Consider the following 71489-nt stretch of genomic DNA (forward strand, 5'->3'; position numbering starts at 1 on the left):
CCTCAAGACAAACATCTAATATGTCAACTGTACACAATAAATACTGTTCCTAGAAACACCTGGCTTTCTTAAACCCTATTATCCCCCTCCCTGATTTTGATGTGCATGAGAAACTTTATACAAATGAGGGGAAGAAAAATGACTTTACAAGACAAAGAGTGAAATTAAATACCTAAAGTGCTGTCAATGGCTTATTGTAAACCTGGGAAAAATAAAGCGATAAAAATCAATTTCTGCAAACAATATTTCACTTACAACATTTTAGACACTCCATAATAGTAGAGAGTAACGAAAAAGGTCACACTGCCTTAATTTTAAGACAATAGTATACACTTTAGGAGAACTTTGTACATACTTGAGCCTTCACTTTTCAAATTTGTGCCTCAGAAGTGACACAGACCTTTAGATTTCAGGCAGATCATAGGTAACCAGCAGTGGCCACGTGAGGCCACAGCCTACAGAAACACAACAGATTTGCCTGTAAGCTGAGTTTTCATTTAGTGTGTTACAGTAAAAGGCTTAATGCAGCAATCCTCTGGAAAACAATCCAGCTGATATGACTTTACTGGGAAATGAAGAGTAAACTACAAAAACGGCTTCATTTTAAGATTTTTGGACTAGTAAGAAGCGTGCCAGCATTGAGGCCCAGTAACTCTGTTTCCACACCCCTCTCCCTTTGCAGAAGCATTTACTTTTTGTAAATGTCTTGTAAGTGCACGTCAGCAGCATTACAAGTGCCCAGTGTAGTCTCCCCCACTGCAGTTTCCCATGAAAGAAAAACTAATTCACACTGTTTGTAGCTCCTTCTGCTGCCAGCAGTACCATTGAAACGCACCAGAGAAGGGCAGGAGAACAAAGACTGTGCAAGGAAGCGGAGAATAAGCACCATAAAGACAAAAAAGCGAGGAAAGAAAAGGAAAAGGCGTATTTTGCTCTTGGTTTTGTCTGGCAGCTCTGGATTTGTGTAACACATGGGAGTGCAGAATTTATCCCCTATAAAGACAAAGGCTGAGAAGACAAATACATAGGATCCTCACTTGGACCAGGTACTTAAACAATCTTAAAGAAATATCCAAATATCACTATTTGTATTTTCCCTACAAAGAAGGACAGATTTCTCTCCAACTGCAAGGAAGTCTTTTCATAACTGGCAAGCCATATTTAGCCATTTAAAAGAATTGAGCCAATTTAGTTCTATCCAGAATACAAGCTAAGTGCTGATGCGAAATGGGAGCACAGACACCATCCTGACCACCATCAGAAATCACAGGCATCAGCACAGCCAACCGCTGTATCACCAAAAGTGTTATTTTAAATCCAAACCATATGATTCCAAGTTTTTACTATAGCTTGTGAACAAAACTGGGGAATGGGGGATGGAGGGGGATGGAGGATTGCTACATTTGTCATAGAGCTATTTACTTAATTGGAGCCTTTGAGTGCTTACATCAGCTGAACTATGCCCAGAGTTTATGGTCAGAGCTGGGTATGAACCACCTTGCATCACACGTGGTTAGGTGCCTGCCTGAAGCAGTGAACATGTAAAAGGTACTTCCCACCCACAACAGGCTGTAGGAGCTGCGTCCCTTAATAAGAAACACCAGCATTAATTAAGAAAGTGGAGGTACAGCTTTTAATAATTAATAAGTGAAAGAGATCTTCTGAAAAGAAGGGTAGTGGATGATCGTGTTGAATAATTCAGCACTATAACCAAAGCAACAATGGCATAGTAACTTTAGATGTTAGCATTTGCAACAAAATCCAACAAAAACATTTGATACGCTGACGGCTGCTTGTGTTCAGGAAAGGGCATACATCCAAAATACACTTCTCTATCAAGCAGACAATTTCTGAAACCAGTCTTTACAATAAAATTGCAAGCTGCTAGTAAAATTACACTGAAACAAATGACTTTATACTGAGTTTATGCTCTGCTAGAGCTGGGCCCAAAGGATCAGAAGCATGGCCCAGTAAAGGCAGTATTTCCAGTCAGTAAATCTGCATTCCCAATAGACCAAATTAGCCACAACATTAAGTCAGTTTAATTATCAGAGAAAAAAAAATCTCAACAGATTTTTAACGCTTCCTCTCACTTCACAAAGCTCCACAGCAGGGATGTCAAATTTAGAAACAAACAAACATAAAGCTTCAGCAGCTGTTGAGCATTCAGATTTAATTTTTGGTCACAAATATTGCAGAATTTGAATTTGTAGTCCATCTAGCAGCTGCAAGGTAGATATACTTCAATAGAAGAGCAACAAGTCTTTGTTAGTTCATGAGGAAAGAAAAAGTGTATTGTATTTAATTGGAGAAGTCTAGCAAAATACCAAAAAGCATGGGAAAAAAAAAGATTTTTAAAACTAGAAAGAAAAGATCTGAGTGACAGACTAGGAAAGACAAAGTGTGCTGCTGTTCAACATCTCACTGCTGGCAAAGATTATTTGCCTGCTGGGGCTTCCTTAGCAGATGAAGGCCAGCTAAATTACAGGAAAAAAAACCACTTTTGGAATTTCCTCCCTGAACTGTTTTGATGACAAGTTCCTATTAAGAATTGTCATGAATTCATCAGAAAGTAGATACAGCTTCCTTTGCTTACTAGGAACTGACCATCACAAGTTCTCCAGCACCAAAATCTGATAAAGTAATACTGTGCCATGTACCCTTACAGACATCCCGAGGGATGAACAAGCAATTCCATGTCTCTTTGTGAAGCCCAGCAAAAAAGATAAGAAACTGTCTTGGACACTAATCCTGCAATACATGTTCACACTAGAATAGCTGGCAGATATTAGATCTGTTGTATTTATTATAAAGCATCATTCAGCAGGCTGCAGCTCACGGGGACTGTGAAGACAGGATTTTGGATAGTTGTGAACCAGGACATCATTCAAGACAAGTAGGAACATTTAATAAAAACTAGGTACTGAATAGCAGGAAATTATCAATACAGGTGGAAGATTTTGTAAAGTAGATTAATTGTAATTGAATATATTTAACCCTCAACCTAAGAAAATATACAGGTATGTAAGGAGACACAGTAGAAAGATGACTTAGTCAAAATAAATAAATACATTCAAAATAGGAAAGGACAGCAGCAGTGCTGGGCTGACGGTTGGACTTGGTGGTCTCTTCCAACCTCGATGATTCTATGAAGCGCCGATAAAACTACCAACACTGCGAATACTTTCACGGTCTGTACAGGTAAACCCCTGGATGTTCTTTTTGGGATTACGCAGGCCATGGATTATAGGGGCGCGCCGCCACCGGCGAGGCGCCGCCGCTCGTGCGGGGAGCAGAACGGCGCCGCACCGGGATCCGGCGGGCGGGGAGCGGGCTCGTACGGCCACTGCAGCGGGGAGCGGGGAATAGGGAGCGGGGAATAGGGAGCGGGGAAGGGGGAGCGGGGAATAGGGAGCGGGGAAGGGGGAATAGGGAGCGGGGAAGGGGGAATAGGGAGCGGGGAAGGGGGAAGGGGGAATAGGGAGCGGGGAGCGGGACTTCTGCGGTCACCGCAGAGCTGAGCGGGTCCCGCCCGCACAGCGCGAGCCGCCGGATAGCGGGGACGGCACTGACGTCACAACCTCATTTGCATACATGTACCTTTGCGCCCCGCGGCGACCAATCGGCGGGCGCCGCTCACCTGCTGCGGCCGCACCCGCGCGCGGCCGGGGGCGGGGCCGCGGCCTCCTGGCGGAGCGGCTGCCGCGCGGGGCGGCGGTGGCGGAGCCATGGCGTGCGGCGGATTCGCTTGCTCCAAGAACTGCCTGTGCGCCCTCAACCTGCTCTACACGGTGCGTGCCCGCCGCGCTCGGCCCGCCCGCGAGCGCTGCCTCGGCCCGCCGCTCCCGCCGCCGGCTGGGCTGGCCTGGGCTGGGCTGAGGAGGGGAGGGGAGGTGGCGGGGTTCGCTGCGCTTCTCCCGGCGGGATGTGGCCGCGGGGGTGGGGGGGTCTGCGCTGCGGCCGCTGGGGGGTCGCGGCTTCCGGCTGGGAAGGATGGGGTGGGAGGGGTGAGGAGGTGACAGCGGTTAGGCCGGGCTTTGTCACCGCGCGGACGTGGCTGCTCGGGATCAAAATCCAGGGCGGCCCGGGAGCGCTGACCGCCCGGGGCGGCGGCGGCCGGATCATCTCCTGGGAGGAGCGGCCCCGGGGCCCGGCCTGCCGGTGCCCTTTTTCTGCGTCTGGAAAGGGCGCTGCACTAATCCAGGCGTGAAACAGGGAAAGGGTTTGTTTTGTTATTCCTCAGCAAGGATCAGTGCCCAAATAAGTGCGGTGCGGTCAGTGACGAGGCCCCCGGCACCCCGGTGTTCCTTGGGATGGAGCAGGGAGTTGCCAAATCGGGCTGCCTGGGGTGGTGGGAACATAGGTGAGGAGGGGAAAAAAAGTAGGATGTTAAACTGAAATAAATGACTTTGCTGGGGAGCTCCAGACAGGTGCCTGATTTTATTCCAGCATTTTGGAGGGCTTGTTTCCTACAGATAAGAATAAAATTTCCAATTGTGGTGTAGCTACAGGAATGTTTTTCCTCGCCATCTATTTTTAAAGGGCTCAGAAATAGCAAGAAACGGGAGCAAGTGTAATGGCTTCCTCTCACAGCACATCTGGAGAGGTAGACTGTCCTCTAATATTTCAAGTTAACAACTGTGCTTGGGAGTGACTTTGAGCAGACTGAAATTGGGGTCAGCCAGCATTTTTGGGCAGTTGTATCTGTGCTTTTCCACAAGCACTGCCTGATCTTGGCTGAAGGCAAGACGGGAGAACGAGCAGGTCTAACACTGTTCATCAGAACAAACCGTAGCTGGCAGTAACTGGACCTGATGGTGCTCACCAGGATGGAGCACAAAGGGATGTGGAAGCACCTGTGCTGAAGCCAGGGTTGGTTGATGTTACATTTTTGGGTGTACAGGGTTACCCGACCCCCCTTTTCCTCTGAAAAGAGCAGACGAGAAACTTTTATATAAGAGAGGCTGCCCTATTACTTGGTCTCTGTCCTTGGAGGAGCTTGAGGAATGAAATACGTCCCTGAAAAAATCTGGAGCATGCTTAGGCAGCCCAGCCTACCCACTGTGAAAGTCAGCCTGGATCCCTGTGGTACCTCCTGGTGTTGTGCTACGTCCAGCCAGGACAAAGGGGAGCAGATAGGTGTTTGATATCTGTAGTTGAAGGTAAGTTTATTGTATGTAGAGTGTCATGATGGAGCTAAGTTAGAATCATAAAATAGCTCAGGTTGAAAGAGACCCCAGAAGGTCAACTTTTCATGGGATTTTCCTGTCCCATGGTGGGTTATGAGTGCATTATCCCCTTCCAATTTTGCTTTCCAGTTAATGCAAGACTTGTTTTGTTATCATTGCAATCATTCCTTGGGTAACAGAAAGGTGAAAAAAGTATGGATCATTCTCAGGTGGATGCACAAATCTTCCTGTGATGTCATATGGACAGCAGGTGTCTTTTTTCTAATGACTCCATCATTTATTTCTACAGTCATATAGCCGTGTATTAACCAGGTGTAATGAGTCTTGTAGGTCTTTTGGGCATATCTGGTGTCAGCAAGGCTGGGTTGAACTTTTGGACTGCTGTCTGTGGTACCTGTACAGTATATTTACAACCTTAATCTCTGCTCTGATGTCTCCTCGAGTAGACTTTACTTTGTGGGTGTCACTTGGTCTTCTGTCACTTGACCTACACAGAACATATGTTTTTGGTGAAGGGAAGGAATGACGTCTTTAAATGATAGTCACAAGAATATCTAATTGTTATTGCTAGTATTGTTTATTAATTATAGTCAATTTACAAGACATAATGCTTTTAAATCCATAGTTGGAAAAGTAACACTTAAGGTGCTTAGTTGGCCTGGTAGAGTTGTTCTAGTAAAATGTGTGGGCTTCTCTGGTTAGACAGAAACCTGAAATACAGGGGTTGGAGCAGCACAGTGAATGATGGATTTATTTTCTCCCAGCTGGAAAAAAAAAGTACAGAAGACAGAGCAATAACTTCATAACTGTCTCTTTAAAATAGTGTTGATTTGCTAGTAAGTGGTGAGAAGGGAGTAATGGTGGTAAGAAGGTATAGATGTGTCTCTATGACATGAATTAACCCTGAAAACTGGAGGTTTCGGTTTATATTCCAACTTTCATTAAAACACTCTGAGACTATAGAGGTTATATTGAAGCTTAATTTATTTTTTAATTTTTTAGTACTGCTTTTTTTGAGGTTTTGTAGTAGTACACCAAGAAAAATGTATGTCCTGGCAGTAATAAATCAGTTACTGGTTTAAGGCAAGAAGCCTAAAAGTAACCTAATTGCTCACTTAATGTCCTTTTCAGATGTTACTTTGATGATGACTTTTGGTTCTTTTCCTGACTAAGTTGGTATCCTTAGGCCCTGATTCTATTTTTCAGTCTATTTTATATGAGTAATTCTGTGCTGAGTCTTGCTGACTTCAGTATGGTTTCTTACGGGTAGAGGAAGAATAGAAAAAAAAAAATTGAGACTATTTATTGACTGGGTATGTGATGATGTATATTGTCAGAATAAAGCCTTATATGGAAGAACTGAGTACAAGAACCTTTAAAATACTAATTTTGGGTATCTGGCCTATTTAGTTTTTATTTAGTCAGTCATATTTACATTGCCCATCAAATAGCAAATCCATACAAACTGTTTAAAGTGCCTGTCCACAGAATTTATCCAAATTCAGAGATATGATTGTAGCTCAAACTTCCAATGAAGTCTTCGATGTTTGTGTTGAAGTACAGACAGTCAATATCTTTGTTCATATCTGATTTTCTGAGAGAGCAGTCCCTAACTAGTGGTGAAAGGTTGAAGTGATAGGTGAGGCACAAGATTAAATATTCAAATAAAAAAAAAAAAAATACTGACAGTTCATTTGAGTGGTGTGTGCTGATTTTGTCACCCAAGCAGCTACTTAATTATTGCTGCAGCAGAAAACATGAAATGTTTGTTGGTATTATGTAAACATCTCACATTTTGATGAGCAGGCTTTATGTTTTTCTTACACCTAGAGCACCCATTTGATTTCAATTAAACCATACAGCACCTTTTCCATTAGAAATGTGTATTTTTTTAGTAGCACAAAGTTATTTTATAAAAGCATTCACATTTACTTGTAACACTAGAAAGTACCGTATCAAAATAATTCATTTTTTATATTGCTTTGTTCTCTGAACCTGTTTTTTTGATTGCCTATTAAGTGTCTAATCCATTTTCAAAGCATTGTGTTTGAAAGAGTTTTTTGGACTTGTTTTGTTTTGTTTTTCCTATCACTGTTTCTTGTTCTCTGGGTGCTGTAATTATTGAAAATGCTTTTGGGCTTTCTGCCCTCTTTATCAAACTCGCTTTCCCTGTATTATGGAAATATGCAAAGATAAATACAGAAATTCTCAGATTTGGACTGTGTGTGCTTGGTATCATGGAATTATTTGGGTTGGAAAGGACCTTCAAAATTATGATAGTCCAACCCCTCTGCCATGGACAGGGACACCTACCTCTAGACCAGGTTGTTCATAGCCTCATCCATCCTGGCCTTGAAGATATTTTAAGAGGTTTTTTAATTACTAAAGTATTTTATAATAATGTTTATCATACTTTCAGAGTTCCTGATGCAGAGGAATGTTGCATCTTCCATACAAATCTATCTGCTTCATCTTTTTGCTGCTTAGGGGAAACCTGGTGTTAGAGGCAGGGTGATTATCTGGATTTTCCTTGAGAAAGGGAATGCGTCTTTGTGTTCTCAGGTATTTCCTGACTGGTGTAGTGGCTACACAGAGCTAGGTACAAGCATACAGGAGTTAGAGAAGCACAATTCTTGCCACAATTGGCAATTTCTTTCACATTGGTTAGTGAACCTGCAATCTCTGAGTGCAGTTCCATTTTGGTTTGTCCTAAGTTTGTTTTCAGCTGTAAGAAGTAAATAACCTGCTGCTTGCCCTGTCTGACAGGCTCCAGTCAGCATTTAGGTGTGCAGCATCAAGAGTTTGCCCCAGCCCCAGCCGGCTCTGTTGGTCTCCCTCATTGTCATGACTGGTGGAGCCATTTCTGTTGTTCTCAAGAACATTTTGAAGTTGGCAGTATAAGCTGGGCTGTCTAGTCTTGACATGGAAATAAAGCTGGTACAGAAGCTCCCAGGTGTTAGTCAAGGAAGGTGATATTGGTCATGCCGGTCTTGTGGCCTTTTTGTTTTCATTGGCATTTTGGGAAGGTTTCTGTACTCACTCTTGATAACACAGAAGAGTGCAGCAAAAGTACGGATAGATATTTAAAGATGTTTTTCCAGGGCTTGGAAAGGCCCTCAACTATAATGTGTGTCAGTTTATAGCCAAAGTGACAGCGGTTTCTGGTGCTGGGTCCATAGACCAGCTGGGAGTGGATTTTGGTTTTTCATTGTCTGGTGCAGAGTGTGCAGTGGCATTTGGAGCTAAGAAGGCAACCTGTCCTTAGGGAAAGAGCAGGAGAACGAGGGCACAGAGGAAGAGGGTATATGGAACACAGTATGTTTTGATACTGCTCATCTTTTCAGCCATCCTGTTGGTGCAGGTGTGCACTTTAAAACCAGCACAATTATTGAGAACCCTTTTGAATGCCCTGTAGAAGCCTTGTAGCTTACATCATTAGTTGTGGGGTTTTGTACCCTTGTTTCTGTGTTGAAGGAGATATGTGTGGAAGAAGGATCTGGGCGCTCACCAGGCTTTGTGAAAGCATTTCATAACCTCTTAAAAAACAATGAATAAATATGCAAGTAAAAATAAACATTTTGGAACATAATTGTTCCTGCTGCACAGCAGAAAGATTCCATTTCCAAAGACCAGAGAGTATTAAGCAGGGGTTAAATCTGACATTTTAATGTGTAAGTGGTTTGTTACATGGCCAATAACGTGAATAGCTCTTTACAAGGCCTAAAAGTGATAGACCAGGCTTTTGTGACAGGAGTCAGGAATGCTGTCTTTCACGTAAATTGTTTGTTCCACACTATGTGTCTCAAGGCTGTCCAGTAATCAGACTGCTGATCACTCTTCATTTAAGGAAGTCACGTAAAGTTGGAAGATTTTGCTTTCTGTTAGAAATCCTTTGGAGGTACCTGAGCTTTCCTTTGCTCTCAGTAAAGCAGAAGTAGTACTGTAAAGAAATAAAGTTGCTTACAGGTTAAGTAGTTCACAGCTGTGATAGAAACCAATTGAGCTTTGTTTTAACTTGCTAAAGGTTATGGTTACACCACTGTGTACCACCTGTTGTTTTCATGTGGTGTTTTTAAATGAAGTGCCAGGAATCAGAATTGTCTTCTAGATTATCTATGGCTGTGCAAAAATGGTTGCCCAAGTTGAAGGGGAGAGTGATAGAAACCTGTACCTTCAGTATATATGCCATTTGGCATTTAAATTTTAAAGGACCCTTAAAAGTAGTAGAATATGAACTTTTACGCAGAGGGAGAGGCTAGAGAGGGTGTATTTCATAATTTGTGTAATCTGTCTGGTTTTAGTTCCTGTTCCATATCCACCCTGACAGCTATTCTGTAAATATTTCCCTTGCTGATATGAGTATAAATGCTATATAATCTCTTTACCTGGGAATGGTGAGTCAGTAGTTCATGAAATTTAAATTCTGAAATGTAGTTTTTAGCAACTCCTGTTTGTAGAGGTGATAAGGAAGCTGTGGGAGCACCAGCTTCAGCATATGACTTCCTTCCTAGCCAGCAGTCTCAGCTAGTTGAAATACCAAAAAGTTGCCAGTTAGTCGAGACAGCAGATTTGCTGGCAGCTTGCTGTTGTAGAAAGGAGGAAGTGGTTTTAGCATTTGAATTGTTTCTCATGGCATTGTATAGAGAAATAGATTGTCGGTATCTTTGTTTCTTTTTTGTAATGTAGACTGTAAACTTGTGCATAAGTACAGAAGGGATACTTGTGGAGAGAAATATGTTTTTTCCAGTACAGGAAAGAGGGAAATGAACAGCTGTGTGCACAAGAGAACTTGGATTTAAAGAAGAGAGCAAATTAGGAGATTTGTTAGAGAAACTATTATTTTTTGGAACATACCTGAAGTTCATATATGTGTATATGTGTGTATAAAAAAGGGGGACATCACTTAAACTGGAGTCTGATCTCTTCCATCGATCTTGAACTTAAATCTTCCCTAAAATTTTCTTTATACAGATACTGACATTGGAGTAAAGTTTTGTCTACTGACAATATGCTTGATTTTTTTTCCCCATATTTTCTACTTCAAAGTAGAAATACTCTTATCTCATAGGGAAAACCACTGGTCTTCACTTAGAATTTGTGCTACCTAAAGGTTTATTCTGGTAAAGCATTTACTTAATTTCAAAATTACTAGTTTATATATTGAATTATGCTAAGCTTGTATTTGTGCATGTGTGTGCCTTTAAGTAAAGTAGCTAGGGTTTAAATTGGTGGAGAAGATAATATATAGTAAATGAAGATGCTGAATACAAAATACTGTCACCCCTCCACCTGTATTCACTTTCCATTGTATTGTATTGGCTTTGTATTGTTTTTCTGGTTTGTGGACAGTGTGTGCTTATAGCATCATTCTGTACACAAATTACTCCAGTTCAAGGTTATTATAAATTCTTAGCTCGTAATGCTTGTTGGCTTTTATGTGAGCATGCCTTAAGTGAGTGTGACCTTTTAAATCGCTTCTAAGCACAAGAACTGTGTCTTTGATGCCACTTCTGAAGAGTAATTTGTTGCTCTTTTATTGAGAGACTTTCTTACTGCATGTAAGAAGGTGTTTTGCTGATAGATAGTTTAGAAGTTATGCAGTGAGCTAGATGGTGCAGATAAGTTTTTGGTCAGTGCTAAATCCACCTCTTATCTACCCGTTAAAACTTACATTTTTGCTTTGGAGAGAGTGGCATGGTTAAAGTGCTGGCTGTGGTGTGTGGGAGTGTTGGTTGGAAGGCATTTTTGGGGCTCATCAGTCCAGGCACCTCCTGCTCAGAGCAGGATTATCAATAACAGAAGCTTTCTGTGTGTGATTTAGTCTGCAGAGTCTTGGAAACCTGTGAGAACAAAGATCATCACCTTGCAGATATGTTTCCAGTCTTAACCTCCCAAGCTGTTATTTGTGATACTCAGAAGAGCTTGACTGCATGTTTATGTAATGTGCCTTCAGCTTTAGTTAGTATGTGATTATCCCCAGGCAGCCTCTTTGTCATATTAAACATACCCAGATCCATCACCTCTTCTCAAACCTCTCATTCTCAAGACTCCATGCCATTTTACTGACTCTTACCCGGTTCTCAAATTCCTTTTCCACCTGGGGAACTTGAAATAGTGTCTGAGCTTCAGTCTCACCAGCACTGTGTTTCCTTTGATTGCACTCCACTTGGCTTTCCCTGTTTGGAGTGAGAGCTGACTCATGGATTTTATTCAAGGTGACAAACAGTTTGAGCTCCATGTTTATCTCAGTAACGCTGTTGTTCAACTGGTCCGATCACAGGCTCCACTGAAGCATTCAGGAGCACAATTTTTCACTTTGCAAGGTTCCTAAGATTGGCTTACTCCTCAAGTTTATCAAGGTATATCTGAGTTTAACTCTCTTTGGAGAGTCAACCACTCCTCCTTGTATAGTATCATCCACATATTTTTTGAGAATTCATTTTGTGTTATATTCAGGTTGTTGATGAATATACTGTGTGATTTTGGCTCCAGCCTTTGTGATGGTGGTTACCTGCTACTACCTGGATGCTGAGCCATCAATTACTGCTCTTCAAATTCAGCAGTCTGGCCTGTGGCCATTCAGTCTAACAGGACAACCCTCCAACCTTACTGTGGGAAACTGGATTAGCCCTAATCCCTAAAAATTGCACTGTGGTTTCAGATATTTTTGGTAAATACATAGAGCAAATATTTGAAGCGTTACTAACCAAAACTAGATTTGTGTAAGTAAATTCATATAGGTAAAATGAAGTTTCACTCATAATTCAGTCTTCCAAGGATGACACTGTTTACTTTGGGAGACTTCTGCTGCTGTGAAATGTGCTCTCAGCTAAATAAAATGTGACATTCAGAAGTTCTGTAGAGAGTCCTTCTTCCTTTATTTGACAGAAATACATGGCCTTTTTGCATGTAGGTAAAGCTTGTGTGTTTGGAATGTACATGTTACTCATTTGAAGTGGTTAGGGTCACTAATTTTGTTTCAAGTGAACTATAATTTATAGTATAGTTTACATTATGCTGTAAATTTATAGCAGCTTCAGGTTTAGAAAAATTACATTTAAATTGTTTCATCTCAAAACACTGGAATAAGCACTGTTGAGTGTTCATTTCTAGTAGCTAAACAGTGCATAACACTATTTGCATAAAACAGTGCAAAGCCTTGCATTGTTTTACAGACTTGTAAAAACTCTTCTCAAAACAGCTGAAGTTATTTTTCCTTTTTGTAGTAGTGTGCTTTTACTTTAGTTTTTTTTTTGCATTACGGCACTAAAAAACTATATAGAGAGTTATTTCTCTCATTCAGATAGTCTGTGCCAAACCTGATTATGAAGGAATAACCATCATTTCATCTTTCAGTAAACATGTGGAGGAGACAATACTAAATCACTTTCTGTGATCAGTAAATCACAGTGGTTAGTAAATCTGTAGTCTCCATTTCAGTTTTGAAACAGTCAATTTTTCATGATTTCAAGTGGCAAGAAAGGAGTAGCCAGTAATGATTTTGATCCAAATCATGGATCTGCCTGACTGGATACAGCCATTTTCACATAGTTTGTCAGCCAGAGCCCAGTAGCACAGATCTGTGATCACACTGAATTTCCAGATGTTTTAAGGAATTGGACAGTGGACAACTTTGTCAAGTGAAAGAAAACAAAACCTTGATATTATGGAGGTAACACTTGAAAATGATATTGATAGCTCTAAAACTTGAATGTGATCGAATGTGAAACTAAACTATTTTCTATTATTTCCTGAATATCTGGAGTTCAATAATGGATTTAAAGTCTAGAGAGGCCTTTTGCCCCCACTTCATTGAAAACCAGACCTTTTCTAGATTCAACATGTGGCTGCTTCTACCAGAAAAGCTTTTTATGCCAGAGTGTCAGGACGCTTCTAGTATCATGCAGCTAATTTTATGCACTTATCATCAGATTAATGTAAGGTGAGATCAGTAATGGCAGCAGAAAGCAACTCGTACCCTGCACCTTGGACTATGTTTATCCAGTAGGTCTTGGTGGCAGAGATTTTGTCTCTTGTTTTGATTTCAGTATTATAAGAACAAACTAATTATATGTAATGCTTTTGGACCTCTTATGAAATGAGCAAAGCTGAACAAACACGTATTTTGGTATCTTGGAGGCAGACTGGTGAAAAATTTGCCCTTGGACAGAAAAGCATTGGTGCAAGTCATTAGAAACAAAGTTTTATCTGCTCTTCTTTGTGAAATAAATTGAAATTTGACATTGCTTGTGAAACTTTTATTTTTTTAAAAAAAATCTATGTAGTGGCAGTGTGAGTTCAGTGCTTAGAAGCTGATGCAGAGCATGGGATGTCAGACAGCACTTTTTGATTGGAAATTTGGCTATGGGGTTTCTTTTGTTACTTGCTTCTTGTACTTACATGGAAAAATAAATCTTTCCAGTGGAATAAGACATTGAAATAATTTGAGTGGGCATAGATCAGAAAAGGTAGGTCTTTCAATAAACTGATTAGCAAGGCTAATTTTCAATGTACTGGTACCAGGAAGTTTATAGCCTTGTGCAGCATGGTTTCAGAAAAATTGTCTGTGTTAGAGCTAAGGTGTTTTATTTTATTTTTTTCTTCAGTCCTCTCTATAATTTTGATTCATGACACCTTGGCTTGTTGTTTTGGTTTTAAGTAAATGTGGTAATTTAGGCTTTTTGTTTAAGAGAAACAAAGACAAATGTGAAATCATCCTAAAACTCTGCTGATATTGAACAATTCCTTTTTATGTCTTACTTTGTCACCTTATGTGTTAAGAGACAAGTGTAGGTAGGACAAATATCCTGCTTTTGTTCTTGCAGGCTCTTAAATTTCTTGTGTGGATTACTGACTTTTGGTAAAAAGTTTTTTGAGTTGTATTCCTGTGTGAACACACACAAAAAAAAAAAATCCACGTGCCCTGTTTTGATCTTGATGAACATCTCTAGTTTTTTTACTAGCTTTCTTGATGTTACCTTACATTTCTGTGTTTCAAAAGCTTCATTACATAGTTTAGTCCTCTAAAATGTACTTAAATGGAAAAAATAGACATTTGGCATTAAAACCAACAAGAATTCCCACCTGTAGGGTAAATATACTAAAGTGGTAAATTGGGAATTACCTTTTTTTTTTCTTTTCTTTTCTTTTTTTTTTTTTTTAATCCTTCTTGCCTCTGGGTAAGCAGTAAAATGTCATGAGAATGTGCCTTGTTTGAATGGAAATGATGAGCAAGTGCAAGTGCTTGCTCTATACCTGTTGTTAAATGAAACCAAGTAGTAGGACTAGACTAAGCCTAGCTGTTTTATATTGTTGCTTGGGATTTTTTTTAAATAGCTATAAAGCTGGGCATTTTTTGGTGAGATGAGAGTTTTGGAAAGTTAAAACTTGCATGTTGAATTGGTATCAGAAAATGTGACGAGCGATGTTATGCATGTGTCTGTCTCAAGCCATAGAATCTTGGGCATCTTGTGCCTTGGACATTTGGGTTGGCTTTGTCTGCTGCTTCCCTCCTGCAGGACTTTGTTACAGACTTCTCTGCAGCTTTTCCTGTTGGAATTTCTTTTTTCTTGGGGTTGTGTTTTTTTGGTGTGGAAACAGGAAAGGCTGGAGCTTCCTGCCCATATAAACAATATTTCTCTGAAGTAACTGGGACAGATTCCTGCCTGCCTTCTCTGAATACCATGTTTAAAAGGAAGGAAACAGCATAAGTGTTTTGGGTATTGAAATAGGATTCACTTCACTAGTAGTAGAGCTGTTTTCTTGAAGAAATATGCAGAAGAGACAGGATGACCTTATTGTTTTAATGCATAAAGTCCTTGAAATTCAGATCTGAAATGTATTTTTCTGTGATCATGTTAACTGTTGTGTTACATCATAAAGTATGTAGAAACTTTTTTAGTGAATTAATACAGCTGATTATAGTAAATTTTGGCAAAGTGCCCTTTTTTACACATTCAGGGCTGTGCAGCTGTATATTCTATTTTTTTTTTCAAATACACTGCCACAGTTTCACAAAACATCTGAAATTGTTGTTCTTTTTCCACTCTGAGTTAAAGCTGATGATTTTTAGCTTATTTGTCAATTTTGTTATGATCTACAGTTTAGTGTCTCTAGTCAGTCACTGACAGTACAACATGTCATGACTTACAGGTAGTTTGAGTTGTAACAGTTCCATATTGACAGTGTGGGAGAATATGTATGCCTTAAAACATCTGAACTGAAATTACCTATACAATGATATGGAGGATTGGTTTGTTTAGGGTTGTGTTTCTTCTCTTTGCACCAGAAAGAAAAATTGTACCTTTTGAAAAAGAACTTTAATGTAAAAAAATTATCTGGTTATAATTACAGCCTATTTTAATATGCAGTCTAACTTTGTGTTTTCTCTTCCCTCCAGCTGGTGAGCCTGCTGCTGATTGGAATTGCAGCATGGGGAATTGGCTTTGGCCTCATCTCTAGTTTCAGAGTTGTTGGAGTGGTGATTGCAGTAGGAGTCTTCCTCTTCTTTATTGCCTTAGTTGGATTGATTGGTGCAGTGAAACATCATCAAGTATTGCTATTCTTTGTATCCTTCTGATGCACTGCATTGACTGCAGCCTGGTTCAGGCTATGTAAACAACCTCCTTTGTCAGCTGAGACTGCTGGGGGAGGTGTTTCAGAAACAACAGAATTTCACATTCTTACTTTGGTCAAGTGCAGTCTAAATTAGACTTCCTTCCCACTTAACTTTATTTCAGTTTCCTTTTTTCCCTCCATTGTTTGTGCTCTGAAGATAAAAGTATTCACATTTCTTTTTAAAAATAAGACTATTTTAATTCTTTGAGAGCTTTTTATGGTAGCTCAGTGTGTCACAGGTGCCTCTTACTGTGTGCTCAACCCTACACAGAGCTAAAATAGGTGAACTATTAATGTTTAACTTTTCTAGTCTGTGAATAAGAACTGACCTCCACTTTACAAACAGCTGAATTGTGTGAAGTATCTGCCTCTGAACACAGCAGCCAAATTTTGTAACTACTCTCCAACTTTCAAAACATGATCTTTAGTATCAAAGTTTATTCTTTTGTTTTATGCTATCTTCAGTTGCACTAGTCCAAAAGTGTGTGAGGCTGTGTTCCAAGAGCAACCCTTCCTTTTTTTATTTTTAATCTATGCTAAAGTTATTTTTTGTAATTAATTACAGGACTCTGTCACTGAAAAAAAGTAATCTGAATATGCGATTTCCAGAAAAATGTTTCCTCTACTGCTGTATTGAAGTTAAGTGTATTGAAATTTCATGAGTCCCTAAAGCTGGAGAAAATGGCTGGAGATTTTTCTCTCAAAGCTCCTTTTATTAACCTCTCTGCTCATGTTTTCTTGCTGGACAAGAAATACCTAACCCGGAAATATCAGCTATGTATAGTAGTAGCCAAAAAGAGATAATACATGGTGATAGGGTTTGATAACATTATTTAGGTCATCTTTTCCACATCCAGTCAGAATTTGCTTCCATAGTTCTTTTGTTTTAAAGGATTTACTGTTACCCCGTGAAATAAGGAATACCATTAGGTGTATATGTTATGAAAGCAAAATTAATTTGAGAGTCTATCCTTAACTATTGATTGTTTCCAGTACATGATTATTCTTCTGCTAGTCTTTATTGTCCAGTTTTCTGTCTCCTGTGCCTGTTTGGCACTAAATGAGGAACAGCAGGTAAGAAAAGTTTCCTGGCATGTGTATTTGTATGTAGTCCTCCATAAAATGGGGAGAGCGTATTTTAAGAAAATCAGCATTGTCCTATTTATTAAAGATTAGACCTTGGTCAGTGCTTGGCTGTGGTAGCTAGAAACAAATGCATTTGGTTCCTAAAATGACTTTTTTTTTTTCTTAAATTTATTTGTTTTTAAGCTTCCTTTCTCGGTTTATGGTTACAGGTGTAGCAGCATGATATCTTGAGCAGATCTTGTGTTCAGCAATTTCAGATAAGCTGATGAAATATACAGTAATCACGGTGTAAATTTGATAAAGTCAGTGAATTGTTCTTGTGTAACTGTAACATGACTACATTAGGCAGTTACGTGTGAAAGTAAAACAGTCTTCTCTGTGTTATGAAGACCAGTTCTTACTGCATAAGAAGTGGGTAAGGGCACAGTGACTAAACAATCAGTTTTTGCATATGAGGTTGTTTTTTGTGTATAGCCTGGGCAGTCCCAGCTAGATTAGTCGCATGCCCCTTTACTGGTGATCTTGTTGGGTTTAGCAAAAACAAAGGAAGGAAAGGAATACATTTATATTCTCCTGTTAAGCATCAAGATCTGAAGGCTTTAGTTAGGGCATTATCAACTTGATTTTGTCTATTGTTTTGCAGTGTAAAACAGTTCAATTAATGTAATATGTATTTGCTTATGGCTTCTAGAGTGAACTTCTAGAGGTGGGATGGAGTAACACCAACAGCGCAAGAACAGATATTGAGAGAAACCTGAATTGTTGTGGATTCAGAGTTTTCTATCCAAATGAAACCTGCGCCGCTGTAAGTTCTTCAAGCATGAAAAACCATAACTTTTTCACAATGCTTTGTTCAAAAATATACAACTGTTTTCATAGTTACAAAAGCAGCATTTTAACAGATGTTTAATGTAGTTGTTACAGTGATACTAGGCTCTTCTCTTAATTTACTGGAAAGGCAATTACAGGGCACCCTGCAGAGTTTGTGCTCCACTGTCATTTATATCTACTTGCTCTCTTGGAGTTTTTAAAACAACTGGAGTTTTGTCCATGGGTAGCAGTCTCTTCTAGAGCAAACAAGATGCTTTCAAACAATGAAGTGTCATCAGCAAATGAACAACTCTCTGTATCTGCTACAGGATTGTCTTAGAAGTCTCCACTGTAGACCATGTGCACCGATAATGGAAGAATATTCTGGAATGGTACTGAGATTTGTCGGAGGGATAGGACTCTTCTTCAGTTTCACAGAGGTCAGTGAGTCTTTGGAAAATTGAGTGATTTTTTTCCCACTTCTAAAGCTTTGTTATGTGAAACACAATTTTACAGGTTTATTATAGGAAACCTCAGTCCTGTCTCAGGAGTCAAATAAATAATTAGGCCAAATTTTTCAAAGCTATGAGCTTGCTTAAGTCTGTAAAAAGGAAGGCTTTTTCTTGCAACTTTGTCAGCATTAAAATGTGGTGCTGTAAAGTTTAAGCTTTTCAAAATAAACCATTCTCCAACAGTAATAGAAAGTGCTGTTGCTTTACCTTGTTCCCTCTTCTTCCCACCTATTCCTCACTCTAGCACACGGTGTTTGAGGTTTGTTTCTTTTCTGGTGCCACCTGTAGTGCAAAGATAGAGTTCCATGAGGAGTGAACTGTATTTTAAACAGTAGGTTAAAATTAAAAAGGCCTTTTGGCACTTTGCTTTAGTACCATGATGATGCATAACTTGCTTTATTAATTGGAGTATGAAAGTCCTCAGAGCAGGTCTTTTCTAGTCCAGGAGTAGAGCATGTGAAAATGCTCTTCCTGCTGCTTAGTGCAGTTTTTAGAAGGTTTGTACACATGATGGCAACAAGAGAGATATGGCAACTTTAAACAGAATCATGCTGATCTCAGCTAAAAATGTGAAGGTGCTGGGATGGGGGAAGGTAGTTGTGAGAATGGCAAGATTTGAAAATGCACAAGAATAGCCATATAGTTAAATGGTAACAGTAAAATGAAACAATTCGGAAGACTTTTTTATCATTATGCTAAAAGCAGCTTTATGAGTATTTATCATTTGGGAAGAGGAGAAAAATAATTTAACTTACCTTTTTAGCTTATTTTATAACAATGGGAAATTTTTTATTGCATTGTGAATATGGGTTTGGCTTTTGTTTTTTATAGTTTTGTGGTTTTTGTTTTGCTTTTCTCTCTGTTGCTAGGGTATGGTTTTTCTCAGAGAGAGAGGGTGCATTCCTTTTTTCTGATTAAGAAAGGTGGGAATTTAGCAACAGTAAAATATCCTAAACTTGTATACTGGAAATTTATTGTCATGATTTTATGTTTAAAACAAATTTTGTAAAACTAGAGGATGGGATGGAGACCCTCTGTTTAATAATATCTTTGGTTTTTATTTTCAGATTCTGGGAGTCTGGCTGACTTACAGATACAGGAACCAAAAGGATCCCCGTGCAAACCCTAGTGCATTTATTTGATAAGTTTATAAAGGACTAAATCTTATATCTGCACCCTCTACTTAAAAATACTGATTCTCCATAGTTTGGTATTTCTCCATAATAGGTATTCTACATGTACCCAAAATAAAACTCAAGTTCTGTAAGAAATGTGTAGTTTTCATATTTAATTTTTACTATTTTTCTTCTAAGAATCTCTATCTTAAAGTAGATGGGTGCATTCAGTAGCTGGCCAGAGCTGAACTGCTGGTTAAGACTTTGTTAATTGTTGTGGTGAGCTCTATACAATGAGTTTTAAAGCACTACTGGGTTATCTGGTGTAAAAAAAAAAAACCCAGAGGTATTTTCTGCTGTATTCGTTGATTACAAAAATTCACATGAATTCTCATTAAAATGATAAAAATTTATGGTGGATGGTTGGGTATGATTTACTTAGATTTTAGGATGTACTCTAGTAAACTTTTTTGTCTCCCACTTTCCTGCTAAGGTAAAAATAGAGGCTAGAGATGTTATTTTCTATAGGGCACATAAGTGTATGTTAATGACTACTGTAGTCTTCATCCCCACACCCCCTCCCCTTCCCTGTTTGTTTTGGTTTTCTGGTAGCTTTAGAATTTTGTTGAGAATAAAAACAATGTTAATGAATATTGTCTTTATGAGAACAATGAATGAAGAAAACCAGGAGAATGTAATCAGCAGCTGATTAACTTGAAACTTTTTTCCCTTGACAAGTGAATGAAGTTCGGTATTTGCACAATCAATGTCTGTCATCTCTGATGTAAGAAACTTGATGTCTGGAAAGTTGTTGTACAGCTCTTTCTTCAGATGGTGTAAAGTCATTGTTGTAATAACTCGGCAGTGTATATTTCTGTGTCATCCAGATAACAGTCTTGATTTCATGAGAGATTGAATGATGTGTAAAAAAAAAAAGAAAGAAAAACAGCAACAAAAAAAAAAATGGTTTCCAGTAGTTTGTTTTCTGAAAACAAATAATTCAAGTTAGAATGGTACGTTATCCATATAGAAAAGTATTGCCTGAGCGAAAGGAAAGGTCCCTCTTGCTGCCTGTAAAAGCAGTGGTGCATCAGCTGAAACAGACATCTAAACTCCCAAGGTGTGCAGTGTTCCATTTGTCTCTAATCATACTGAATTGTAGATCTGCACTGCACCTTTTCCTCATTCTTTCTTCACTCAGTTGTTGCTGCTGGCAGGGTAGGCAGTTGCTGTAGTCTGAAAGACAAGTCTAGAAGAAAAGGGGGAGAGTATTAAGGCTGTCTGCCAAGGAATACAGCACCTGAGCAAGGTGGAAAGGAACTCTGGAGGCAGACAGAAGTAGATGCTCATACAGTTGCCCTTTACTGGAGAGATCCCTCCTTACTCCTGCAGAGGAGGCAAAAAGAAACACATGCCCATCAAAGCACTTTCATACTTTCATGGGCTGAGTGTTCCTGAAGAAGGAAGTACCTTGAAGTTTTGAAGGGGAAGAACAGAAACTGGGAGCAGAGGGGTGTCAATAACTTGCTGTAGCTGCTTCTCTTCAGCTGTAGCTGCGTTTTCAGCATCCATGGTTAGCACCTTCTCCTGGAGCTGCTCTGGGAGCTGCTGCTGTGTCTGGCTCAAGCACACATACCTGGAGATCCAGGATAAGAGGTCACTCGTGCTGAAACACCTTAAGAGCCTTCAGGCCTGCTGAAGTCTAATAAAATGTACACAGCACTTTTCCCAGTTGTTGTCCTGTTTCCCCCAGTTGCTCCCTAGTCATTCCCAGTACGTGTCAAGAGGACAGTGATGATCTCTTGGCTGCCTTTAGGAACAGTTCCTTTTCCTGGTTTAGACAGGCTCTGTGTTTTGTACATTACAGTAATAAATCCAAGGAGTTGTCATATGGAGAGGGTTGATGAAGCTTAAGATAATAGCACATTGCTGCTTTAATTTTGACTTTTTTCCTGATTGTCTTTGTAGTGTTTAATTTTGGGTGGATCTGGTTTCATAAATATGGTTGTTTATAATGGAGTGTAAATGTGCACCAATGCAAAAATACTGAAAATATTACCACTTCCAAAACTCTCATGTCTCATAATGTGAATTTGTTTTAGTAGTCAAAAGACAGATCAGTGGATTGTATGGAATGATTAAAGTTTTTCTATCAAAAATACATCATCTCTTTGGGATTGTGGTTAAACAAACCCATCCACCCACACAAATATTGAAATTCCCAATCAAAGATGTGGATTTGCTTTCCAAACCTGGTTCTGAAGGGGGCAGTAAAACACAATAAGTCTGACTTTGTTTTTGGACGGTGAAGAGTGTTGCCTCTCAGAGAAGGTCTGACTCGTGTGAGTATCCAAGAAATGCGGTACTATTCTGACATGCCAAAGTAGAGCACTTATCTATACCTATTGGTGGGTTTTGTCATTGAACTTTGTTGCTTTCTCTTCTTGAAAAACATTTTCACCATGCAAAAAAATTTTTGTTGTTGTTTATTTTCTTGAGATGTATTTTAATTTTCACCTCATGGCTTGAGATTTGGACTTCATTGTAACCAGATTTTCTAGAAGCTATTTACAACAGCACAGTGTCAAAGTAATGGAGTGATTTAACTTGCAGCATTCTTACTCCTTACATTAGATGTCTTTTGGCCTTAGTTTGTTAAAATGCTTTCTTCAAGTTGGTTATTTTGAAAAACGTAGAAAGATGTCTTCTTTCAATACACATACACATTTTATCTTATAAAAATAATTGGCTGTAAAACAATCTAATTCTTCTCCATCTGAGAAAGTGAATCCAGATACTGACTAACATCCTGATACTACTGCACAGTATTTTCCACCTTTCCCATGAAAGTAACTATTACAAAAGGGAAAGCTTATATAACTTGAAGTGATATCTGTAAAAACCTGCCTTAAAAGCTATAGATGGCAAGTGAATAGGAATGTGTTAGTGTTCTTAACTTTATTATTTTAGACCTAATTCTTAGCATTATTATTTTAGACCTAATTAATTAGAAGATTGTCTGAATGCTAGTGGAATTCTTAAAACCCCCATACCCATCCTGTGTACTTTGGGTTATCTAATGATCATATGTATTTTAGCAATGATTTCCGAGGTTTTCCAAATAAATGGAAAGAGGCTTTTTTAGGTATCTCAGCTTGGCTTGATACTTCTGTAAGCCTGAAATGAAAATCTATATTTAGAGGAAAGGATTGAAAGTTGGCCATTTATGTGTTACAATTCTTGTGAATTTGGTTACAGTGAAAAGTAGATGAGAAAAGCATAGCCTTGAGTGCACAAAGGAAAAAATTTATTTTCAGAAACATTTCTTGATACTTGCAGGCTGGACTAGCTTGTGTATTGGCATCTAGGCATGTACATTAGTAGACCTTCGTAGTTACTCCTTACGTCCATTTACTGGATGTTATTCTTAGCATCAGTATCTCTGCCTGAGGAAATGCCATAGTGTTGCAAAAACAGCTTTGTAAAACATGATGATGCAGGCCACCTTTGTTTCATGTCACATAGCTCTAGCAAGTGTACTTTGGGTTGAGTAGGTAAAGATGATTCTGATAACCAGCTGCTCTGGCCTCTCTCTGTGCTCTCCCTCTGCTAAGTGATATGACTGCATTTTTTACTTTTTCTGACTGATACATGATACTAGAGACTGTTTCTGTCCCCCACTGCATCTCTTTTTCCTCTGTCTTCTGGATGCTGCAATAGAAACTAACGCCTTACTGGAGTGCTGAAGGAATGCTGAATCCATGTCTGGGACCCTTTCCAGGTACCTGTTGAGGTTTTCTGGTAGGCAGGGCTCACACTGCTTGCCAAAGACCTATTAGCAAGTACCTCCCTTCTGATTTTGCTGAGAGATTCCCTTGAGCTGAAACCCTTGCTTCTCTCACCTGTCCTGCCCTCCCAAGCATTTTCCTCTTGTAGTTCTCACCTTGACTGGCAGTAATGGTTATAGGAGTGGAAAGAATGCTGTTACTGCCAAAGAGCTAAGAAAATAAGGAAGGCATGGTGCTGGCCAAAGTGTTCTCACTGATGCTGCTGTTGAGTTCAGAGATAGCAGATATTTGGGGCTGGAAAGTCTCCTTTTTGTGTCTTATGTAATGTGTACTATCATGGTGTTCATCTGCAGCATTTATTTTAGTTCTGACTTCTCTTGTCCCTTTTGGGCTTAGAAATAAGCAATCATCAAACCAACCACATAGTCAAAGTGATATCCCTTTATTAATCATCTCAGGGCTTTACTAAAATCTGATGTAAGCAGGACCGTTTAAGGAAAGCAGACCTTTAATCACTTCAGAATACAGCCAGTTCAAAAGAAAAACAAGATCTGTATGCAAGTAATCCCATTCTCTAGTCTCAAGTACTTTTCTGTAAAAGATTTTCACTTCTTACAGCTATCTTAGCTGTAAAGAATGGGCTGATACTGAAAGCTGCTCCTAAGCTGGTGCTACTAAAAAAATAATTGGAGATAAAGTAGGGTGAGTAATAGCTCAGCTAGCTGCTGAAACAGGAGATAAAAAGCTGCTTTCCTCTGCTGGGTTTGGCTTGATTCTCTTCACAGTAGCATGTGTGGTACTGTGCTTTGGATTTGCAGTCACAACAGTGCTGATAACACAAGGTTGTTTTCTGTGAGTGCTGACACAGAGTCGAGGTGTTTGCTGCTCCCTCACACTGCCCTGCCAGGAGGTAGACCTGGGCTGCAGGAGAAGCTGGGAGGGGACAAAGCTGAGACAGCTGACTCCAGCTGAGTAAGGGGATATGCCATGCTCACCGTACAAACTGGGGGAAGAAGCAAGAAGGGGGGCATATTTGGAGTGATGGTGTTTTTCTTCCCAAGTTACCATAACATTTGGTGGGGCTCTGGTCTCCTGGAGGTGGCCTGCCTGTGGGAAGCAGTGAATTCTGTGTTCTGCTCTGCTTGCACACAGCTTTTGCTTTACCTATTAAACTGTCTTTATCTGAACCCATGACTTTTTTCACTTTTAATCTCCTGATTCTCTCCCATCTCACTGGAGTGGAGAGAGAGAACAAGTGGCTGTGTGGGGCTGGGCTGCTGGCTGGGATTGATCCACAACAGCCTTTTTGATTCCAAAGTGCTTGAATGTAAAATGCAATCCATGGTCTCAAGCAACGTCGTGATTTTTCTATTTCTAATAATGATAGATGAAGATAAGGGAAAAAAATTGAAAAGAGCAATGTTTTGTATGTAAACACTTGAAATGGATTTATTTTTTAAAAAATCATTTTTACAGTTGAATCATACAGTATTCTTCTGTACGCCTTAAAATAAAAGCCTCCAGCTTTTAAAAATGCTGCCCAGTACAAAAGTGCTAATGTAAAACCGTAGTGTTTATGTATAGAAACCATCACTACACATCACTAAATTTCACTCTAAATATTCTCTTCACCAGTATCAAGGTGTGGAGAAGAGACAGAAGATAAGACTTCATAATATTTAAGGGCTTTCTTCTTCCCCTTACAGTTCAGTCTTCAGGAGCTTCAGCGCTTTCTGCATATTTGAATACACTAGAAATGAAATATTCATGCATGTTATTTTTGCTGCAACTACTTCTGCCAGCAACCAAAAATGTTGCAGAGAAAATGTCATTATTATTAAAGCTTTTAATCACATGCCTATTGCCATAGGGATTCAGATGCACTTACTCTTCCAAACAGTTTGTGAACGTCATGGGTTTAATTTTTACTGGTGAGAACATTCATTAATGTCAACACATGGGCAGAGACTGGAGCTGTGCAGCAGTGAAAGATGGCTGTAGCAAACATCTTTCCCTGCTCCCAGAAGGTTTCCTGACCTGGCCTGTTGGGACTCGTGTGTGAATTCTCACCGTTGCTTGCAGTGAACACTGCTGAATTATGCAAGTTCCTACTGACGTATGCTTGCTTTTAAAACAGATGGATGCTTAAGACTCCAGGGCTCTGCCATAATTTTCTTCATCTCACTGAATTTAAGTCTAGCATCCTGTTTAATTTTAATCCTGGTTGAATGTCTTTCAGCAAGTACTGATGGTGAGAATCTATAATGCCTGGTGTTATTCCTTGTCGCATGAAAAATGTGACTGTTTTCAGAATATTTCCAGAATGTGTCAGAACACTCTACTTACACAATGAAATGTCAGAGGGCTCATATGCGTAGAGACGGTTTGAGTATCTTCCAGTAATATCTGCTCTCACAGTCAGGGAAGGATCTGGGGAAAGAAGGGTTGAGAGAATTTGTGGAGGTTAACCTTCAAGCAGAGGAAATAGAAGGAAATAAAGCTTTCTGCACTGCACTCCTGTTTGCTTCCCAAATGTTTCTGTGAGACATGTCTGCTTCTGCTGACTTAAGAGATTGTTCTATCAGGGTTACTGACATTTCAGTTTTAAGTGTTGTGTTTGCAGGTTTATTAGGAATGGGATGAGCTACCCATTTCAGCCAGTGTGGCATCAGCCATCGAGGAAGGAATGCTGGACCTGTAAAGCTGGGTGGTATTGGGTCAATATTTGATCCACAGAACCATCTCAAACCTCTGTATTTCTCAGGAAGTAAATTCCTGTCAATCAGCCTGAGGATTTGAGATGCATAGTGCAGCAGAGGCTCTGTTCTGAGATCAGCTTTGATGCTTGAGGTACTCACCTATGAACAAAACCCGAGGGACGTACTGGCCATCAGGTGCAAGATTCTTGTCTGTGGTTTCATACTTAAAGAAAACAGAGAAGGGTCCTAGTCAAGGAGGGTATGTTACATATTTTTTTCTTTCACCATACTTTGTATTACGAAATACAGCTCAAATACTACATTTTGCAGTTTAAGAACTTCACTGTCTGGGATGCAGTTTTTTAACAGCTGGAATTGCAAATTGGTAACAGTTCATGTTATTAAACTTTACATTGCCTCAAATTCTGAGTTTATGATAGCTATAAATGAAAAAGACTTACTATGAAACCTGTTATGCTTCAGCAGTGGCCATTTTCCTGGCCAACCCTAGCTATTCAATTCAAGTTAGAGAAGCCATAATTAAAAGCAGAACTTTGTCACTTTCACTTAAATTAAGTCTAACTGGGAAACTTACCACAAGGTTCAGGAGAATGAATTTTTCAGCCAGTTTCTGTATATCTTTGTGTTCAGCAAAGACCTTCTTGAGGGCTAGAGTAGAAAAAAATGGGAAAGAAAATTAAAAAGATGCTGTTGAAATAATATTGTCCTCCAAAAAGAAATTCAAACAAACTGATGAAACAAAATTTAAATTTCCAGTTTACAACTGCAGCAAACAAAGATTTTCAGTTCATTCCATTGGAACATGATCCATTCATTTATATTCTGCATTAAAGAGTAATTACAATAGTGCAAAATGTCCCACCTTCCTTCAGAGAGTACAGCTGGCTCTCAAATTTGTCTGCTTAGGTTTGAATTTGAGGATTTGACCCTTCAAACCTCCTGTTCTACTCTTGTGGTTTCTGGCCCCGGATCTTAAGGCAGTTGATAACACAGCATGTAGGGCTTCAGACTAAAATGTTTGGAAGGGTTTACATACTTGTATAAAAACCCATCTGGAGTTACTGGAGCTATGGGTGGATGCAAAGATCTTGCCATATGAATTGACTTACAGGAAGGAGGGCCTTCAGGTAAATTCAAAGACACTGGGAAAAGAGCAGTCCCAGTTACCAGAAACCCTGGAAGAACTCAGTTTCAACCTGGATCGATTTAGTCCCTGGCTGGATTCAGTCTCAATCACTGATGATACCAAGACCTGAATATAGTCTTTCCAACAAATTGTTATTTCTTGCTACTGGTCTTGCTACTGATTTTGGCTGATTGTGCTGTCAACCAAATTCAGATTTTTCAGAGGTCAAACCCTACTGACCTTTGCTCATTTCTGTATCCATTTTGTATCATGCTATACTGCATCACCATTTGTATTTTATTTCTACACATTGGAAAACACTTCTGTGGTACAATAACTTGAAGAACACTCCCCATGCTTGTTCAAGCTAGCACTTCACTAAGGTTTAAAGAGAACAGTGGCTGATTTTTTTTTTTTTTTTTTTTCTTCAAAGTAGCGTTTTCCAGAAAATTAAGTTGTATTTCTTTTTCCCCGCCCCACTCCCGAGTGCAAAAGGATTACCTTGGCTGTGTGGGCAGTCTTCCAAGTGGTGGATAATCATCAGGGGTTTCTGGCTGGAAAAGAAGAGCTGTGGTTAGGAGCAGGGGAGGCTCAGGGGGCTCAGGGGTGCTCTGGGGAGCAGGGGTACCTGTGCTTGGCCCGGAACAGCGCCTCCTCGTAGGTCTGTGTCCAGATGAGCTGGTCTCCCCAGCCTGTGGGAGGGATAGGGGACACACACACCTTACAGGGGTCACACAGCACCCTATGAGTGGGGCCGGGGACCCCAGGTGAGTCCTGCCCCTGCTGGAGGGGCTTGGGGCAAAACCACTGCCAGAGGGCTTTAAATCAAGAATGAAGGAGGAGAGGGTGCTAGGAAATACTAGAAAAATGTTTTGCAGAATCAGTTACAATAAAATTAATTTTTTAGAACAGCAAAGTAGCTGAAATATTCACAAGATTGCACTTTTAAAGAAAATTGGTTGAGGGTTTTTCTTTAGTTGTTTGTTTTACCTCTGGAGAGTGTCTGAGGCAGTTTTGGCTTAACAGTAGTGTCCTTTGAATCCTTCTTGCCTGCATCCTTTGCCAGAGCACAGGAGATGACAATGAGCAGCAAGAACATGGACACGTAACCCTTCTCCATGGCTGCTCCTGGAGGTGAGAGAAACTCTGGGTCACTGTGGTGCCTCCCAGGTCGGAGCTGGCGGCGAGGCTCGCAGCAGATAAGGACAGCACAGGTAAGGCAGAGGAACAGGTCTCAAAGAGGCAGTGGGGTGAGCCAGGGCTGGAAGGAGCGGCTCCCAGGCAGGAGCTGGGGGTCCCCAGCCTTGGGACATGGGTGCATGAGGTTTGCTAAGCAAACTGCCCCGAAGGATCCTGCTGCTTCCCACTCCCCTGCTCTTGCCACTGGGCTGTGGCCCTGTCAGGATGGGCATGTCTGCCTTTGCCAGTTTCCCTCTCTTCTTGTTACACATATGGAATATGATCAGTAAAATAACTAATTTACAGCAATTCCAGAAGTCCTTGCAAGTCCTAATAAGTTCACAGTTCTACCTTGATCTCCCAGTACTAGAGTAACCCAGCTGCAGGTGCTGAAAAGTTAATTTGTGTCAGCTCTTCCCCCATTTTGGTGTGGGAGCAACTCACATGAGAAATCAGAATGTCTAAGCTAGGTTTTAGAGTGAACATTAGCATAGACACAGCTTAATGGTGTGGTTGAAACTTCTAATCCTGTTTTTTCCCTTAAAAGTATCATCTAATCCTTAAACCCAGTAGAATGTATAACAAAAAGATGTGTGACCCAGTGAAAACTGAAATGGAATTTGAGGGTGGAAACAGCATAAAGCAGAGAGTTTTTCCTGAGCCAGGCCAGGCTTGGAGATGAGACAGGTCTGATGGAAAGCTCCTCAGCATTTCAGCTGAAGGGGAAAATCATTTCAGCAACATGACCCTATGTTTTCTCATTGCATTTCCTCCTAAACTAGAACCAATATAATGTGTACAAAAATAAAATTTAAGATGTTCTAAAAGAATTACAGAACATTGAAAAGATTCATAAAAAGAAAAAAAAAGAAAAGAAAAGGAAAAACCAAGCCTATAAAACAAACCCCGCTACAACAGGCTGATTGTTCTTAAAGTTCAGACAATGAAAACCAAACTCCAGGAAAACAGAAGTGCTTTTCCAGGTAGGAACTGCAGGAGGAGACATTAGCTGAGTTTCCATGAGTGGCAGAGTGCTCTCTGCTACTGGGATGTCCAATAGAGCTCAATCAGCCAAAAGGTTCCCTGTTTCAAGAGTATGAAATACAACTTTTGCAGCAGACTGCATTTCTGCCCCAAGAAAATCTCTTTGGCAAGGTGGAAAATTGTATGAAGTTCAATTGTACTCTTGATTGTCAGGGCTGCCTCAAGAATTGTTCTGGTTATAGCTGTATGACAGAAGTAATGCTTCTTTAAAAGCAAAAATAATTAAATAAAAAAGTATGGGACAACCAAGAAATTGAAGATCAGGCACACTAGGCTGTTGTGGAGGCAGCCTGCAGAAAGCAAAGTCAGAGGAACGTTAGACCTGCTCCTTAAAAGCTTTGCCTCTGGAACACCAGGTGCACTTTTGAAAAGCTTTCCAAAATAACCCCTCTTCTCCTTTCTTTTTAACCTGAAAAGCCAATACTTCTGTAGACATCTTCCTTCATAACAAGCTGTGCTGGACTATGCCTGCTTTGCTGCAGTCTTTCCACCGATCAGATTCCCCATTCCCAGCCAGCTCAGGCTCACAGCTCCCCAGGGTACCTGCTGAAGCAGGGAGTGTACAGTGCCTTACCTTGTTTACTCTCCCAGACGTCTGCCAGGAAGCCAAGGTGTTCCTGGTTTCAGTGTGAATGCTGCTGTTCCTACTGCCTATTTATGCACCTTCACACCCCAACTCCACCCACAAGCTTTGAATTTGAATACTGCTTTCAGAGAGCTAAACTTTCCAGTTTTTCCCCACCAAAACATTCAGAGTTAATTTTGTAATTAAATAACCTGTCACATACTGTATCTAAAGCTCAGAGACATTTCTGTAGACTTTTGGGGTATTTCTTGAAAGATGATTTTAAAATATTGGCAAAGATCCAAGTACAGGTAAGCTTAAGTCAAGACTCCTGATTTGCCTGAAGAGTGATTTGTCTTTTTTTGATTGGTTGAAAAATCAGTATGGGTTCCTGTTCTTTAAGTCCTTAGAAGAAGTTAAATTGATGACTCAGAACTGTGGAGGTAAATTAGATAAATAACTGTGCACATTAAACAAAAATGTGTGCACATATACACATATAATAGCACATAGAATTGTAATCAGACTTAAAAAAAGGTTTGTAAAGGTCTCCACAAAAATATATTTGGAAATTATAATATAAAACCTGTGCTCATAAGCAGAGATCTAAACCAACAGTGAATTCAAATTCCATGATTAATTGGTTGTGTGGACATTTATTTTTAACTACAACATGACCCCAAATCATCCTGGGTTTCAAATACACATGTAATACAGTGCAGGAAAATGAGACTTGGATGATCATTCCCACTGCTGCACTGAGTGCACACGGTCCTTCCGCAGAGGTCAGTGCAAGTCTGTCCTCAGCAATATATGCTGAAACTATGCTGCATGCCTCATATATTTCAGTCAGATTAAAACCACATGTTCATGGGCAGTGAATGCTTAAAATTACTCAGCTGTGTAGATGAAATCCATCAGATATGGATTTTCCTGTTTGGAATTCACAGTGCTGTCTGATGGCTGTTAAAAGCACCCATTTGTTACAAATATACTTGAGAGAATTAAGAGCTTCGGATCTTAGTGTGGATTTGGTTTGCTTTTTGGGTTTTTTTTTCATGAATAGAAATTAGGAAAACAAAGTGCAGAAGCAAGATGGTGAACTCAAGCAAAAAAAAATTTATTGAGTTCTAACCTGCTTTGCCTAGCTGCTCGAAGTATTAGGAGGGTGAAACCCAAGCTCCCAGGCATATCAGTCATTTTAACTGCTGTTTCTGAATGTTTCATGAAATAAGTATGTTTTCCTGAAAGAATATGCATATATAATATGCATAATCTCCTCCAACACTTGTTCCTGAAGATTTAGAGGTGTAATTTGTTTGCTCCTATATTGAATATCCAAACTACATCCACTCTGCTTTTCTTCCAAAACATACATCAAAAGAAGTCTCCAAGGTCCATATTTGGACATGGAACCACTCACTTTGGACAATTTAGGTTACATTCTAAATCCACTTTAGTGCAAATGTAGAAGTTAACCTTGGGTACCCATTTTGGTCTCAACTTAGACAATTCGTAATTGTTATTTAACTTGCTCTTGCTGACTATCTTCTCAGGTCACACCTAAGAGCGTTTGGTAGTTTTAAAGCCTGTAAAAGAAGTTCTAATTGCTCTCTGGTGCTGTGAGGAGATAAAAAAAATGGAGTTTTGTCTAAAAATGCATCCCCAAAGCTGAGCCCCTGCCTGCTCCTGGCACCAGCCTTAGATATATCTCAATTTCATTTCCACTTTTGCTTTCTCCAGTTATCAGATGATGCATTTATCTTAGCCTATGTCCACATAGCCTTGTTTTGTTCTGACAGAACTGTTTCCTTTAAGAGTCTCAGTAATTCAAACACAGCTACTCACTGGGGCTTCCCTGTCAGCTCAAACCCAGTGACCTCAATGCAGCTAGTTAGACTTGTCTCCAAACCAGCTTTGTGCCTTGTTAATGAAGAGAGGGGGAGCTCAGTTTTTCCCACAGCTCTCTGCTTGGGCCCTGAGACTGAGCAGTACCCAGCTGCTAAATTTTCTTCTGGCCTTTTATAATGGGCTACTTTCTCTGCCTCAATGACTAATCCTGCAGGAACTGCCCCAGAGAGCTTCAAATAGGACTATTCCAGAATGTTTTTCCTCTTTTTCCATAAAGATCTGGTAGACACTGTTAATATTTAACATCTTTACAAGTCATCAGTTATTTAATATCATTTTGGTTCCCCTGCTCTGAGGTGCCTTTGTTCATTATGTTATACAGAAATTTGCACAGCTTCAGGTGGCCGATGTTACATCTCTTCTGAAGGGATTTTCTGTTGTGCTTTGTTTTTCCTTGTATTTTATAATACATAAGTTTTAGAATTCAGGCATTTCTCCTCATTTCATAATAAACATATGTTTTCAAGTCTTGTGATCTACTGCTTAGAATAAATATCAGAAATTTATATGGGAGGAATGAGAAGTAATGAAGGAGATGTGTAGTCAGTCCCACACCAGCAACGCTCTGAGTCAAAGCCAGAGACAGACAGCTCTGGAAATAATCAATCTTCCAGTGCTCTTAAAGTAGCAGTATAGTGTAAGACCTAGTGGTTGAAAGTAAAAATAAAAAATATTTTATAACTGGTCAAATTTCTATTGTCAGTGCTTTAACCCCGTAGAGGTTTTTTATCACCTGAAAGCTCTTTGGATGAAAGTTGACTAAAATTTTCCAGAAAGCCTTTACTCCAAAATTTAGGAGCTGAGACACCTTCTTACACCTATGACAGATGCAGGTTGCACTTTGTTTCTTTCTTGCCCTGAAATAGTTCAAATCCTTTTCATGGATATGACAGGTAGGTGCTGTCTGGAGTGGGATATGCCATGATGATCAATGTCCCTGGTCACCCATGCCAAGACTGTTTATTTGTTTAACAGGCATTTATTCTGGAACAGGCACTGAATCCCAGGCCTGTTCAGCTGTGATCTTTTAGGTAAGAAAGTGATTTTTCTCACATTGGTTCAGGAAATATTTGCTAGAACTTGCAAATGGAAAGCATTACTAAAGGAGAAACTGATGTCCTGTAAGTGGTCCAGTCATTCTCTTGAGAATTGGAAGACCATGGTTCAACCATCCCCTGTCTACTTTATTTTCATTACAAAGCCACATTTCAATATATGGCTGGAAATACAAAAGTTCAGCAGATTTCTATTGCTGAACCGCTAAAGCTGGTAACTGGAGCTCAGGAAAATTTTTGCTAGGAATCTGATTATTTGTCCTGAAGGTCAATGGTTTTTCAAAATATGTCAGCCAAACATTTTCTTCTATTTAGCTGAATAAATTAGTCAATTAACTTGCACTACCTACAGTTTATTGGTAATATTTTTCAAATTGGCTAGCAGAAGAGATGCTAAGGATTTAAAATTTGATAATCTGACTCTTTAAATTACTGCTTGCAAAACAAAAGAGCAATCTGTGAGGATTTTGATATCTCTGGAGGCATTTTATTCCACTTACATATGGATGTTTATAGCACAAATCACCACCACTTGATACAGACTGTCATGAAAAACGTGGACCGTCCCTTACATAGTTTTAGATGAAGATGTGGGTTTGTCATGTAGCCAGTTCTCATCCCATACTTTTTTTGAGTCTTGATGTGATGAGATGTCTGGAAGGCATTGTTGAATGACACGTTTCAAAATCACTTAGTCATTTGAAGATCCATATTAAATGTACTTGCTCTTTTATCCTTTAATGCCCTTTTCAGAACAATAAGGAAACTGTCATGGTCTATTACACCAAGGAGTTTCAAGGTTTTCAGCATATGTGGAACTTAATTGCTCAGTTATGTTTGGTAAGAGAAAGCCTGATCTTGGTAGAATGTAGATTTAACTTTGAAATATTTTTTTTTCCATCCCATAGGGAAGCAGTGAATGAGTGAAGAGGAATTCTGTGATGAGAGGGATTGGGAAATGGGTGTTGCACTACAGCTTGTGAAGAAGACTGTTTATCTGATCTTCTTAAGCAGGCAAGGCAGTTATGACCAGCAATGCTTCATGTATGAAATTCTTATACTGAAGTAAATGCATTTTAATAGATTAAAAGAACTAGCTCTGTCTAAAGCAAGAACATTTGCTATACTACAAAACTGAAGCCAATGACTCCTTCCCTAACTGATATCCAGTTTTAAGTAAAACTTGAAATCTGTAAGCCAGGATTTTCCTATTTTGTTATACTGTAACATTTGAGAACAGCGGGGAAAACATTTACATTTTGAACAGCTTATTTTTATATTTAGTATCATGAACATTTTTTAACTAGCCCCTTTCTGTTAATTAAGCCCCCTTCTGTTTCTGGCCTGCCTTGGTCCTTGGATGCTAAACTCTATTACAGGCAAGTAGCTGAGCCACAATGTTCATAATTCAATGAGCCTCCCAGAGCTGCCACCTTGCTGTGATCTCTCTGTAGGCTTCCTTTGTATTCATCAGTCTTATTTCAAATTTATGTCTGTTTATCTGTAACCCAGATTCTCTTAGATTTCCTAATGCTTTGTCTCAAAGATCAGAAACCTTTGGCTTCCAGTGCGTATCAGTGACATGATGTCCCAGAATTTACGGTCCTTAAATAATAATGGGTGGGATTCTCTTTATTCTCTTTATTCTTGCTAGCTTAGCTGAAAGTTTGCAAAGATAAAGGATTCCAACCTGTTCTTTTTAACTTTTTTTTTTTTCAATGAGCAGTAAACACATCTCAGTGAGATTCCAGCTGTAACCACTGACACAACTGCTTTCTTAGCCCCGCTGTTGCTTGTGTGCTAATGTCTGTTTTTTAACACTGCTTTTGCTTTGGAGACAATATCCCAATCAGCATGACCTCTACAATGAGGAGTATGCATTTGTTCTGTCAAGTTTCTCTCTTTCCTGGCAGTGCTGGTCTTTTTCTCCAAGCTGTGCAGGCTCTCATAGTGTTGACACTCTCTGAGCTGCGTGATGTGCTGCACAGAACCCTCCATCTTCTCCCAAGTTCTTGACATTGCCTTGGCTTGTGTATTCATCACAGAATGTGCAGTTTTAGTCAGCCACACAGACTGCACAGTTTTCATGGACTGCAGTGCCGAGTCCTTTCTGCAGCAGCTCTCACAGCTGCCATGTCCTAGATGTCCCACCACTTCCTCACTGTGTCCATGCCATGGTACTGTTTTCCTCTCTCTGCCTCACTCTGAACTGGGTGGGGTCTTTGGGCAGTTCTAGTTGCCTTGTCAAGGTTAAATGTAGGATTTAGCAGCCTCATTTCTGAGTTGGATTTTCCAGATCCTGATTATTATATTTTTATCTGTGTCTCAGCCAAAAAGTTGTAAAACTAACTCTCCAAATGTAGACTGGATATTAAATCCTCTATGTTTTCACCTTTCTATTTTACATTTTTTATTTTTCCCCTTTTTCTTTTTTTCTTTTTTCTTTTTTTTTTTTTTTTTTTTTTTTGTCGTGGGAGTGTGTGGATTGTTTTTTCATCTTTGTGAGGAGAATAGTTTACCACTGGCACAAGTTACCCAGAGAAGTAGTGGGATAACTCTTCTGCCAGGTTTCAAAGAGTTGTTCAACAAACTTTTTGTTTGATTATTAATGCCATTACTCAGTGGTCATGCATGGGGACAGGGTTGGAAAGAGTACTTTTATCCTGCCTGACCTTACACTGTTTGTAACATGAACTTTGAAATAACAGAGCAGCCAGTTCCAGCTACTTCATGCTGTGAGGTGGTTCCTAATGCAGAATGTTGAACGTACTTCTGAAAGCTTCTCACTACAATCCTTGTCTTCAAATATTGACATAATTGAAATCCTTCTGTTATACAGTATTTTAATGACGTGTTGCAGACCACTGCATTACCAGCAGTTCAAAGAAGGTGAGGGCACATCCACAGTGCTTGTTCCAGTTCTGAGTTCCCCAGTAAAGGAGATATGCACACAATGGAAACAAGTCCAACAAAAAGGTTCAAAGGTGGTGAAAAGATGGAACATCTGTCGTTTGAGGAGGGGCTGAGAGAGCTAGGGCTGTTGAGCTGCAGAAGAGATGGCTCAGGGCACTCTCATCAGTGTGTACCAATACCTGATTGTGGGGACCTCCTTGTCCAGAGGAAGGCCACAGAGATGATCAGAAGGCTGGACCATGTCTTCAAGGGACTGATTTGGGGTTTTAGCCTGGAGAAAGCTCTGGGGAGGCCTTACAGCATCTTTCAGTACCTAATGGTGGGGCTACAAAAAAGTTGAACAGGGTCTTCTTTCAAGAGCATGTAGGAATAGGACAAGGGATAATGGCCCTAAATTGAATGAGAGTAGATTCAGATTAGATATTAGAAAGAAATCCTTTAAATGAGTGGAAAAAGTATGGGACATGTTGTCCAGAGAAGCTGTAGATGCCTCATCCCTGGGAGTGTCTGAGGCCAGGTTGGATGGGGCTTTAAGCAGCCTGATCTAGTGGAAAGTCCCTGCCCATGTCAGGAGGGTTGGAACTAGAAGGTCTTTAAGGTCCCTTCCAAACCAAACCATTTTATGATCCTTTGACTCTAAGTAAAGAAGGAAAAGCCAGACTCTTCTCTGTCATCAAGTGATATGATGAGAATCAATTGAAATTCAGGAAATTGCATGCAAACATAAATTATATTTCATAAAATCCTTTTGTAATGTGAGGACGATGGAAGATGGGAACAGGCTATCCAGAAAAGTTGTGGAATCCCCATCCTTGGACATATTCAAAACTCATCTGGGTATAGCCCTGAGCAACCTGCTGTAGGTGAGACAGGGGACTTGAACATGACAGTCTCCAGAGGTGCCTGCCAAATTCAACATTTCTGTCGTTTGGTAAATCTACATATGTAACATGTATAAAAGAAAGGTTAAACAGTACAAAGGTGAACTTGTAACTGAACCCACACATATCCTACTCTCAGCTATGCCTGATCTCCTGCCCAATATAAGTTAAATTAATGAGAAAATGCCATACTATGGTCACAGGTTAGAATATTGTTGCTGGAACAGTAATGAATGGTTATTAACTTTTACCTATGAGGTGCTCATGTTTCCCCACGGTGTGGGTCATACACTGTACAAATACAGTTGTAATGTCCCTATCAGGATAGCTTGCTGGCTGTTCAAGACAATTGAAGTGACTTTAGGCAACGTGTACTTAAATTTTCTTTTAAACGTCATGGCCTGGAAGCGGTAAGCACACCCCCGCAGGTGGTGACACTAAACAAGCAGTATCAGTCACAGCGAGCTGATAGAGGATGGGTGTTCCCATTCTCCTGCTGGCACAGTTCCAGCTGATGGCTTGGTGATAACGTGGCTCTGTCTTGGTATTCAAATGCAAAATGTTCATTTAAAATTGCTCTTTTTGATTTTTTTTTTTTTTTCTGGAGGTGGCATAAGCAATGCTATCCCAAATCTTGTGAAACACTTAGTGGTCAAAGGGCTGATATATGTTCCAGCTGTGCTTGGCACAGACACACAGGAGTTGGGACAGAGCAGCCACCTCTCATTTGCCCTCCCCCTCCACAAGGTCATTCCAGCAGCTGACAATGACTGAAATAGCGGCAAGCTTAAGCAGTGTGGTCTTTTTGCATCCAGCTGTTACCCATATCGAGCTGTATCACTTGGAGATTCCCTGGGAGGCAGGGAATTTCCCACATAGTCAAATCAAAGGCAGTCTAATTTCTGCGTGCCAAAAAAATTGTGTGGAAAAAGATGGAGATGTGAGTGTGATCTGAAAGCAGATAACTCAAAAGGAGACCACTTCATGAGGAGCCATACATACATAAAAATGCACGTACTAGACCTCCTGTGTCAGTTATCTATTAGGACCCATTTCTGCTTTTAACATGACTGAATGAGAAGAAAAAAATAGTCTTGTTTTGTGTTGAGAGACCTGTAGCTATCCTGCTGTAGCTAGCTAGGTTATCAGAGCTAAATGCATCGAGTCACTACAAACACCAGCAGGTTGGGATTTCAGTTCCTGCCCTCCTATTTCATATCATGCAGCTGCTGGAGCTGCAGAGCAAACAGGCAGCTGGTGGAGAGCTGCCTGCAACCAGCAGCCTCCTACACTCTGCAGGTGTTGCTGGGCAGAAATAACCAGGGACCAGCTGGTAGCACCCACCTCCTTTCTGGAATGAGTGGAGGAGATATAAATCAGCAGCACAGGAAGAATGGAGGAAATGCCTGTCTTTGCTTGGCTATTGTGGAGCTCTGCTGTTTGCTGCTTCGGTGGGCTGGTTAGCAGGGCTGAATCCAAGCTGCCAGTTCAGGACTCAGTGCTCATCCCTCTAGTGATCCTAAGTTTTAAATGTCAAATATCAAAGAGCTAAAAGGCAAACTGAAGGTAATGGATGTCAGTCATGTAAATTATGTCAGTTATTTGGAGAGAAGCAATTATTCAGTACTATATCCATGTGGCTGCAGCATGCCAGAAGACCACAGGCATGGGAGTCAGTAATTATTGCTATCATTTTCATTACAGGTTTATATGGTAGGTGCTACTTTCACCTGGTTCATATGATGGTTAAATAATAAACTGTAAACAGCTTATAAGCTCCACTATCTGTTCTAGCTGCCTGTACTTTCTAACTGAAAATCCTAAAAAGCTAAAAATTACTTTCAGTTTTGGATGAGTGTCATGTGGACACCTGGGTATTGCAAATGTCACATTGTGTATGTGCAGAGTTGTTCTCTATGGTTAGGAGCTGAGACCTTTGGTATGATATTTTATAAAAGCTTTCTTCTTTTCTTCCTCTTTTAGAAGAAAGGGAATCCATCAGATGGTCAGTTCAACTAAGGATGCCTTCATAGTCTTGAGAGGTGTTCCTTATACTTGTATTTCTTCTTTCTATTGACCAATAAGATTGTCACACCTGTATTTCCTCACCAACTTCCTGGTTGATGTGTGCAACAGATCAGCATCTAGCTTGCTTGACTTTGTTTCTCATGTAGCTGTTATGTGAAACATGTCCTACTTTTTTGTCTTAACTCTCCTGGCTCAGCCCAAAAAATAAAATTCTTCTAGCTTGTAAATTAAAATAGTCATTATAAAAGCCTAGGAATTACTATAAGAAGCAGCAAGCTGCATCTTGAACTTTGAGACCATCCTTTTGATGATTGAAACTGCTATGTCAATGAAACTTAAGCATGAATGCACTGTAATAATAAGAATTTTCCCCTGTCTCCTTGAGTCAGTCAGATTGGTTTTGAAATAAAATCACCCCATTTTCTTCTGTTAAATACAGAAAATGTAGGAATATAAAACTCCTGATATGAGTAGCTCTACCTTTTAACTATTTCAGTTACAGGCTGTAGGAGTTTCTGGGAGATGCTTTAACACTGTGAGGCACTCCAGCAAAGGTAGTGGGGCCATTTGTTGTTGAATGTACATTTTTGTACTAGAGCTTGGGTCTACATTACTCACAGGCTTTTTAGTTCCTTTGGATTTGGGAAATGAGGAAAAAGAGTTTAATTTAACAAATCTTTTCCAGATAACTGATGTGTGCCTTGGAAGACTAAAGGTGTTTAAAGGGGGGCACATGGTGTGATTCTTGGGGGCATCCTGTTCAGTGACAGGAGTTAACTTTGATGACCTTTGTGGGTGCCTTGCAACTCAGCATATTCTTTATTTCTATGGTCAGATTAAGAGAACAAAGATGTTAATTTAAAAGAAGTGTTACATTCACAAAGGTCTGAGGAAAATTAAACTGGTGCTTTGTGTTTACAGGTAATTGAAACTGAAAAGCAAGATTGTTCCAGGGGTATTATTCTTACTGCAGACTCATAAGGTTTTCTTCCTGTCACTAACGTTGTTCATGTAAAGAAAAAGGACTCCTTTTTCTCTGAGGCACCTGATTCTATTAGCAAGGTGAAACTATTAGCAAAGACCCCTCCAGGAAAGTCTCAAGAGTTTTGCCCTCATGAGAGCACACCATGTTGCCATGTTTCTTTCCTGTTGCCTGTTTGGTGAGCAAACAAACCTTTTGTGAGTTCATTCAGTGATCTGGTTCACACTCAGTAGAGAGCTTCCAAATTCTTTAGCTCAAAAATTCTATATGCATCTGTCCTACTGCTATTTCTAAAAATTTTAAGTCAAGCTCTATTCTTGGCCACTCATGAAAAGGTCATTTTAAAATTTTTGTACAGGAATGCTAATATTGAAGTCAGCCCTTAAGTGAATCTCAAACTGAACACCCTTTGCTTTTCCTGACTGCATCAGACAGTATGATAAATTCTGCTCTCCTTGCAAAACACTTTATATAGAAACCTTACTAGATAAAATCCTTTGGTTCAAGTGGAAGATACATTGTGCTGGAGCTGAATTCTGCAAAGCTTTCTAACCAGTTCCAGAACAGTTCAGTTCTCCAATTTGTTAGGTTTCACTGAAGCCTGCCTTGTGTATGAGTCTCGCCCAGGATGACTCGCAGAGCTGGCGAGCAGGAATCTCTAATAGCAGTAGCCCTGGGTGTTGGTTCTCTGCTCTGTGGCACCATAGCAATTTGGGAGTGGCTTTGTTTAATTCATAATCAAAATATCCTACTTGCTACCTTTAGTTTGACTAAGGAAGTGGAGGGGGTTGGGGGAGAGAGAGACAGAGAGAGCAAGCCTACCTGTGGCATATAACAGCAATGAGGTTTAAATATTATGGCAGATAAATGACAAAGAGTTTATTCTATCCGTGAGGGAAGATACCCTTTTACTTTCTCTTTGTGTGTTCTATGCAAGAGGGTATTGCATTCTGAATGTGCTGGAGACAGCATCCTAATGTATGAATGCAGCTCTTGGTCAGGAAGTCTGAGATGGATGAAAGTTAATGCTGGGTTTACACTTCTGGTTGAACAGCAGCTTGCAGCTAAGTTGTACCAAAAATATTGCTGCAATTCTGCTAAGGGGAAATGAATTGATATAAAACTAAATGCAAACAAAAGCTCCACCCTGCAGTTTTGGAGGTTTTGTTATATTATTCTATGTTTTTAAGATTGTTATTTGCCAGTTCAGGCAAACTGAACTTAATTCATGAATTTAGCAAAGATATTAATGAAAGACCCATCAACATCTCTTTGCCCACTTGCTACAGGTGCCAGAGTTGATATTTTGGAAAATAAATGCATATTTGGAGGCTGGAGTAATAACACTTGTTATTTGTTTCCATTAAGTTATCCCTGCCCTTGGACCTATTCATAGGTTCTGCACCATGCAACTTCAAAATAACAGTGGAGTCAGATTCAGGCCACTCTTTTTTAGTTCATTAATTTTTAAATATTTTTTCCTCAGGCTTCTGCAGAAGGATGAGAAATACTATTTAGGCAAGCTTTTTAGAAGGGGTGACTGGGGATCCAGAGACTTATTTGTTGTCAACTAAACATTTTAAATAAAAAATGTAACTTTTATAAAAAGGTGCTTGATCAAATACTTGCATTTTTGCTGTGTCAAATTGTCATTTTGCAAAAGAAAAGAAAAAATCTATTTGGATATGAAAAATAAGACTTTTTGCAAAATTTCTCAAAGTAAAAATTCGTTTAGAAAAAGTAATTATTTTGGCTTCACTTCCCAAAATGAGACTGTCACAGAGAATTGCTTGTCTATTTCTAGTTGTGGAGATCCACAGTGTGAATAATTCTCTAAGTGAAAGCATGAGTCAGTTAAAAAGTCTATGTTTTAAAGACTTAACCAGTTGAACAGTCTGGTAGGAAACTGGTTAGATGAAATTGATTAAATCATAATTAGATGGTGCAGTAAGATGTAGCATGACAGATGAAATTTGTAATTTTCCATAGAGTCTCCCACTCCTGGTAGAAAATCAGAGTGGAATTTTGCCTCAGAGTAAAACGGAGAATTTAAGTGCTCCTTTAAGTGTAGAGGGGCTTTAAAAATTGTTAAAGCAATAGATTCAAACTTTTGAAATTGATATTCATTCAACCTGCAACTTCAGGACAAAATGCCACTGAAATCTCAGCAATATTGGACTCAACACTTGGATCTACAACCCGGATTTGCATTTTGTGCCTACTGTTACTAAATTTACTTGTGACTTTCTACTAAGTCACCCTGATGTCCTTGTTGATTAGAAACACTTTGTTAAATATGGTTTAGGTGTTTAGCACTGCACAGTGACTACAGCTTTTACCATTCTGAAAGAGTTTGTTTTGGACATGAACCTGGGTCATTCCAGAATTCTTGTGGGGCATCTTAATATGACATCTACACTTTGAATCCTGATTTTCCTTGGGGCTCTACCATTTATGTCTCCAAAGATGAAACCAAATAACCAAGCTCTAAAGTTACTCATATAGATCAATGCAGTAATGAACCTGTGGCAAAGTGTTACTATTATAATAACAAAAAGAGAAATTATAGAAATGGAGATGTCAAAGCACAGGGTGCTTGTGAGGTTGATGCCAGAATTACTGGAGCAGACTGTTGTAAGTACACACAGCAGCGGAGTAATTGGCAGGTCACAACACAGCCACACAAATGTTTGGAAAAGCTTCTCCTTTTGAGTGGTAAATTTTAGCTTATCTGATATAATAATGTGCAAAAATTGGCCTAAGCACTGCTGGGGTTATTTGGGACACAGTGATCACACTGTCATTTTGACAGATGAAATGCACAGGGCTCACCATTATGGGTAATCTGTTAACTGCTTAGCCGAGTGCCTTCATTCCTTAACTCCTTTTCTGCCACTGAAGTACTTCCCTTTCTTCTTGGGCTTTGCCATAGTGCTGAGTAGCCCTTCCTTTGTCAGATCTATATGAAGAGTTTCACTTCTGCCAGACATGGTTTTAAGGTTAAGCTGTCTGAGGTACATCTTTTGTGTCATCTGTTAGTGTTCAGTTGTGTCCTGGTTCCTGTCCAGCTCCTGGGGACTGGCTTGGAACAGAAGCATCAGCTTAGAGTGAGATCTCAGCCCTCTCCCTGAATGACCTGGGGGTATGATGTATGTGTTTGTGATTATAACTCTTGGTATGAAAACAATGTGGCAGTGCAACTTTTTGTTACTGATTCAAGTTTTTATATTCATCCTTAATTTTTTCCCAATTATAGTGATATCAATATTTCATAATCCTTGAAATACTGTCCCTGTGGCCAAGAATATGGAAATATAACTCAATATAATGCAGGGGTGTAGCAGGTGTGTGTTCAGGCATCCTGAACAGGATGTGCTGGCGGAAGTGTCCTGGAACTACCTTCCTCTTAATTCCTGCACTTAGCTCACTTGCAAAGCTAATTGGATATAGTTTCTTCATGTAAGCAGTAGCTTGGCTTGTACTTCTACTTTGTTTAATGACTAATCTCTTCCAATCTATATATGTTTAATCAGGAGATGACCTAGGTCAGATAATAAGTCTGCTGCAAATGTTCTATTTGCAGCATGTTGTGCTAAGCAATAGCAAATCTGTTGAGTGTTCTTGTAATGCAAATCCCCTTCAAATCACTTTTACTGATGGAGAGAAAACGTGTCAGCTTGTGAGTGGCTGCCTGCCTATTCCTGACTGACTTGATGTTTTCAAGAAGAGTTTCAGGGAATAAATATACCCATGCTATAATTATCAATGGTGGTTTCAATTTGTCAAGCTGTTGCTAATTTAAGTTGCAAAGAACTTCCTTTAGTATTAAGCAATTATTTCTAGGTTGATTAGCCTTAAATAATTTGTCCTAAATCTCAGACCTGTCCCAAATCTTGTGCTTTATTCCTGTTGTTAATATTGTTAATCCTTTTATTCATGTTGTTTACTGTTTCTATAAATGCAAATCTCTATATATCATTAAAATCTGATGCATAGATTTCAAATTTCCATATCTGTCTGTCAAATCTACATTCTAAAAATATTATCTATCTATCTATCAATCTAATCTCTATACACATGCAAGCTCCAGAAAGGACAAAGACAAAAGGTCTTGCCAGAGCAATGATGCAGAAGGCCTCTTTTTCAGTTAATATTCAGGAACAGGAAACAAGCTTCTTTCATGGTGGTCATTTTAAACACTTGATATCTATTAACACCACTTCTCCCTGTTGCAAAATTGGACTTTTCTGGCGATTTTTTGTGAGGAGAGACATCAAGACTGCCCATCAGAGGGCCTTTCCATTGCGGTCCTCAGACACCCCTGCTCCTCTCCGTGTGAATTTCTTCCGAACCAGTAAGCCATGCCTGGGACTGGCGACTGCCAAGTAGGATGAATCTGCCCCTTGACAAAGGACACGCTGTCTCATTACAGTGCCTAGTGTGATGTCAATGATGTGGCTGGTGCTCGCTGAGATCACTGCTTCTCTGGTGAGGGGGAGGGCAGGAGGTCACCCCTGCCAGCCCAGCCTGAGGAATGCCTCCGTGCTGGCTCTAATTGTGCTCCTGTGGCGAGGAGCTCAGAAATGAGAGACTAAACTACTGCACTAAGCTGCTGTGCTGGGAGGACTATTGGGAGGTTTTTCACATGGTAGCCTGTTCAACAAAGCCCCTAAATATACCCACGCTGGGGCGTTGCTGTCATTCTGACCCGGGCTATTTGTTTCCTTCTTGCCTGATTATTGAAGATTAATATTCTGCCTTCTTGCCCTCTGTAATATTCTGGTCTTGACGGAGCATTGGAAACAGCTTATCCTATCAAATAAAATGATAGGGAATGATTCTTGAATGCTTGATCGTTCTTGTCATACTGTTTGACAACTCTTTTTGTGTTGTAAATATGCAGTAAGACCTTTGATCCCCGAGCTGGTCACATTAAGTTCATTGCTCTGGCTGAGGCCCTGCTGTGCATTCAGTGAAGGTTTTGTATCTGTGGAAAAGAATTAAGGGACACAGAGTGCTTTGTGCGAACCAACCTGGGAGGATGGATGTGTTCTGGAAAATAAGCTTAAGCTGTGCCTCTGCAGAGGGAGTGGCATTGCTGTGCAGGCCGGCAGCTGCTGCAGCTGAACACAGCTTTGCCTTGCCCTGTTTGCGTAGCTGGGTGGATGCAGGAGGCAAGGAGAAGGCGGGCAGCAGCTTGGACTGGTTTGCCTGCCATGCACAGGGTCCTCGATGAAACACAGGAGTCATCATGTGGTGGAAACGAAAGAAAGCTGCCCTGTGCTTTCTCTGCCAAAAAGGGAGGGTGTGATGGTCGCTGACAGCTCTTCCTGCCTGGAGGCACTTTTGTGCTGGAGGAGGAAATGAAAAGTCAGGGTGGTGATGCACATGCTTATGGTGTGAACTTCCTGTAGTGTAGGAAAGGATGCTGTTGTCTCCCACAAAACCTCCCAAAAACCCATGTCCAAAAGGAAGGATTGCAACCACTCCTGACATGACTGACCCATAGCCACTGCTTAGCAGAGTCCACAGTGAATAGCTGCATTGTGGAGGGCTTGGCTCACTTCTGTTCGCCTAGGTGTTTCAGAAAGAGGGATCTTTAAATGAAGATAAATAGAATCAGTGATATAATAACCCAATGACAAAGAAATGTTGAGCAACGATCAAAATTCTGTGCAGGAGCTGGAAGTTTGCTGTCATGGATACATGCCCATTTCTGAGTTATTTAATTGTGCAATTGAGTTGATATTTCAGAAAAGTGCAAAATGCTGTTCTGGTGGGAAAAAACCCTATAATACCTAAGTTTTACCTAAAAATACGTATTTTAATTATAGTTTTCTCTGATAGTGAAAATTCCTTTGATTTAGGAATATTACTTAGGTTATGTACCCTGATGATAAAATAAGTTTCTGATTGCTTGTGAGAGAAATCCACTGGAGAAGTATTTCCTAATTTATACCCCTTGTTGTGGAAGTTAAATCCTTGATTTCTTTGATTAATTTACCAGCTCAATCAGTCCAGGTGGCCCTCTTTTGCTCATGCCCACAGTTTCTTTCCTTCTTCATTCCAGGAAGGACCAGGACATAGGCACAAACTGCCTACAAAAGGAAGCTGCATGGCCTGGAGATATGAGAGAGAGAGCAATATGTAATCCCTATAAATGGGGAGGCCAGATTCCAGAGCTCCTTCCCTAGGAAATCCATGCTGGGAGATGGAAGTTTAAAGTAGCTCAGACCAACCTCTCTTTGATGCAGTTTTTTGTTGGTTTTTTTCTTCCTTCCTTGGAGAAAAGAACCTATAAAGGCACATTTTGCACTGTTGTTCTTTACAGCCTGTATCACTGCATCTTCTGTTGAGTAGGACAAGACTATATGTTACAATATTTGTCTTAAATACCTGTCAGTGATGACCCTGCTTTCCTCAGGCAGTCACTGACAGCTGACTCATGCTTTTTTCCTAGAGAATAACAGCCTCAAGGCTTTAGTTTTTGGCTTAATCCTGGCTAGAGTTTAGGAAAATATAATTTAAGATATACAGAGGAAATTTTCAGTGAGGAATTCAGTGAAAGCTTATCCTTTCTCTCTCTACTGTCTTCCAAATTCAGTCTTACCCTTGACATTGCTTTTTTAATGTTTCTCCTCCTAAGTCAAGGGAGCATAAACATTTTACCTTTCAGACAGGGTAAAAATGACCAGAAGAATTGAGAGGCATGTACACATTTTAAAAACAAATTAAAGAAGTGTATCACTGTCATGTTCCCTAGTATGCAACATTTTGCAATAAATTAACTCATGGTTTAGTAGCACGGGTTGCTGAATTATCATCCCCACCTATAGTCCCCTTTGCTGTCTTATCCAAATAATTATTTGAAGCATAAAGATGAATTAGGTCCATATGGTATAAGTGGTTTTGTCAGCATGAAAAGGAAATAACACAGCTAGAGAGAGAGAATACTTTTTTCAAGTTTAATGCATAGAATGGCTACACTTATATAAGTTGCTTATATAAGTTATCACTTACTTCATCAATTTGCACCTAAAATTAACAAAGAAATCTGTGTTTCATTCAGGATCTACTCTTGCCTAGCATTGTCACTTCAATTGTGTAAAAGCTGTCCTTTCTCTATTAAACAAGCTAATTTCTATCTGCTGTTCCACTCTGGTTTCACAAAGTCTAGATTATATCGGAGAAGAGTTTGAAAATTTTTTGTGATGACCACACAGTAAATGCCTTGGTACCTTTGAGAATAACTAGAGATGTTTTTTTGTTGCATGAAGAGGTGCATAAAGAAGTGATTAGAACCAACATATGCCAGGAGGAGGCAGCCTTTCTATAGCAAGCTTTATATAACAAGAGATTATAACCACTCACAATTTAACTGCAGAAACACACTGGCAATATGTTTGATGTTTCATACAGTAAACTTATATCTTTCTTATAGGTAATAAAATCAGTCACTAAAAACACTACCACCCAATACAGGAGAGACAGCACGTTCCAAATATGTATTTGCATTGCATGAAAGCACTTGTGTAGGTAAATCACAGGTCCTCATGTGCTTGTGCACACTTCCCTTCAGGCATCAATAGGGAATTCAGGCAAACCAAACCAAAGCACTTTGTGCTAATGGTTTATCTGATTTTGGAGTAATACTCCTAAAATAAGAGGAAAGAACTTGTTAGGAAACTTCAGGACTCAATAACCAGCTGCACACTGAAGGCCAAGGCTCTGCTCTGAGACAGTTGTTGTTCTCCAAATAGAAGTCAGCTTCATATTTAGTAGATACAGTGCCAAGCCTTTATTTCTCCTGCCACCTGCCTTAGGCTGTAGTGTATATTCTGCCCTTGAAACATAAGCTTCTCCCCTTAATTTGTACAAGGCCTACTAGCATTTAGTTACTAGTTAGACTTTAGATAAACTCATAACAGTCAAGGGATTATGATTATTGATGAACCAAGGAGAACATTGACAGCTTCCATAGCCTTTCCCTTCATCAAGACAGAGCCAGTATGGTTGAGTAGGAATAGTGCAATTTACTTGTGCAGCAATCACTCGCTTCAAGTACCACGTGAAGAGCATAATGGCCAAAAAGGGGAAGTGTGCTTATGTCAGCAACATGTGCTGCTGTCAGGGTGCTGTCTGAGTTCTGTCCTCACTCCATGGAATCAGAGAATTGTTTGGGTAGGGAGGGACCTTAAAGATCATCTATTTCCAAAACCCCTTCCATGGTCAGGGACACCTTCCAGTAGACCAGGCTGCTCAGGGTCCCATCCAAGATGGCCTTGAACACTTCCATTAGAGTCCCAGTAAGCCCAGCAGCTGCAGGCAGACCTCTCATTCCTCCCATTTGTTCCCAAGGCCATGTGTGTCTGTGGACAGGCAGTATAGAGAGGCACCTTGTTGCATTAGTCACCCACAAAGGGGATGGGAGCCATAATCCTGCCACCTATCCTTCTCCCACCCCTGTATCAGCATGCAAAGCAATCTACAGCTTCATAACTGAAATACCCCTAGAAGTATATCCTTTATTCCCCATTTAGCAAGCATAGCCAATACCTTCACAAATTATGCATAAAAATTACAAGATTTTTATTTTTCTCTGCACTGTGTTAAATTATTATAATTACTTTCATGGGAGGTTTTGCTTGTCTTTCAACTTTGCTGTTTCAAAATGTGGCTATGAGTCTGACAACTTTTTGGCAACTTGCCCCTGTAGTCCCTAGGTAGTTTGAATATTTCCATCATTTAGCAGCATACTGCCACAAACATATTGAGCCTCCATGACTAAAATATACATATAGTGTAATGCCAAAGTATTTTCTGGCACTGGCAATGCTTGCTATTGTCAGACTTGGAGCCACAGTTTCTTCTTTATATGAATTTCAGCCTTACCTGGAGACATGGTGGCTACTAAAACCACTCTAGCACTGTAGGATTATGTTCTGTGGAATTATGTTGACCAAAAGTATTTAGGAATTCACTCTTTTTCAAAGACATTGTTGCTTCTAGGTTTATGGCTCAGAGGACCATGTTATGAAACTATAGAGCAGGAAGGCTTTTCTTTAGCTATCTTGGTGAGTCATCCTCTCAAAGGACACGTATCCTTTGATTTGTTTTGGTGCAGGAAGGAAAAGTTTTATGGTTTATGTGTCGGTTACAAAATTGTGGATGCTCTCATTTATCTTGGCACAATGCCTTTTCTCCCTTAATTCCAGGATTTCAAATGACTGATAGAACAGATTCCACGGTCAGAAAGAGGCAGTGCTAATTAGTTGGTAATTTTTTTGCCATTAGCTGGATAAAGGCACCCCCAATTCTTTGACCTGCTACATGCTTTTTTTGTATGATCTTAACCTGCTTGTGTTTTTCGTCCTCCTGTATAAATATATGGAAAACTAAACATCCTTAGCTCCTGCAACTCAGTTTAGGATAAATTACCGAAGGAGCTGTCAGTCTCTTTAATGCTGCTTCCATATGGTAGGACACCTTCAGGCAGGTGTCTGTGGATACAGCTTTGCCCAGTGCTTAAGGTGTTTGGTCCTTTGTGCTCCAGAGATGCCCTACAGCTGTACCTGGGGCTGTACAAGCTCAGCTCACCGTTTGTGCAGCCATTGGTCAGGAAAGGCAGCCTGAAGGTATCCCCAGTGGTCGTACTTGATGGTGTTAATAAAGTGGCTACCACATAAAGGCTTCAGAAAAGTTCACATTTGCACTGTTGCCTTCTAGAAATAATATATTAAATAATGCTTATTCATTTAAAATTCTTCATGAGATATCCACAAAGCTTTTTCTTGGCTTTTATAAACATCAACCAAACAAACAAATGTTAAAGGTTTATTTCTCTTTAATGGAGTTGCTCTGCATCTCATATCTTTAGTCCAAGAATGCAGGACGACCCATAATACATTTTTACTGGACTATGACTCCCTCTGTATTAATTTGTTTGGTAGGTAAATAAGAAAGGGTGTTTTTCCAAAGAAGGAAAGATTTAATCTCCAGGTCCAAGATAACTGCTGCTCTGAGTCTTTGAATTCCCTTTTGGGAATTTATTATGGGATTTAGGAAATTTTTTTTTTTTTCATTTTTTTTTATTGTCAAGGTTGAGAGCATATGAATTACTGAGAACTAAGCCATTGAGGTCATGAGGAAATATTTTTTCAATTAGGGCAAGAATGCTCCTCAGTAAGAATGCATATACAAAAGTGTTTGATAACATAATAATTTGATATATCGATTATGGAGTTGCCTTCCAAGTGAAGCAGTGGAGGTCTGGAAGATGCATGCTCTCCTTCTGCTCTTATGCTCTGATAAAAATGCTCAAGAGCTATGTAAAATTGCAACCCCAACAACTTATAGGCTTGAAGCAAAAAATCCCTTAGCAGAGCAAGGCTACTTTTCTTTCCATCCTATGCAATATTCCTCTCCATAGGGTGTAGCTTCTCCAGGTAGTCACTGTTCTCTTCCCTGTGTGTGAACATGAGCAATGAGGCTGGTGGTTTTTATACATCCGTGAACTTGTCTCTCTGCAGCTGGCTGAGTGCTAAATAGCAGGGTGGGTTATTGTGTGCCAGCCTTTTACAAACAATCACCTGGGGATGTGTAGCCAGGGTGTGCTAAGGAATAAGGACTGATACCTCAGAAAGGTAACAGAAGACACAGCAGATCGTTTTGAAACAGTTTTATGTTCTTACTAAAACAGTAACACAGTCTAAACACCAACACACTCCGTGTGGAGTGCTGTCTTTTGAGTCTTATAAAATTGAAAAGTTACTGTGTATGGTGTCTTTCCTCCTTCTCACATGTCAAACTTAGACCTGTACCAAGGGTGACTTGATGAATGTCTGCTGGAGTTGGCATTATAGGGAATTTTCAAACCGCAGTTCTTGATATGGCAGTATGAACTAAAAGATGATTCTGTTTATTTGGATTTTTTTTTCTAATTACACAAAAATAGGGGAAGCAGGAGTTTTTGTGTGTCTTCTCTGATTCTAAAGGGATCATCAAATATCTGATACCTCAAAAAAGAAAACAGTCAGCTGAAATAGATGGACTTTTAGTGACTAGGGGGACAGTTTCTTTACAATACACAGCAGCAACTGAAGATGGAAGTGATGAATTGTATTAGCGTCTCAAGCAGCAAGGAAAAGGAATTAATAGATAGACTTCAAATTATGTAGATTTTCTGGTGGGAAAGTAAATACTCCTCCCTTTCTATCTGGTGGTTTTGGACTTTATAATTGCCATGGAGATGATTAATTTCCTTTTGACTTGTACTGTAGTTCTCTACATCCATTTGAAAAAAGGAACAAACAAAAGGAAGCAGATCAGTGACTTGGCTGATCCTGTGGAGGACACCTCAGCATTTGGAAATTTCTCTGTGTCAGCCTTTGGCAAGAAAGTGTGTAGTACATGAAACAAACCTAACTATATCAGTCTTATTCTGCAAGATCAAGTTACTTTTGCATTTTAAGTGCTGATGTGTCTCACACTCTCTCACCTCCATGGTACACAAAGGTATGGTGCCTTTCCTTTTGTTCTGGTCAGGTGCAAATATTTGCACATGGGAAAATGTTTTAGCTGCACAGACCAATAGATCAGCCATCTGCCTGGAAAAGGGAACGCCTTTCTGGGCTGGGACGGATACACAGGGGAGGATCCTGTTCTGTCAGTTCTCAGATTCCTGAGCTTCCCCTCACTGACGTTAAGTCTATGTTTGTTTGTCTGCTCTTGGTGTGATTACACCAGATAAGTCCAGACAGTAAAGTAGAGACGGATATGTGAACAGGTGGCAGTAATTTTGCTTCCCAGAATATGTTGTGTTCATACCAAAGACAAAACTCAGAAAAATCTTTTTGTATGAAACGTGGATTTCCACAGCTCATGCTACATTATGCCCATGTGAATATGAAGGTCTAAACACAGGTTGTAAATTCTGTTAAAGCACAAAGTCTACACAGACAGGTTTTCTCATCTATTGGTCCTTATACTATGACTGAATTTATTCTGTGTAAAACAACTTCTGCTCTCACATTCACATTTTCAGTCTTTTATTCTCTTCCTTCAGCTCTAACCTGGTTGGTTTAGTTCCAGATAACCAAGGAACAAAAGGAAGTTTCCAACTCTTTCCTTAAGAAAGTGGAAAGTAAAGAATATAAATAAAAATCTGACAACTAATATTAGGAATAAATTTGTGTGGTGTGTAAACAGAAAAGCAGGGAGTAAAAGAGGGAGCAGATTATCATTCCATTCATTTAATGGAAAAAGAGGGGAAAGAATCATATGTCTGTTATTGAAGAGGTTACAGGCTTACTATCTTGTCTCAGAGTAATGAGACTTTCATCTGAGATCTGAGTTTCTGTTCCATCAGCAGAAATATTACCTGGCAAAAGAGTCTTCAAAGAGGAGGCAGAAATGTAGTAGCAGCTCTAAAATTAGGGCTGAGTGTTGAACTAAGTTGTGAATAAAGAAATATGTGCATACAGGGTGTCTTTTACCTGAATATCTAGCTCCACCAAAAGGACTCGTTCTGTGTCTCTAAGAATCTCAAAGATTTAGTCCCATTTCTGAAGCCTATGGCTGGGAACAGATTTCAGCGTGGTACTTAAGGGGATTTGAGAATGAAAGACAAGAGTGAAATCCCCTTTACTTACTTTGCAAAGAGATTTCATCTGACTCAGCATAACTCATGTGCCTGTGACATCTCTAGGAAGTGGCTACTCTCTCCTTGAGTGAGTGGTTTGTTAAAACTGTTACAAACTTCCGCAGCAGCAAATACTGTTCAAGGTCACAGATGGAATCATTATCAATGATACCTTTGGAAATTAATCTGGATTTTTTTCAAATGTTACAACAACATTTACTGCAGTGTAAACTTAAAGGCTAGCTTTTGTCTGACAACTAAGTCAGTGATCATGGCATTGTTCTGGAAATTTGGGGTTTTTTTCTGTTTAATTCTCATAGTTTGTTTCCTGTCTGCTGGCTCAATATCAAATGCCAAAAATAAGCAGAACAACAGTAGCCTTCCAGGACTAAGGTCAGAATTACTTGTTTCTTCCACAATTTCAGTAAGTGGTAATTCTACCATTTATTTCCTTTTACAGCACTGAGCTGAGACAGATTATGAAGTTAAGCTTTCCTGAGATCTCCCCTCAAAAATGTGTGAGGATCAATAGCCCAGCTGAAGTGCATCTACACAGAGCAAACGGCATGGGCAAAAAACAAAAAGAACTGGAAGCCCCTGTGAAACAGGAAAACTGGTGTAGGTTTCCATCATGGAAACATGGTGGGATGACAGGCACAGCTGCACTGGATGGCTATGAACTCTTCAGAAGGGACAGGCAAGGAAGGGGAGGCCCTGTATGTTAGGGAGTTTTGATTGCCTAGAGCTTGGTGATGGTGATGACAGGGTTGAGTGTCCATGGGCAAGAGCTGGGGGAAGGTCAGTAAGGCAGGTGTGTGTCCAAAGAAGAGCAATGATGCTGGAGCATAATGCTTCATGAGGAGTGGCTGGGGGTACTGGGGTTGTTTAGCCTGGAGAAAAGGAAGATGAATGGCTGTTATGGCTACCCTGGGTTGTCTCTGGCAGCTAGTTTGCATTCCTTTCTCCAGAATATCTCTGGAATGCTCAAAAGAGGGTATGACCCCAGACAGGGAAATCTTGCCAAATCTGGAACAGATAAAGACATAAATGAGTAGAGTTCAGCACAAATCAAAGGAATAGGATTTGCTGTTTAATTTTAATGCTAGCATTTTCCCCATAGGTTAAGAACATCATACTGATTGTAAAGACAATACATTTCTAATGACTGAAATAATTTTTTTTTCTTTTAGTGTACAGGTCATTTATCTCCACTCCATTGGAATATATGCTTATATTCAAATTTTACGTAATTATTAAAATGTGGATGTGTGCAATATAAATCACTCATGACATATTAATACTAGGTATTGTGAATTAGCAAAGCTTTTCTGCAGAGGTCTTTCTCTCACCTCTTATGTGTTCACAGGCAGAATCACAGCAAGCACAGTGGCACAAACAAATGACACAGGTGCTTTATATATAAAATACATGCTACTACTGCAGGTGAATTGCTGACTACTTTGCTCTAACAGAAACTCCCATTGCTGGGATAATAAACCATTTCAATTGACTTCAGCTTTTTATTCAAAGCAGGTGTCCACCCTTACATAGAGTAATCCTGTGAAAATTTTGCTGGGATTTTGTATGTCCAGATTCCCTCAGTGAGCTGCCACCTTTATGGTGGAATGCTGCAGAAAAGGAGGGAATGACCTGGGATGAGCTTCCCATGATTGAAATGCCATTTAAATGCAAAGAGCTAGGGTAACCCTCTCATTTTTCCCATGCCAGAATTTACAAACATCACTTAGCCTCAGGATTGGAGTTCTGGGTCTATCTCATTCCATCTGTCTTGCTTCACTGTATCTTTATTGGAGCAAAATGTGTAGCTGCCCTTTGATTATTATCACCTCACTGGGACTGCATGCTCAGTCTCTCTGTTTTAAGCAACCACAACAAAAGTTAAAGGATTGTGTACAGAAGAAGGATAAGCCCAGAACACTGGAGTATGGATTTTGTTTTGTTTTTGGTTTAGTTTTTGTGGTGGTTTGTTTTTGTGGGGTTTTGTTTGTTTGTTTGTTTTTTGGTGTTTTTGTTTTGTTTTGTTTTTTTCTATGTAAGCTATTCCAAAATGTATAGCATGAGCATTCCAGCCTGATTTGACAGCAAAGTTTCCTTTAATTTAACAAGAAATGACTGTATAAAGCAGGGGTACATTAACAACTAATAAGCTTCTTGCAATAGAAGTTAAAATGGAGAGGCAAGATGCAGATATTAACTCTTGTAATAAATTGCAAATAGACATTAAAAAAAAAGTTGCTTGTAACTCCTCTTCAGAAGTCATAGCTAACCTAACAGAGTCATAGTTGGATTGCTAAAATACAGCTCGAATTTGCTGCACTCAAACCCATCATTTTTAGTTATTTAGATTATTAATTTCAAAGTGTTTAATATATTTCTCCTCATGTTTTCCAAATGGGTGCTTTAGTCTTTCTGTCTTTGTTCTCCAAGTTGTACATATACATTTCTTAAATCTGATAAACAAAATCTGCTTGATAAAAGCTCAGTTTGCAAGTAGAGGCAGAGAGGTGCAGCTTCACCTCGTGGATGTTATGTTAATTTCACTCTTACTGGTTACAATTCTGTCTGAATGAGGCGTAGTGCTTTCTTCATGTTCTCTATTACTGAAAGAAAAAGAAATAAGAACTGTGAAAATGGATTAGAAATACATTTGTACAATTAAAAAAAAAAAGCAACCTAGTTTGATTTAGTAAATTATTCACACTGAAATTGATTTATTATCACACATTTTATTTTAGAGATCTGTATTTTGAAAATTATGTCATTGATACTAAAACAGAAAGTAAGAAATTTCATTAATCAAAATGTTTAACTCAAGGGATTTGAAAAGAATCCTTTCAACTCCCTCATTTCTCAACAGCAAGCCTGGTAATCAGATGTGATGTGTGTATTTGTGGTGAGATACTGCATTGGTGTCAAATAGATGGCATAGAGTAAGAACTGGCTCAACCTGAAAAATCACATTCCTTTCTGAAATGTGGCTGTTAGGGGTAGGGACACAACCACCTGCATTTCTTTACAGATTCCCTCCCACCACTGACTATTTACATTGTACAGTCAGATTTTTTTGAGCATAGTGACTTTCACCATTCTCCATAAAATTGCTCAGATCTTGATCCTGAGGGTTCTCACCCATGACCTTTCCATTTTTCTTGCTTGACTAGTCCCAATAAATTCAATGGGACAATGCGTGTGATTGTTTTGCCAGAACAAGTTAGACCATTATAATTTATTGCAAATGCTCTCACACGGTATTTATTCTTTACTTTGAGATCCTAATGGATTCTCCAGCACAAGTGATCAGGATGGGGGATATCTGGCTGCTTACAATGTGAAATGCAGTGTAACAGGGCAAAGGGGCACTTACGGAACATCATGTCCTGCGGTTCGTAAGTGTAAAGCCGGTTGGAGTATCTTCCCGTGATATCAGCTCTTACTGTGAGAGATGGGTCTGAAAAAGTATTTGGGTTAAACACTGCCTTCCATTCCCACAAGAGCTGAGGGTGATGTGGTGGCATCACTTTGGCAGCCCTGTTTCTGATTTCATCAGCACAGCAATTATGAGGCCATTATGCTCTGCTCCAGACAACTGCAGTTTTCTTGGAGAAATCCTCACCAAAAGCTAACTTTTATATTACACAGCTGTTTTTAAATGCTAGGTTACACATGAATTTAATTTATATTTAAAGAAAAATATCCTGTTTTACAGGTTCTGAGTTTACATCAGAAGAGGTTAATCTGACCAGATGCACACATAGCGCAGGTCATGCCTATCTATGGCAATAAATAGCACGACTTACCTAGACCCTTCAGAATGAAAATCTTCTGATTCCTAATGTTCCCAGAGTGGGAACAAGTTGTTGTGAACCTCTCTTCTCTCAGTTACCCTTCCAAGTTTTTTAATAATTTACTGATTGCTGTAACTACACTGCTCTCTGTCTGAGTGTGGGCTGAACTTTGAATGCCACCACAGAGCTAGCCACTCCAGGCTCCCTGAACAGCCAGCCAGAAGGAGCAGGCACTCTAGGGCATGATTAATTTGGCCATTCCAGGAGTCAGCTTTACAATGGAATAAATCCCTAGATGTCACTGACTATTGATTTATTCTATGGTAATGTCCACTTTATAGCCATCTACTTTCAGTCAGATATTTGACATTTTCAGTGAACTTTGTCATGTAACAGCACTAGCAAGCAGCACTGAGAGCAAAAGCCCAGATATTAACAGACTTCTAAACATCTTGCTCTCAAGTCCAAATTAGTACCCTCCAGGACATATCTGTAACCAGAGGAAGTTTACAAGAGTCAAAGCATACAACTGAGGCAGAGAGATTTTCTTTTGGCAAAATGAATCATTTTGATGTCCCCACAGGATGACAGTGGCATAATTCAGGTATAACAGCTTTGATGATGCATAAATATTTCACATACCTACAAACATGATTCGAGGCACATATTGTCCATCAGGTGACAGGTTTTTATCTGTGGTTTCATGCTGGTATAAAAATTAAGGCTAGTTGTTAAAATGTTTCTGTAAATTTTGCTGAAATAACACCACCTATGAATAACCTGGTACTAGAAGACAAAACCAAAAAGGTACTACTCGTGTGTGAATACACATGCACAAATGCCTCTACTTAAATAACTAAAATGTCAGATATATTATTGAAAACAACATGAAAAAACAGGACAGAGAAAACACAGACCATGAAATGATACCAGTAAAATAGCCCCAAACCCTTCATACCATGAGATTCAGCATAATGAAGTTATTTTGGGCCATTTCCTGTATTTCTTCATTTTCTGCGAAAGCTTTCTTCAGTGCTAGAAAAGACAGGATCACTTTGAAATCCATCTCAAACGTTGCCCTGCCATCTGTGCTTGGGACCACATTGGCCAGACTGGGCCACATTGTTCCTGTCTCTGCTGATTCACATTCCTGAGGAGACACTTAAGGGCTCTATCACTGCTTTTGGGGGCTTTTTGGCCGATGGCACTACAACCTCTGGCTATGAAAATGGAAGCTCTCTTCAGTTATTTATGAAGCCTGTTGTCTCAATGGATACCATGTCTTGGCTTGACAAAAGTGCATTATTCTCAGAAAATTCTTGTTAGTTCAATTTCAGCAGTCCTGTCCTTGCCTCCTTCTTCAGTTACCATTTCAGGAGGGCTAAACAATATTAAATTTGTTCATTGAGTCAGTAGCCAATTTGTGCCCTTTAATTTGAGTACTGCATTTGGAATAGTAGTACAGCAGCAGTGAGAATTTTTCATGTTCTTTATTGCATAGTTTCATAATGGAGCTTTTGTAAATAATGGTAATAAATTTTTCAATTTTTAGCTACATTTTCATTTACCTCTTTCTCTGAATAATTTTCACTAAGTGCAATGTAAATATATAGATAGGCTCAGTTTCTTATAAAAATATTCACAGGATTTTAACACACAAAAAATCAAAATTACCTTGGCAGTATTGACAGTCTTCCAAATGGTGAATTACCATCAGTGGCTTGTTACTTTATTAATAATAATAAAAGATGTAGTTAAGTCATTTGACATGTATTCAGATGGGTGATTTTACAAGCAGACTGAAAAAGGCAAATTGTATTTAATCTTATGTTAATGCACAGTAAAACCATGAAGACATTCTGTAAAATAGTACAGAAATTTCTGAGCAAGGGAAAAGAGCATAAACACTTCATAAAGGAAGAAATAGAGAAACAGAGTTGCTACGTCTAAATAGGCTGTCTGTAGTAAGAGATTCTAGAAAAAAGAAACAACAGACCCACCATAATTTCATTCCCAGATAGTAAATAATTAGACTAAATAGGTATTTAATGTTGCTTAGGTGTGAATTTGCCCAGGATTAAGAAAATAAAAGTAATATGTATGAACTGTAATAAAATAGATTTTATAAGATTGAGTTTAACATTAAATACTTTCCATGAAAAGTTACTTGTGTTTTAAGCTTTCTTGAACATGTATATAGTATATTATCTCTTTTCTGTAAATAGTTTGACAAAGTGTTAAAATTTTGTATTTTGGATGTTAAAACACAAATTCTGTGCATTTTCTCCCATATTTTTTAAAATTGTATTTGCTGTTCAGCAGGTCAGTAACTAATGCTTGGTCTGCTTTCAATGTCAGGAGTTAATTTCTAACCATTTTCACATAGGGTAGATGAAATTGCTTTATGTTTTACAAATAATTTGCCTTCACTTTAATAATTTGCCTTCAACAGTTCATGCTACACTATTGTGATCTACAATGACCTGTAAAAGATATTTAAATAGATATTGTTATGAATTCTCAAATATATTTGCAGCTGAATCTCAGAGAAGACTGAGTTTGAAACTTCTATTTCTATCAAGATAGTGAGAAAATATATCATGAACATATTCCAGCTAATAAAGTGTTGGGGGAAACGTCAAAGGCAGTAGATCATCATGCAAGAGTGAATGTAACAGATTTCAAGGAAGTGATCAGAAATACATGATATTAAAACACAATAGATGTAGTTAAAAAAATTATGGTATCTATTTATGACTGTAAATTAAAATGACAACACCTCTTTTGTGGCAAAGAAATGACAGCATTACATTATTGGCCCATGATGTTACTTCAGAGTCATAAGAGTCCTACAAGTCTTTTTGTTTATAGACAGAGTCTGTTTTATTTAGCTGGGTGGCGTGCAGATCAGCTCTCATGGTGTTTCTTTGTTCTGTCTCATTATTGTATACTCCAGAAAGACAGAATAACAATTTTGTTTTCATACTAATTTTTAATCTCTTACCTTTTCTTTGCCTGATAAAGCCCTTCTTCATAAGTCTGTACCCACGTAATTTCATCTCCCCACCCTAGAAATAAAATAGAAGGACTAGCTTCTGGCCAGGCAAGAAACTCATAACAAATTCGGTTTTTTATCTTTTTTCTTTACATCTATCAACTTCTGTATAGAAATAAATTTGGAGTTTTTAGTCAAAGGTTCTCTAACATTGTGGATATGCTAATTTCACATCTCCTGATAGGTATACTGAAAGGTTAAAAAAACTCAACCATACAACCTAACCCCCCCCCAAAAATCACAGCTGGTTGCATATTCAGTTCAAGTCCTTTGATAGATTTGTTAGTTATCTTTCTAAATCCTCAGAGGTCCCTAAATCAGCCCCCAAGTCCTTTGTATTTTCATATTGTCTGCTCAGTATTTCATGTAGACCCTGGGACTTAAAGAGAAGCTGGCATATAATGAGAGAAAAATAAAATATGACAGCTCAAATAAAATCAGCTTTAATATGAATGTCATTGGAATAGTCTTGGAATATAGAAATAACTCCAAAATCACTTCAATCCCTGAAGTTGCAAGCCCTTCATTTAATTAAATAATCCAGTAAAGGAATGTCTGTTAAGTAAAAATCTCTACTGAAACAAATCTTAACAAACATCAGCTGCATAGCTCATCCATAGCTGGGAATATGCAGACCTCAAAAATCAGATTGTTGACTTGGTTTTGTGCCTTCAGGTCCCAAGGACGGCAACCCTTGCGCAGCAGACCCCTGCATCCTAGGCAGTGTTGCTCCATTCATGAGAACTCTCATGGGAACTGTAGAACAATTTCTGGACCTGGACCAGGTTAAAGCTCTGTTTCTTCTGTGCTGTCTGGACAGTGCTTGGACCAGCCCAGATTTGCTGTTGGAGTTCTCACAGGACGATTGCTTGTGATGCTCCTAGGTCTGCTTTCAGTACACAGGTCTGTCTGGCTGATGCTGACCAGTGCCTTCCCAGCCCTGGAATTGGCATCCCAATAGGCCTGAAGTCAGCATTAGAAAAGTTACATCTCTTTTCTGTGACTCCTTTGTAGTTAGCTTGCTTTTGGTTTTGTTTTTTTTCCAAAACCGACATAATATAAATGATTTTGTTATCTTTTTTTTTGTCCATTTAGGCTTACTGGGAAAAAATAAATCCTGATCAAGGCAAACTGGGAAATAAATCCCAAATTGATAATAACCTTTTCCCAGGGTTTCTGTTTATAAAAAGTGTTTTGAAATTTCTCTTAGGCTAGTCCAGGTGGTCCATGATTTTGTCAAGTTGTCTCAGAGGTTCAAATGGAACCTCTGAGAGATGTGCAACTTTGCCAGGATAGGGAAAACTCAGAGGTGAGCTGTGGGATCTGCAGGCTTTGCACAGCCTGCAGAAGAGGTTAGGAAGGGAAATGAAGATTTTTTTTTTTCTTGATTAGTCCCAAAAGGAGTAGAAAGATGGGGAAGGGAAAAAGAGCTTACTAAGCTATTTTTCTGCTTGTATTTCTAAGGATTGATCAGATATAAATAAATTAAAACAGGATCTTAACTTCTAACATTATTTAACAATTTGACAAGTTGAAAAATTTGCACCACAGGGAAATGAATTACACACAGTCATGCTTTGCACTGGCCATCTGAAGAAAAGCAAAAAAAATGTCATGCAGAAAACCCCACCAGTGGTTCAAATTGTTCTGTGTAAAAAAATGAGTCTGTAGAAAATTTTTTCCATAGCAACTGATGTTATGATAGATTACAATAATAAAACATATTTCAAACAGTCTGTGAAAGAATATTTTTTCACTGATAGTCCTACATGCACATCTTGATTTGAGGGACTCAGTTTAGGTTATTTGCCTCTGTTAGATCACTGTGAGTTATATGAATTTATGCAGGTTATACGAGGCCCTCAGTTGTATCCTTAAGAATAAACTGATGAAGTCAAATGATGTGAAATTAGAACATGTATTAATTAGAACATCACTTAACACTAAAGAAAACACACCTCAGTAAGTATATATGTGCATTCTATGTATGTTTTATAAACATACATGTGTGTGCATATGTACAGATACACATTCTATACATGTACATTCAAAATAAAAATATTTGCTGGTCTATATGGAGGGGTAAGGAGGTAACTACATTTAGTGAACTTACAATACCTCTTGATAGTGTCTGAGGTGCTCTTTTTTCCTTTTTAATTGCCATTGCAAGGTTGGAAGTGATTGCAATTAGTAGGAGGGACAAGGCCAAGGTAGAATGGAGCATTATTTCCCTTCCAATGCAAGGAAACTGGAAAACAAAGAAACTTTAGAAGCTTTAGTCACATGGATTGGTCACATGGTTCAACGTAGATCAATATGTTTGTGGCATCTTAACAATCTGTACTTCAGAGACACTTTTGGTTATTTTTTGGACATGCTTGTCTTTGTAAGGAAAATGCAAACTAGAGGTGTTTAATTTTACTCTGCAATGCTACTTTCAGCAGTCAAAATTAGGCTGCAGGGTACTGCTTTCATGTGATTCTCATGAACAGTGTTGTGATACTTGATGACAACAATTTCAAGACACTGCTCCAGGCTTTTTAATTTCAGTGAAACATAACAGCACGAGGTTTTTACTTCTTTTTATGCTGGAGTTTTTTTGTCAAAAGATGTCTCATAATATGCTACTTAATTAAGTAGAAAGATTGGCAAGTATTTACTCTGAGTATAATATTCTTTAAATGTCAAATCCATCCAAAATGTTGAAATTGCAGTAATTTTTTAAGTCTCCATTAAAAATTTTCCCATTCTTCATCTTTTACACTGAATTTCAGCCCAACTCTTAGTGAATAAAACAATTCATCTGTTTCTCTCTGGTTCAGCAGATCACCAAGATCATTATAAGAAATTCAGTAACTACTGACCTTGATAAAAGTCAGAGAACAAAAGCAAGACTTGAGAAAAAGCATTACAAAGCCAAATTGCTTTTAATTGATAAGTCTACTTGCTGCCAGTACAATCACTTTTAGGCATTAAAGATCTGATATTCAGGTGGATATCAGATGGTTTCAACTGAGTTAAAAAATGTAATGCATGTAGGCCAGGAAAACACTCAGTCATCTTGCTGGAAATTCCACTTTTCAGAGGATGAGCTTTAGGAGCTATCAGGATGCCTCACTGAGAAATTACTTCAACTTAAATAAAAAACCCCAAACCAAATGAACAATAATTGCAATGACCCTTCAAGATATATATTCTATATATTAATATTTATATTTCTTTAGTAATATATTTATTAAAATATATTAATATAATAGATAAACATATTATAATTATTACTAATTTTAAAATAATTTAATTAATTTAATATTAAAATTAGATTGTTACAATTTAATCATAAATAAATCAGTAATTTAATTAATTAATTAAATTAAAGTTATAATATTTAATTAACTTATTAAATAATATATTTTAATAGTAACTTAATATACTTTAATATAATAATTAAATTATTACAATATAATACATTAAATTATATATTTATTTATTTATTTATTTATAGTGATAAAGAAAATCTCTACTTGTATTTGTAATTTATATTAGTATCATATTGCAACCCTGAGCATTTGCAAAAGAAAATGCTTCATAGTTTTTAGGACCGAGAGGTATGAAAAGTACTGTTTTAATAAATCTCTTCATATCACAGAATCACTGTTAGCAGTTAAATCTCTTGTGAACAAATTAAAACTCCATCTCTAATAACTGGCAATCTGAATTACAGAAATTCATCCTATTCAGGTGGCTGGAGAAAAAGTTGTACATTAAAATTTGCAAGAGCTAGGAAAAAAAGGAATTGTCATTTTATAGTAAGAAATAGTCTTTCATGATGCATTAAAAAAATAAATCAAAGTGTTAATCTCTTTAAATCACATGTAAAACATCTGAAGCTTAATAATTGATTATTACTCCAGTGAAAATAAAGAGGGCTTTGGAAATGCAGCTGGAGGCAGTTTAAATTTAATATTCCGTATTTTTGATGCTACATGATCCAATGTTATTTAATTGATTCAGAGGAAAAAAGGACAGCCAACACCACATATATTGCCTTCAATTCCCTGCCAGAACAAACATTTGCTAGCTAATCTCTATGCATCTATCATTTGTCTTTTTGTATAACTAGCCTTGTAAAGCATTTGTGAACCAAACCTCATTGCTTTACTAAAGGAGAGTTAAGAATGAGAAATACATGCTCACCAGCAGCGGCCAATTCTCCTGATTGAGGGTCCTTTCTCTGGAATTTGTTAACTAAAAGTCAGTGATTTAAGCACAGAACACCTGAGCTGCCCAGGTCTCTATGTAGCAACAACAGCACATTCACCTGGGAAAAAATGAGAGGAGCCTTTGAGCTGAAAACCAAAATAATGTGTTTCCACCCTCCCCCTTCCTTTTCTGCCATGCCTCCAACTTTCTCTCTTGCAAGTTCCCATGCTTGTACACTGAATCCTTGCATTTCTCTTCATCTTGGCTTGTATCAGGTGTCTTGTATGAGGAATGGAAATAAATAGTGGCTTGTTTGTGTCTGCTACTTCCCCCCTCAAACAGTTTGAGTCTGGCTTATGTCCAGTGAAAAAAGAAACCACTGATGAAAGCTGGAACTGGAGGTGCTTTTGTTCCCAGAGAATGGCAGAGTTCACTGGTGCTTGCAGATAGGAATGAACCTAATAGGAAGACACAAGGGTTACTTTGTGTAGAGAAGTGTAATTAACAAATAAGGCAAACTTTATTTTTTTTAAGAGGGAAATAAAAATATTTATTTAAAAACTATGGTTTAAACTACCTGATTATTGCTGCTGGGAGTTGTAGTCTAAAAATATCTAGTTTTTTGGACATGATGTTTGATATAATTTTACTGAACTTGAATACAAGTAAAGTCCTTTATTCATCACCTTTGCACAAAGAAGGAATGAACTGGATCACCTTTTTCCTTCTCCTTGAATAGCTTTTGCAGGGGAATTAGAAGCAATCCTTTTTTGCTTCTTCTTCTCCCTTGTATTTGTTTATATGGACTGTATGGTTACATTTCTTAGAAATATTGAATTTTTCAAAGTTATGGGAGTAATTTTGAGATATTGTGTTCTTAAGCTCTGAGGTATTGTGTTTTTCATGGCATAGGTTTATTACTGTAAGGTGTAAAGGGGCAGACATTCAATCAAATAGACTGAAATTAGTGCTGAGCCACCTGCAAGTTCCCTTTAGCAGGATCATGTTCAGCAATTTGACTCTAGTTTTGAAGGTCAGAATTTCAGCCTTTGTCAATTTCACCAGAGCGGTTGGCAGCCCTGGTCAAAAAGATGTTGGTTGAATGTTAAGGTTTAATGCTGAAAGAAAATGACTGTGATAATTTATAAAACCAAGCTGGATGCCTTCAGTATTCCTATTCAGTGACTGCTTGCTAAGTGGATCTTACCAGCTGCCTGTCCTTGATTTCTTCTGCATCCTCACATGAACGGAGTGTGAAGCCAGAGCTCCATCCCAGGCACAATCTGTGCTGCCTGGCAGTCAAACCACTGACCTGTGCAGCAGCAGTTACCAGCCAAATATTCAGTCTCTGCAATGTACAGCACACACTTCTGCTCTCACTCATTGAACTGGTGTGTGCTCCCACTCACTGAGCTCGGCCAGCTTAGTCTCCAGGGTAATGGTGGTGGAAAGTCTTTCCATTTTTCTCCTCTGCTCTAAAGATTAGTTTTGGAGATACAACTATGGGTTTACTGTGCATACATGGTTATATCTAAGTCAAAATTAGAAAATGCAATAACTATCTAAAAGTAGGGCAGAATAAGGCAGCAATAAAGTCTGTGAAAAAGGCAGACTTCTAGAGAGAAAACGATGTTTCAGTATAACTGGCACTTGGAATCCCAAGCTGCTGCTTTTGTGTGAGTCATGCAGCAGCAGATCTAGGTAAGTATTCATATGTGTAGCCTATCTATGAAAAGTGAAACTGATTTTTAAATTTTGCTTTACAGAATGCTGCACTAATGAGGTTGCTGATGAAGTTCTTACTCTGTCCAACTCTGCCTTAGCTCCTGTGTGAGCAAGGGATGAGCTCACAGCTCCTGTGACAGCTGCAATTCAGCATCATTCCTGCAACCTCTATTGGCAATTCTGCCAAAGACTTTTACTTGTGATGAGTGTGCCTCTGCAAATCAATGCACAACTAATTAGGAGATCACTAAGAGAGGTCACTGTGTGGCCTGGAGGGGGAAGATGCACCACCACAAATGCCAAAATAAATTTTACACTAAACAATATGAGAAAACTTTGCAGAACGCATATTTTCATGGGTGGGAGGTACTTCTGGTTCCTAACACAGGTATTTGGTGTGGACTGAGTCTGGACCTCAGTGCACATTCACACAGCACACAGTAACAGAGAAGAGAACTACTCTTAGGGTGCTGATCATTAGCTTTCACTGCCAAACAGTAAAAGGAATAAGTGGAAAAACCCTGCAAATATCCATTGGGCTTAGGTCTTGACTGACAGCCAAAAATCAATTTCTGGATAATTTCAATAAAGTAATTTAAGGAAATCTAGATATGACATGGTGGTTTGTTTCTATGTGTGTGTCTTTTGAAACAGTCATAATTGTGGAAATAGTTCTTACTGGTATTACAAGCTGATTCACAGCAGATGTACTTTTCTCCCCACCCCCTCCCCTAAAAGCAGAGCTCTAGGTAATGCTCCAGTGAGCAAACTACTCCAGTGTTATCTGCATGCCAGTTGTTTGCTTTTGCTTGACCATTGCACATTTTTAGCTTTGTATTCCTGTAAAGAAATTGTTACGGAACATAAGGACAATAATATTAACTGGAAAAGCATTTATTGAATTAGTTTCTACAGTGGTTTGTACTGGCTACAAAGAGTGTTCTCTGCTTCCCAGGCCAATGTCCATGTTTTCACTTCCATGCCTCCAACTTGTTCCAGTACTGCCACCTCCAATCCCTCCAAGGTTTTCTCTGCATTTTTTGGAAACAGGTCCCTCCATCCTTAAATTGCCCTGTGGTACAGCCCCTGGAAAACTTGGTTCCAGGCTTCATTGACACCTCGCTCTCCGCTGCTCTGCAGCTCCATGAGTCACTACTGTCTACTGGCTCCCACTTCTCAACAAGATTATTTTCCTGCCCTCTAGGCTTCTCGGATTTCCCAGAACTTTTTATAGATACAAAGCTTTGAAGACTGTAGGGGGAAAAAAGTAATTTATTATTTTTCATGAATTTTGCTGAGATTTACGGAATAAATGTGTTTTGGTAAATAAAAGGAAACCAGCACTAGATGTTGGCTCCTTCCTTCACTCCAAAAGTACAAACTGTGCTGGGCTGTTTATTTAATGCTGTGAGAGCCCTGGCAGGCAGGACTTGCCCTTCTACCAGCAGATCTTTCTCTCACAGTGTGGTTCTAACCATGCCAGAGGATGTCTGGGAAGCCACTCTGGCCACCCAAGCTGCTGGCACACCCCAGGGCACACACTGCCAGCCCAGAACAGGGGTACGGCACACTCCGTGCCCGTGGGTCTTCCCCAAGGCTTTGCTGGACCTGGGCTGGCATGAGGACCTGCAGAAGGTCCCTGTCCTGCTCCGTTCCAGCTCCTTCTTGCTGCGTTCTGGGCAGCTCTGGGCTGCTGTGCCTGACCATCTCAGGCATGGCAGGGAACAGGAGGGGCAGCACTGCTGGGCACAGGCACCCCTGTGCTGTGTTGGGGCACAAACACCGACAGCTCCGCACTGGCCACTCTCACACAGTGAATTAACAGCCACACACACGTCAGGGAACCACGCTGGACCCGTGGTAGCTGAGCTTTCTGGTCAGGGACACGTTTCTCTATTTTCAATATTGCTCCTTCAGCTGTGAACAAACACAGTCCTCAAAGTGTATGCCACTTGTGTATGCCACTTTACAGAGCTTAAAACCTATACAAAAGTTGTGTTTGAAGACTACCTGAATAGAGTATGATATCTTTAGAAATAATAAACTAAGAAGCCTTATTGAAATCATGAGTTGAGAAAATATCTAGAATTTATTTTGCTGTGAAAGTTACAATTTTTTTTTAATTTTTTTTTTTTTTGACACTCACCCTGTCTTGTGGAGGTGTATTTCCAAAAGCTGTTTAAATGGAATTAAAAGAGTTCCTCCATAACTCTTTGAGGAACCCAAAGTAATTTGTTATCTGACCTGACTTTATTTGAGTTTCTGGATGATGTGATGTGGTGCTTGGATTCAGTAAATGACATACTGAAGGAAATGATATGTAAGTATGACTGTAGTTGAAGGACTTTGGAGGGATTTCTCTAATGTAAATAAGATCTTTTAATATTTATAGGTATGCAATCCATTTAAGTTTATCCATGTGGTCCACATGACAAAAATTTGATCATTACCAGTGCCTCTAGTTGGCAGTGTTGCATTACTAATAGCAAATGGACAAATCTTTCTACTTCAACTTTGCTGTATTCCAGTGATAAATTCAGAGTACAGATAATTCAAACATAAAAACGTCTGCACATAAAAAATTTCACAAAGTTTGAAAAAAACAATTAAAAATCAATTTTGAAAAAAATCAGAATGCTTTTATTTATTATTATTTTTTTAATATATGTGCTCATAAAGTAATTTGAGAGGTGACAGGGGTAGAAACCCAGACCAGATTTTAAGGAAGAGGGCCAGGAAATTCAGCATGTGTTTTGGAAGGGATTGAGAGCTCAGAAATATTCAATGAAACTTTCTGACTGCCACAAGAAATGAAAAGCGGCTGCATTTCCCTGCAGTCAGAGTGTCCCAATAAAGACTTCACAAGCAAGAATGCTCTCCAGAAACACATTGGACTACTTTGCTGCAGCTGTGAGAGTGAGTCAACCAGGCCTCTCTTGAAAGAAATCCTCTTGCTGCAATGTTTTTGCAATGTTTTCCTGCAGTGACATCACTATATCTGCTTTAAAATGTAATGCCATCTAAAAAGCAAAGACACTGTGTGCTGCAAAATGAATGTTTACAGGATCTTTCAGCATTTCAGCTTTCTGTGCAGGTATTCATCTTACCATATTAAGTGATTTATTCCAGGACTCACTTCCTTGAAGGACTGACACAAGAGGGCATGAGAGCAACTCAGTATCTCTCAGCTTTTGTCTCCCGTTATACTCTCTGTTCTTTGGCCAAACCTTGATCCTGCAAGTTTCTGAGTCCTTGGTCCCATTCCAGCACAGCAGTCGATACACATTGAACTTTAGGCACATTAGCAACCCCACTGATGTCCATAGGGCCACTCATATGCTTAAAGTTAGGCGTGTTCTTGAGTGTCTCTGCTGGATCAGAGAGTATGGGACTGAGGTCTCTGGCAAGTGTCCAGGCAGACTTATCCTGAAGCCTCCAGACAAGCCTCTCTTCTGATGTGGAGCTGTCATGGTGCAGTAATGTTTATCTCCAGCAGCCACTTGCTAAAAATGGGCTCTGGTAGATCATTCCTCCCTGACTGAGCAGACCATGCTGCTTTAGCCATAAAAAGGCTTCAGCTTTGGCCATCTCAATGCAGAACTGCTCACCTGAGCAGCTTGTAGAGCTGCAGCCTGAGGTGCCTGCATTAACCCCTTTGGTGGTGCTCAGCCTTTCCCCTAAAGCTGAGCGCATTCACTGCAATCCAGACAGATATTTTTTATATTCAGTGTTATATATTTATTTTTATATTTATTTTTATGTTTATTTTTATATTTATTAACATATTTAGTGTATTCAGAAAACTTGAATAATAATATTTATAAAACCCAAAGCAAACAAAAACTTTACGGCTTGCTATGGCCTCCTGATTCTACAATTCTTGTCTCAGAAGCAAGATGAAATTAGCATTACCTAACTGGAAACAATTTCACTTTGAGTGGCAAAGGTGGAGATGGCAACCATGTAAAAATACATGGGAGTGTCTTGAAGTGCTAACAGGTATCCCAGGTCTTGTTTCTCTTTTTTTTTTCCATGGGCATTAAAAACTGGTAATTATCACAGTATGGTTTCCACTGAGTAACAGTTTGCTTTTACTGTGAAATATATTTTTAGCCTGGCCGAGCATAACCTTTTGCTATTTTGTTGTTACATTTATGGCTCACATAATTGATGCAGAAAAAATTTTAGCTTCAGATCATCTTCTAGCTACAGTATTTTCTTGCTGTTGCTTTTTTAAAGCCAAGGAATAATAGAAGACAGACAGAAACATAGGACTGAGTCATCAAGTGCTGCCCTCCACTCCTGGAGGCAGCCACATCATAATATCCTGCTTATATATGCCTTAAAATGACTTAGGAATTTTACCGTTCTTCTTTCTCAAGCCTGCTTTTGAAACTCATTCCTTTGGAGAAACTCTGATTTAACTAGCCTGAACTTACACTTGGCAACTTCTGATCAAGGCTTATTTTGCCTGCATTGCCCCAAAAGCTGCTTCTTTCTGTCACTCTTGCTCTCAAGTATATCTTCAGGGAAATCATATCTCAGCTTAATCTTTTTTCTTTTGGATGAAACCAAGCGAGGATTTTGAGTTTCTTCATTTACCGTGTCTTGTTGCCCTTTTCTGCACCTATTCTAGCAGGAGTTCAGAATTCCTGAACAGAGGTGTACCATTATGTTACAGATACGGTCCTCTGTGGGACTGTGCCACTGCTGTCTCTCTGAAAATACGTTGTCCTACTTCTCCTCGAGTCACATTTGCCTCTCTTACAGACTTTTTATATACTAGTTACTAATGATCGATCTTAATGTGATATATCCTACGACCAATGATCATTACACTCACATCTTTTTTCTTCCAGAGTTTTTTCCAGTTGTTAAGGCTCAAATTTTGAGCAGAAATATCTGCCACTAGCCTCTGTGAAAAGAATTTTCTGTATGAGTACCTTTTCTCTCTGATACAATCATTACAAGATGTGGATAAGCTGGCCTTAAGGCCAGTGGGGAAAACTGGAATATCTTGTATTTTTCCTCTACAGGAGTATTCACTCAGGCTATGCCTAGCCTAAAGCAGTTGGTCTCCCTAAAGCCACTACTTTAGGCAATGGAGAGGAAGAGATGACTGCAAACATATGGATTAAGTCTAGTCTAAATTACCATCTGGAGAAGCCAGATGGGATCTGGATGGGAGGTACCAGATAAAGACACCCTAAGAGGTTGGCTCCCATCAGCTGATGTTAGTTTCTTTAGATATCTTTACAGTACCATCTTTGGAAGATCTTGTTATATCTGCATTCTTCTTTAGCACGTACATCAAAATAAATAATGTTAGATCTCAAAAGTGCCCCAAACCCAAAACCTACTTAACAGATTTTAAGCCCAAGGATCTAGATATCTGAAACACAAAATTCTGTGTTACCAATACTGAAGCTAACCTTAGTGAATCCATTATGTGCCCTAGCCATCACCACACACCTGTTTAACCGATATCCTCCTGATGATCATTTCCAAGGCCTGCATAATAGCTTCCAGCTGACTACATTCCCACACATTACATATGCTTTTTTTTCAGAATAAAGGATAACCTTTTGCTTGAATTAGTGAGGTGTCTCAGTAGACTGGTGTAATCTGATGAATCCTTTGTTTTTTATGGTAGTGATGCTGCACAAAGGATGATGTTAGAGATACCAGTGACTTAATAGTTTTCCCTTGATTGGATGAAAAATATATGCAACAATAATTTGTTGCATGTACATGTAAAATATTGTAACTGGTATTTGGCTGAAAGAATTTGGTGCAATGTGTCAGGAAGTGTGGTTTGTGGTGTGGTGTGGGTTGCAACAACCCTGAGGTTCTGCTCAGCTTCTACCACCTTGCATTTCCATGATAAAAGGGAAATTAGTGAACTTTTGGAAACCTGTTGAAAAGAATGTCTGTTGTTTCTCACAAGAGCACAAACTAGAACTAAGGCTGAGCAAGGTCTGCAGTGTAGGCTACTGCAGAGGTAATGGGCAGAGCCCACCATCAGTGGGACCTGGACTGTGTGAGGGAATGCTAGTGGCTTACAAATACTTTCCCCTTCTCTTGCATCTAGATTTAATTCTAGTTTAGCTTGCCAGTAGCCATAAATTCCACGAGAGTGCTATATGGATGCCACAGCACAACTGACCATGCTTTTTTATTCCAGGTGAGATGAGAACCCCTGTTCCAATATGAGCATGATGCAAATGTCATGGGGATTTTACCTGTGGCAAACTCACTGTCATTAGGTTCCTTCTAATAAAGAAGTCTAAAATAGGTTTGTAGAGATCTCATGATTCTGTATTTCCACTGATAATGAGGCACTTGATGGAGGTTGACCAGCTCAGACATGGGAGTGTGCACTGTAGACATCTGTATTGAAGCTGTGCAGGGAAATCTATTCCATATGTTTCTGTTGTGGAGGACAGAGGGAGAGCAGGGTGGAGGAGCCTCTGAAGCAACCAACTACCAGGATGAACCTATCCCCAAGAACAGCAAGCTGACCCTAGGATCCTACTGAAGGG

At 39.3% G+C, this 71489-nt stretch overlaps 3 protein-coding genes across 3 annotated transcripts in view; 1 reads left to right on the forward strand and 2 right to left on the reverse strand.

Moving 5' to 3' along the window:
- Positions 1–3678: 3678 nt before the first annotated feature.
- On the forward strand, positions 3679–21490 carry TSPAN13 (tetraspanin 13). The gene is made up of 6 exons (XM_015619306.3): positions 3679–3791; positions 15589–15756; positions 16800–16880; positions 17584–17697; positions 18032–18142; positions 19282–21490. The coding sequence occupies exons 1-6, from the start codon at positions 3729–3731 to the stop codon at positions 19354–19356; spliced, it is 612 nt and encodes a 203-aa protein (XP_015474792.1). The 5' UTR covers positions 3679–3728; the 3' UTR covers positions 19357–21490.
- Positions 21491–24537: 3047 nt separating this feature from the next.
- Positions 24538–29849, reverse strand: AGR2 (anterior gradient 2, protein disulphide isomerase family member). Its single transcript, XM_015619308.1, has 8 exons — positions 29761–29849; positions 27954–28091; positions 27592–27655; positions 27465–27517; positions 26412–26485; positions 25976–26039; positions 25464–25547; positions 24538–24867 (listed from the first exon to the last, which is right to left on the reverse strand). Exons 2-8 carry the CDS (start codon positions 28081–28083, stop codon positions 24818–24820), a joined length of 519 nt encoding a protein of 172 aa, XP_015474794.1. The 5' UTR covers positions 28084–28091; positions 29761–29849; the 3' UTR covers positions 24538–24817.
- A 24402-nt stretch (positions 29850–54251) lies between these two features.
- Positions 54252–71489, reverse strand: part of AGR3 (anterior gradient 3, protein disulphide isomerase family member) — a 144691-nt gene continuing 127453 nt past the window's right edge. Inside the window, exons 3-10 of the mRNA XM_033511872.1 lie at positions 63217–63340; positions 61141–61270; positions 58972–59035; positions 57642–57694; positions 56926–57002; positions 56610–56673; positions 55547–55630; positions 54252–54782 (exon numbers count right to left, since the gene is read on the reverse strand). Of these exons, the coding sequence (XP_033367763.1) occupies positions 54733–54782; positions 55547–55630; positions 56610–56673; positions 56926–57002; positions 57642–57694; positions 58972–59035; positions 61141–61246 (498 nt within the window). The 5' untranslated portion in view covers positions 61247–61270; positions 63217–63340 and the 3' untranslated portion in view covers positions 54252–54732. The remainder of the gene's footprint in view (positions 54783–55546; positions 55631–56609; positions 56674–56925; positions 57003–57641; positions 57695–58971; positions 59036–61140; positions 61271–63216; positions 63341–71489) is intronic.

The sequence above is a fragment of the Parus major genome, chromosome 2, assembly GCF_001522545.3.
Source record: "Parus major isolate Abel chromosome 2, Parus_major1.1, whole genome shotgun sequence".
Taxonomy (NCBI): Eukaryota; Metazoa; Chordata; class Aves; order Passeriformes; family Paridae; genus Parus; species Parus major.

Excerpts from the sequence above, each read along its gene's own strand:
- TSPAN13 (XM_015619306.3), top strand. The coding sequence starts at position 3,729 with ATGGCGTGCGGCGGATTCGCTTGCTCCAAGAACTGCCTGTGCGCCCTC. Across the intron at positions 17,698-18,031 it reads CAAATGAAACCTGCGCCGCT|GATTGTCTTAGAAGTCTCCA; the intron begins GTAAGTTCTTCA and ends TATCTGCTACAG. Across the intron at positions 18,143-19,281 it reads TCTTCTTCAGTTTCACAGAG|ATTCTGGGAGTCTGGCTGAC; the intron begins GTCAGTGAGTCT and ends TTTTATTTTCAG.
- AGR2 (XM_015619308.1), bottom strand. The coding sequence starts at position 28,083 with ATGGAGAAGGGTTACGTGTCCATGTTCTTGCTGCTCATTGTCATCTCC. Across the intron at positions 27,518-27,591 it reads CTGTTCCGGGCCAAGCACAG|CCAGAAACCCCTGATGATTA; the intron begins GTACCCCTGCTC and ends CTTCTTTTCCAG. Across the intron at positions 26,486-27,464 it reads AGACTGCCCACACAGCCAAG|CCCTCAAGAAGGTCTTTGCT; the intron begins GTAATCCTTTTG and ends TTTCTACTCTAG.